At 42.0% G+C, this 72,089-nt stretch overlaps 2 protein-coding genes across 3 annotated transcripts; one reads left to right on the forward strand and one right to left on the reverse strand.

Moving 5' to 3' along the window:
* Positions 1,837–8,084, reverse strand: TRIML1 (tripartite motif family like 1). Its single transcript, XM_021077521.1, has 6 exons — positions 7,576–8,084; positions 6,934–7,029; positions 5,236–5,466; positions 3,930–3,952; positions 3,653–3,750; positions 1,837–2,387 (listed from the first exon to the last, which is right to left on the reverse strand). The coding sequence occupies exons 1-6, from the start codon at positions 7,999–8,001 to the stop codon at positions 1,837–1,839; spliced, it is 1,425 nt and encodes a 474-aa protein (XP_020933180.1). The 5' UTR covers positions 8,002–8,084.
* On the forward strand, positions 28,101–43,517 carry TRIML2 (tripartite motif family like 2). Of its 2 annotated transcripts, none has more exons than XM_021078065.1 (8): positions 28,101–28,275; positions 28,452–28,842; positions 29,121–29,216; positions 32,970–33,164; positions 34,107–34,247; positions 36,069–36,091; positions 36,521–36,618; positions 41,992–43,517. In XM_021078065.1, the coding sequence occupies exons 2-8, from the start codon at positions 28,654–28,656 to the stop codon at positions 42,561–42,563; spliced, it is 1,314 nt and encodes a 437-aa protein (XP_020933724.1). In that variant the 5' UTR covers positions 28,101–28,275; positions 28,452–28,653; the 3' UTR covers positions 42,564–43,517. The 2 variants fall into 2 exon arrangements, with proteins under 2 accessions (XP_020933724.1, XP_020933725.1); XM_021078066.1 differs by having other exon boundaries at positions 28,101–28,233.

The raw sequence follows: 72,089 nt of genomic DNA on the forward strand, positions 1-72,089 counted from the left end.
CACAGACATGGCTGGGATTTCTTGTTGCTGTGGCTGTGGTGGTGGGCCAGCAGCTACAGCTCTGATGCAACCCCTAGCCTGGGAACTTCCATATGCCACGAGCGTGACCCTAAAAAAAAAAAAAAAAACCTACGGGAACAGACACTCAGTACAGGGAGGCTGAGTGAGACCAACCAAAAGAAGCTTCACTCAGATACCATCCCCTTTCTAAACCCTGGCATGCTGGAATAGAAAGTGGATTTGACTTAATCTTCCAGAGATGAAAAGCCTCTTGCTCATAGCAGATAGCAAAATCTGGGAAAATAACCTCATATAGGGCATCTATCCAGAGAAAACCATGACTCACAAAGACACGTGTACTCTGATGTTCACTGCAGCACTATTTGCAATAGCCAAGACATGGAAACAACCTAAATGTCCATCGACAGAGGAGTGGATCAAGAAGATGTGGTACATATACACAATGGAATATTACTCAGTCATTAAAAGGAATGAAATACTGGCATTTTTAGCAACATGGATGGACCTAGAAATTATCATGCTAAGTGAAGTCAGTCAGACAATGAGACACCAACATCAAATGCTTTCACTGACATGTGGAATCTGAAAAAAGGACACGATGAACTTCTTTGCAGAACAGATACTGACTTACAGACTTTGAAAAACTTATGGTTTCCAAAGGAAACAGTTTGGGGGTGGGGGGATATGTTGGGGGTGTGGAATGGAAATCCTATAAAATTGGATTGTGATGATCATTGTGCAACTATAAATGTAATAAATTCATTGAGTAATAAGAAAATAACCTCATATAAAACTTCCCATTCATATAAAGTAACCTCATATAAACCTTCCTGTTCATAGAAAACTAACCTCATGTAAAGTTCCCATTGTGGCTCAATGGGTTAAGAACCTGACTAGTTTCCTTGAGGATCCAGGTTCCATGCCTGGCCTCGCTCAGTAGGTTAAGGATGAGGCATTGCCATAAGCTGAGGCACAGGTTGCAGGTGCAGCTTGGATCTAGCATGGCTGTGGCTGTGGTGTAGGTTGGCAGCTGCAGCTCCGATTCAACCCCTAGCCTGGGAACCTCCATAGGCTGAGGGTTCAGCCGTAAAAACAAAAAACAAACAAAAAAACTCAAAAAGTCCCTCAGCACCCACAGCCTTGATACATTTATTGGTAGAGACTTGGCTCTGTCATCTTTGAACATATTAACAAACAGGATGTTCCATCCTCTTGTGATGATGGTAACATGAACACTACAAGGATAGTGACACGTCTCTGCAGTATTCTGAAAACACAGTACAAATATTCCAGGCCCCAACCAGGGGAAGAAAGGTAACTTTTCAGAGGAGGCTGAGTCATGAGTGCAAGAGAGAACCAGGCATCCATCCTCCTGGAGGCGTTAGAATTGCCCCCGCATGCAGAGCTTTGCACACAAGGCAAAGATTCATGCACATAGCAGAGTTTTTGAGAGTCAAATAAATAAATACACTTGAAAAAAATGGCATATATTTATAAAACTGCCCTATGACAGAGGAACTGGGGATAATAGGGGCTAGTTCTAGCTCTACATTTTCAGCAATCAGCATATACAGAGGGACGTTTTCGTAATGAATCTGGTTAAAGACACAGGATCAGCTTTCTCCTACTGGTGTTAGAAATTGTCCACTTTGGCTGTTCCCTGGGGGCTCAAGTCAATGGAAACTCTTGGGGGTTGGGGGTTGGGCTTTCCTTTCAGATCACCCAATGGTAACACTGTCAATGCATTAATCATCCTAATTAATAGTCATCCATCGGTCTTAGATCTCATTCTCAGAGAGGCTGAGGGCATCTCCCTCAGACATGGTTATTGAGTGAGCAGATGGTAAGAGGGCCTGTGTTCGTCCCTTCGTTTGGGAGACAAGGGGAGAAGATGGGCCTGAGAGCCTCTTGGAAAGAGGCTGGAGGGAAGCTGTAGATGAGGGACTCATCTGTCACGTTGTAGAATGCGATGTGTCCAGACTCGTAGTCTAAGAAAACACCAACCTTACGCACTGGCTCTCTAACATGTTGACCCTTCAAAGGTGATGAGACCCAAAGGCTATAATCATCTCCAATTTTCAAGCCTATAAGTGAGAAGAGGTCCCCCGGTGGCTTGGGGAGGTTCCCCTTTCGGCTCACTGAGTCCTTGCAGATGCCCACCTCCCACTCCGTCTTGTTGCCCACTTCCACCTCCCAGTAGTGTCTCCCGCAGGTGAAGATCTGAGCCCCCAGCACGGTGGCAGACTGGTCAAATCTTTCTGGGTTGTCAGGTAACTGCTGTCGGATTCCTCCATGTTTCACACTTTTCAGGTCCTCAGACAAGATGAGATAGGCATTGGCTGTAGCTGGATCTAGAGTTATATCTGCTGCAAGAGAGGGGGAAAAAGGAATGAATTCTCATTGGCATTCTAGAAAACCCTCTTAGGTATGTGGAATTTAAGGGCTTAGTATCTCGTTCAATTTTTTATTTATTTATTTTTTAATTTTTGCTACACAGAGTTCCCGTCATGGCTTAGTGGTTAATGAATCCAACTAGGAACCATGAGGTTGCGGGTTCAATCCCTGGCCTCGTTCAGTGGGTTAAGGACCTGGCATTGCCGTGAGCTGTGGGGTATGTCAAAGACGCAGCTCGGATCTCACATTGCTGTGGCCCCGGCGTAGACTGGCAGCTTCAGCTCCTATTATACCCCTAGCCTGGGAACCTCCATATGCTGGGGGTGCCGCCCTAGAAAAGGTAAATAAATAAATAAAAATAAATAAATAAATGAGAAAACTGAGGCTCATAAAGGTTAGGAAACTGGAGCAAGATGACAAAGGTACTGAGTGTTTGAATAGCAGTTCCTAATCAACATTCTTCATCATGCCATGCTTAAATGCAACTTCATATGAGTCAGTGCAACCATCAGTGACCATTTCACAAAACACATTGTGAGCCAGTTCTGAGAGACCTCCTCACCCAGCCTCCTGGGAGGAACTTTCCTGACTATCCAGATGAGTTTAGGGCCCCCATCATACCATTTTACACTTCTATTTATAGATCCAGTCCCAATTATCCCTGACTCTCTGTGTGATCAATACTGATGTCAATTTCACTGAAAATTCTGCAAAAGCAAAAGCCGAGTCTTATTCATTACTGTAAGAATGCCCAGTGCCTTAGAGCACAGTACTTGCTACAGCCCATAATAGGCACTTCTCAAATATCTGTGGAGTCTCAAGGCCATCAGACCTTCCTCTGAAGGTCAGATTGTCAGCAGGAAAACAAAGTTGAAAACTAATGCTGACCTCCCTAGATCTTAACCAGCCTAAATATTTGGAGCCTTCTAAAAGGATAATTCTCTGCATGATCCCTCATTGAGATTTAAGAGTTAACACCAGCTTTTATCCTGACAAGAGCAGAGGTAGAGATGCAGAAACCCCAGAGGAGGTGTGTGTGTGTATGTGCAAGGCAATGGGATGAACAAAACGCAGCAATGAAAACAAACACACGAAGGAGCAGGACTCAGAAAACAAAGCCAGATCAAACATCCACCGAGTCTCAGAGCTTCTGTCCCCTCCAGCTCAGCGATGGCATGTGGCCCTGGTTAGCTCTAGAAACCACCTCCCCAGGGTTTGACATATCAGGCTGACTTACTGCTGAATTTTCTTAGCATCTCCCTCATTCCAGTGATGTGGCACAGAGTCAGTTCAGTGGTGGTGGCCTCTGGACTCTGAAGCAAGAATGGCTCACTCCTGCAGGAAGGCAGAGACAGGCATTCAGTCTCCTCCAGGCAGGTGGAATGACCTGCTCCACCTTGAGAACTGAGCTCATTTTGGCCCAGTGGCACGAACACTCATCCCCACTCTGCTAACTTACTGCATCGGCACCACATTTCTGTGCCTCACACAACTGAACACAGACAGAAACCTACCTTTCCAGGATTCCTCTCACATCCTAAGGGTATAAAAGAAAAGAAGGTTAGTATCCGTGCACTTCGATCACTAGCAAAGACTGAATCTGTTTTGGATACAGTCCTTTGCAGATTTCACAGAATCCACTTTCCATGGCTCTAGAATGCCTAGAGTGGGAGAGCATATATAGAGAAACAAACAAACAAAAAAACCCGAAACTTCTTCTAGGGGTGACTTCTTATGAACACGAGACATTTCTCACAATGACTAGAGTTTTCCTCTTCTTGTATCATCCTTTTTTCAAGAGAATCTGTTGCTGACAAACTATTGGCCTCATCATCCATTGCTTCTGAAAGTCAGATAAGCAAAGGAAAGTAGTGTAGCCCAGTGTGAGCTGAAACTGAGCCTGGGTACGGTTGGAAAGACCCTACATTAAATAGTGTTCTGTGGAGCCAGTGCAGGAAAGAGACCAAAGCTGGAGTTGGCTCACATAGCTTATGTTTACTAAGTTTCCTGCAGGAGTTCCCGTTGTGGCTCAGCGGAAAGGAACCCAACTAGGATTGATGAGGATGCTTTTTCAATCCCTGGCCTCATTCAGTGGGTTAAGGATCTAGCGTTGCCATGAGCTGCGGTATAGGTCACAGACACGGCTGGGATCCTGAGTTGCTGCGGCTGTGGCGTAAGCTGGAAGCTGCAGCTCCAATTCAACCCCTAGCCTGGGAACTTCCATATGCCTTGGGTGCGGCCCTAAAAAAAAAGCAAAAAAAAAAAAGTTTCCTGCAGAATTCAGCAGCAGCCTCTGAAGGCAGTAGAACAAGGATGGTGAGGAACATGGGCTCAGGACACAGACTCCTTGGGTTCTATCACCTATTAGCTATTTGACAGGCAAATCATCTACCTGCCATATGTCTGAATTATTAAACCACTGCTACTATTAACTCATTTATTAGATAACAATGATAACAATCCCCAATAGGAAATATCATAATAGTATTTAACTTCAGCAGATCTTTGTGAAGATGAAATTTAACGTGCCCTGCACGTAGTAAATGCTCATCCCACTTAAAATATTTGGCAAAGCTGGGGTTGCAACAAGATAGGCACAGAAGAGATTGGAGCCATCATTTGACTTGTCTCGAGTAAATAGTCCTGTGTTTTTTCCCTTCTCCTTTTCAAGACTTTATAGACTGTTCCGTCCTTAGGAAAATTTTTTTTGGACCAGAGCTTAATTTTTTAGGTAAATAAAAGTTTATTTTGTAGGACTTGAAATATGATAGGTGACTAAATGTTGGTTTTTCCCCCCATTAGTTTCCCCGATATTCTCACCTCAAAAGACTCTACAATCGAGTTCTGACAAGTAGACTCTATCTGTCCGATGACTTTGCTCAGGCTTCTCATTTGCTGGGTCAGCTTGATCTCATTATCCCGCAGTTTCTTCAGGTTCTCTCTTTCCTCCATTTCCAGCAGCTGGAGCTGCAGCTGCTCCTCCTCCTTCAGGAACTGGTGCATTTTTGCGTATTCTGATACAACAACCTGCCGACAAGTCTTTGTCTCTTCCTGCCATCACACACACACACACACACACACCCCATAATAAAGTTAGTAACAGAAACACTTATGTAGGTTTTTCATCCTTACAAAGGGATAGAGTTCCATTGTGACAATTCTTGAAAGCTGACACATAACCCATACATCCTACTGACCAGCTGGATAGTAATTTTTTTTTTAAGAATGCTTAAACTGCTTAATTTTTTTTTAAGACTGCATTCTCTCTCTTTTTTTTTTTTTTCTGGCCACCCCCGCAGCTTGTGGAAGTTCCCAGGCCAGGGCTTAAACCTGTACTGCATTTGCGACAGCTGCAGCAATGCTGGACCCTTAACCTACTGTGCCAGATGGGAACTTCCTAGTTTGATATTTCAGAAGGTGTATGTGCTGTAGCTATGTGATTTATAGTAGTAATGAAAACCAAAATTTCTACTTCTAGGAGGCTGCCATTCAGTTGGGAAAAAACAAAAATAAATAAGCAAAAATATGACAGATGGTGGTCAATGCCATTACTTTAAAAAAATGAAGCAAATAAAATAAGGCCAAAAATTAGTGAAAAAAATGGACATTCATTTATTCAACAAATATCTATTTAATGAAAGTAGGCATGGAGTTCCCATCGTGGCTCAGTGGTTAATGAATCCAACTAGGAACCATGAGGTTTTGGGTTCAATCCCTGGCCTTGCTCAGTGGGTTAAGGATCTCGCGTTGCCATGAGCTGTGGTGTAGGTTGCAGACACAGCTTGGATCCCGCGTTGCTGTGGCTCTGGCGTAGACTGGCAGCTACAGCTCTGATCGACCCCTAGCCTGGGAACCTCCATATGCCTCAGGAACGGCCCAAGAAATGGCAAAAAGACAAAAACAAAAACAAAACAAAACAAAACAAAAAACAAAGGAAAGTAGGCAATGGGATACATACTAGGAATAGACACAAACATCACAAATGCTCCCACCTAAGAGCTCCAAGTTTATTGGGAGAATCATGTACACATTTATTTTTTAAATATCTGTTTAAAACATTTGGTTCCATGCCTTGCTAGACAGCTCACATTCAAATCTCTGACTTACCTCGAGCATTTATTCAGGTGTACTAATCCACACTCCCATCTTGCTTTATTTCCCTTTCTCTTAATTTCTTTTTTTTCCCCTAAAGATTCATTTTGTATTGATTTCCATCCTCTGTTATATATCTCTAAATATAACTGTTAATAATTATAATCACAACCAAAATAGAAGTAGCCACTGTGTGGTATAGACGCACAAAGAAGTTTGGAAAAATAAGCTGACCTGGGGGTGTGGGACTTGGGCTTGAGATCCCCAGATGGGCAAGCAGAGGCGGGCAGCCCAAAGCAAGGATACTGCATATCATAGGACCGGGACTGGAAAATTTTGTCTTTTTTCTCTGGTATTTCACAAGGTTTCACTTTAGTCCCCCTCATAGAATCACATAGAAAATGCAAAAGTAAAACAGATACTTACCTTACACAATATCACTCTCTCCTTCTCATGGGTTAATATAACCTGAGTTTCCTTTTTCTTTTTATGCAAAATAGTTAGGATTTCCTGGAGTTTCTCCTGCAATAGACACAAACTCTCTGTGGCAAAGGAGCAGAGCCCCAGGTCAGGAAGGGGACTTGAGGACCAATAACAAGATGCCTGGGACTCAGAACAAAGGGGGAAGCAGAATCCAAATCAAGTTTGTGGTCCGGTGCCTGAAGATCAACACCCTTGACAGCCACCGTAGAAAATATTATGGGGAGTTCCCGTCGTGGCTCAACGTGGTTAACGAATCTGACTAGCAAACCTAAGGACGACGGTTCCATTCCTGGCCTCGATTAGTGGGTTAAGGATCCAGGGTTGCTGTGAACTGTGGTGTAGGTTGCAGACACGACTCAGATCCTGTGTTGCTGTGGTTGTAGCATAGGCTGGCAGCTACAGCTCTGATTTGACCCCTAGCCTGGGAACCTCCATATGCTGTGGATGCAGCCCTAAAAAGCAGGGGGAAAAAAAGAGAAAGAAAGAAAACAAAGAAAGAAAGAAAAAGAAAAAAGAAAATATTTAGGAGGCAAGTGATGGAACCTGATTTGTTTTCCAGAATTTATATTGAGCAGCCAATCTTACTTTGTGGTGCTCCTCAGCCTCACTCAAGAGATTCACTCTGTTTCCTCCATGACCTTGGGTTGAGGAATCGTGGACACTCTGCTCATCATCAGACCACACCTTAGTGGCAGCCAGCATTCTCTCATAGCCTCCTTGGGCACCCTCACTTTGCAGCACCTGGCACCTGAGCTGCTTGCCGATGCCCGCGAGCCTCCCCAAACGCTCATTGGGCTGGAAATGTGGGATCTCCAAGGTCCTCCAACACTCAGGACAAGATAAAGGGGTGTTATGTTCCTCCCAGCTTCTTAGGAGACACACCAGACAAAAGCTGTGCCCACACTCAGTGGTCACGGGGCTGGTGAAATAGTCCAAGCAGATGAAACAGGTCAGTTCCTCTCGGAGATTCTCCATCAAATCTGCTGTAGACATCTTCTCAAAAAAGGACATCAGAGCAAGCTCAGGCCCCTATCCTGGAATTAGAAAACCCTCCCTGAGGATTTTGTTGTGAGTAATATGTAGGTAATCGGTAGCTATGTTGTTATTACAAGAAATTCTTACTCTCCTCTGTGAGTGATTTCAGCAATTGACACAAAGCCAATTATGACTTAATGTGGAACTTCTACACACCAGGCACATCATCAACTGTAAGCTTTTAAGGAATCTCACCGCACGAGCCACATACTGGACACTGAGGATACTTGCCCCTAACATTTCTCTCTCTTTTTTTTTTTTTTTTTTTGGTCTTTTTGCCTTTTCTAGGACCGCTCCTGAGGCATATGGAGGTTCCCAGGCTAGGGGTCGAATCAGAGCTATAGCCGCCTGCCTACACCAGAGCCACAGCAACATGGGATCCAAGCTGCGTCTGCAACCTACACCACAGCTCACAGCAACGCTGGATCCTTAAGCCACTGAGTAAGGAAAGGGATCAAACCCGCAACCTCATGGTTCCTAGTCGGATTCGTTAACCACTGCGCCACCGAGGGAACTCCGCCCCTAACATTTCTTGTCTCAAAAGTTGGTTATTGTATATAAGTAGCACCATGAAACCATTGAAACACATTGGCTTTAGGCTGGAGGGTTGGGTAATTTGGTATAAACCAGTATGGAGATTTAAATTATGATGAATTCTGATAATATCTGGAGTCTAGGAGTTCCCACTGTGGCTCGGTGGTAACGAATCTGACTAGTATCCACGAGGATGTAGGTTCAATCCCTGGCCTTGCTCAGTGGGCTAAGGATCTGGCATTGCTGTTGAGCTGTGGTGTAGGTCACAGACACAGCTCACATCCAGCATTGCTGTGACTGTGGCATAGGCCAGCAGCTACAGCTCCAATTCGACCCCTAGCCTGGGAACTTCGATATGCTGCAGGTGAGCCCCTAAAAATACAAAAAAGAAAAAGAAAAAAAAAGAAATCTGGAGTCAAGGCCAAATCTTTAGAACTTCACTAATGGGATCTAGTTGAAAAACTGAAGGAAGAAAACTGCAATATATACTCCTTCTCACATTAGGCCCTTTTCTTGCCTTGACCAAAGCCTGTAAATATTTTGCTCCTTTGTCAGGTACTCTGTCCTTTAATTTCATTCACCACCCCTCAAATGAGAATAATTCCACTGAAGTATTCCCTGACTTTAGATGTACAATGGATTAGCAGAATTATATTTGTGCTTTGCCACCATCAAAAGCATCGAAAACAACACTGTTGCCTCAAAGAGCCATTACGCTATGGAGTGGATGGAAAGAATTGTATTTTAGTTTTAATTTTTATTTATTTATTTTTTATTTTTTTGCCAGGCTACCCCACAGCTATAGCAACGCAGGATCCAAGCCTCGTCTGTGACCTACACCACAGCTCACAGCAACGCCGGATCCTTAACCCACTGACCGAGGCCAGGGATCGAACCCATGTCCTTATGGGTGCTAGCTGGGTTCGTTACTGCTGAGCCATGACAGGAACTCCTATATTTTAATATAAAAATAATTTTGCTCACTTATTTTCCCTCTTCGAAAATGCTTAAACTAGGCTTATTATTTCGTACTGGAGAGAAGTTAAAGGTTCAGACATTATTTTTAGAACTATGAAAAAATAAATGTACAGTATGCAGACTGTGTATCATGACCAGTGAGATTAGTGCTGAGTCCTATAAATTTACGGTCATACGCTCAGGAGTCAGTCCTTGTCCTGACCCACCCTCCACTCGTATGCCAGCAAGTGGAAGCGTCAAGGCTCTTCCTCAGAGTCTAACCAGTTCTCTCCCCCCATTAAGGTCATCATACCTTTTTTTCTATGTTTCTCCTGTCACTCTCCCGTTTGGCAGCCTTCCGTGATTCTCCCTTACCCATCAGTTTCTTTCTGACTTTCGTGGTTCCAACTGATTCTTCTTTCTCACTCATCTCCGACACGATGTTGAGTGTTTCCTTATCTTGAACTTTTGTTCAGAACTTTTCAAGCCTGAAATGGTGCTTCCTCCACCTTCCTTCTTCCTGGCCAAAACTCATTTTTCTGAAGTCACTAATGTTTTAATCATACCTCCTATGTATAGCACTTGTGAATGAGTGGGATAAGAGTTTATGCTAGAAAAAGAAAGCACCAGAGCAAAGAGTTACACTGGTTTAAATAGAAAAAAATGGTAGCATCAGGTTGGGATTGTGAAATCTCTACTGTTTTGATTGCGTCTAGGCTAATAACTGGTGGCACAGCTTCAAAATATTGTTAGGAGTTAGTCGCAAAGTAAGGGTCTGGCAAAAAGAAAGCAGAAACGAAACAAAACAAAAAACTACAATAATATGAATTGCTATCACCGGAAAATGAATTTATAAACTATCACCTACATTGTGTTATTCCCACACAAACTCAAGAGCCTTTAACATGGGAACTCCCATTGCGGGGCAGGGGAAACAACCCCACTGGTATTCATGTGGACAGGGGTTTGATCCCTGGCCTCGCTCAGTGGAAGGGGGCTCCAGCATTGCTGTGGCTGTGGTGTAGGCTGGAAACTGCAGCTCCAATTCAGTCCCTAGCCTGTGAACTTCCATATGCAGGCATTGCAGGCCAAAAAAAAAAAAAGGTCTTTAACATGGACCAGAATCAGTAGAATGATCAAGTTATGGTACATCACAAAGCCTGTATTCCGATTTGGAATGGGGAGATTGGCATGTTCTAAGTTCACACCACTCTGATCTGTTCCATACCACTTTCCTCTTCCAAGCAAATTCCTTTCAGGATTCCCATTGTGGCTCAGCAGTAACGAAGCCCACTAGTACCCATGAGGATGTGGGTTCAATCCCTGGCCTCTCTCAGTGGGTTAAGGATCTGACATTGCCTTGAGCGGTGGTGTAGGTCACAGCATGGCTCTAATCTGGCATTACCCTGGCTGTGGTGTAGGCCGGCAGCTGCAGCTTCAGTTGGACCCCTAGCCTGGGAATTTCCAGGGCAGGTGTGGCCCTAAAACAAATAAAAAACAAAAAATAAAAAACAAACAATCACTATTCCAAATAAACTGCTTTCATAAACTAAACGCAATAACCATATCTTATCTATTGCTGACTAGAATTCTTTTGCACATAGCAAGGACTCAACTTGTCTGTAAATAAGTGTTAAATAAATAAGTAGAGGAACGATTTTGTTAAAAAAAAATCACGGTCTTTTTTGGAGTTCCCGTCGTGGCGCAGTGGTTAACGAATCCGACTAGGAACCATGAGGTTGCGGGTTCGGTCCCTGCCCTTGCTCAGTGGGTTAACGATCTGGCGTTGCCGTGAGCTGTGGTGTAGGTTGCAGACACAGCTTGGATCCTGCATTGCTGTGGCTCTGGTGTAGGCCGGTGGCTACAGCTCCGATTCGACCCCTAGCCTGGGAACCTCCATATGCCAAGGGAGCGGCCCAAGAAATAGCAACAATAACAACAACAACAACAAAATCACGGTCTTTTTTATCTAACTGAACGCCAAGAGGTCATATAAGCCCGCTACCTTCTAAAGATAATGAAGAAACTAAGACAAATAAATTGAGTTGGTTCCTGAATATTTATTGACTATATGAGTCAGGTCGGAGCTAGGAAACTGGGTCTCCTACATCCCTGACATTCTCTTCTGTTAACACCTCACAGCACCTCACTTGTTGTCTCATGAGCAACATGTGAAAATTTCCAGTTATGTCGATGAAATGAACGTGGCTCAGGTGTATTCAGAAAGCAGCTGGATAGCTATCATTATGGTGTGACCATGTGACAAGTATCTGAAATCGCTGGCCACACTCACTACTGGGAATGCAGAGTTCTTTACCTTCTCTCTGAACACACTGATTAGGCTTAATTCACAGATGAAGAAGTTTATGGAGGGGGCCCACCTTCCCCAGAATACATTAACACCAACCCTCAGAGCACGTTAGAGCCAGAAGGGATTTCCAAGATCGACAACTCAAATACCTTCTTTTCTGGTCCCCTTCCTCTTGAGGAAGTGACCATAAGGATACCCCAAGCCATCCACAGTCACAACTGTCACCTACATGCAATTAGGGTTGATACACACAGAAAAGAGGAGTATTAATGATGTAGCATGAAAGCTTTATTCCTTGATGAAGGCAATGGGCTAGATGCGGACTTATTTGAAAAATGTCTTGCTTGAAACCTAGTTTTAAAAATATGTCATTTCATATCAGTGTGGAAAAGATAGATTATCCAACAAATGGTTTAGGACATGTGGGAGTAGACAGCTGGGGAAAAAAAGTAAGCTCTCTACTTAACAATTTACACCAATGCATATTCCAGGTGTGTGCCTGTGTGTGTGTTTTCCATACTCTAGTCATGGATTTCTACTCATTTCTCTTTGTATGGCTTTTTTCACCTCATTTACTTATTTTATTTTTGCATATGTTTTTGTTCTAGATTACCCCACATCTATTTTTCAAACGAGAAGCATACTTGTTAAACATATGGCCAATTATTGTGTCCAACGACTGAAGCACATTGTAAGAGGAAAGCATGGTATAAATTTGAAACGGACAACTTAGGGAGTTCCCTGATAGCCTAGTGAGTTATGGATCTGGTGTTGTCATTGCTGTTGCACAGTTGGGCCAGAGAACTTCTGCATGCTGCAGGTGCAGCTAAAATTAAAAAATAAAAATAAAAATGGATGACTTAGAGAAGCATTTTAAAGCTTCTTTGGAATTTAGACACCACTAAGGAAAAGATTATGTTGAAAACAACTAAAAATATGAGTTCCCGCCATGGCTTAGCGGTTAACAAACCCAACTAGTATCCATGAGGATGCGCTTCCATCCCTGGCCTCACTCAGTGGGTTAAGGACCCTGCATTGCCATGCGCTGTGGTGTAGGTGACGGACTCATCTCGGATCCTGTGTTGCTGTGGCTCTGGCATAGACTGGCAGCTACAGCTCTGACTGTACCCCTAGCCTAGAAATTTCCACATGCTGTGGCTGTGGCCCTAAAAAGATGAAAATAAACAAACAAACAAAAACTAAAAATAAAGACTTCTATAAGTAAAGTAACAAAATAATGAATGTATGTTTTTAAATTACAATCTAAGAAAGAGAATTTGGAACACATGCATCAAATACCTAATCTTAAATTATGAAGAGGTCATACATAAACTTAAAATAGTAGTTCTTGTTACTACATAGCCATTTAAAAATAACAGATCTATTTATAAACACTGACATGACATGACATCCATTAAATGATAAGGGGGAGCAATGGGAGGAATACATTTTTGCTCCTCCAAATAGTTTAAGTATAAACAATAAAAATTAGGTTATGTATGTATTTTTCCCTGTAAAGATAAGGTCATGCTATAGAGGTTGATAGTATCTCTATACACAAAGGCATAAAAAAAGTAAAATTTGGAGTTCCCGTCGTGGCGAGGTGGTTAATGAATCCGACTAGGAACCATGAGGTTGCGGGTTCGGTCCCTGCCCTTGCTCAGTGGGTTGACGATCCGGCGTTGCCGTGAGCTGTGGTGTAGGTTGCAGACGTGGCTCGGATCCCGCGTTGCCGTGGCTCTGGCGTAGGCCGGTGGCTACAGCTCCTATTGGACCCCTAGCCTGGGAACCTCCATATGCCGCGGGAGCGGCCCAAGAAATAGCAACAACAACAACAACAAAAGACAAAAGGCAAAAAAAAAAAAAAAAAAGTAAAATTTCATGACTAGGACACTAAAGCACAGACAAGAAAAGCAAAATAGATAAATGGGACTACACTAAACTAAAAGGCTTCTATGCTGCAAAAGGAACAATCAATAAAGTGAAAAGACAACCAACAGAATAGGAGAAAATATTTGCAAACCATATATGAGAGAAAGGGTTAATTTCTAAAGTATATAAGGAAATCTTACAACTCAGCAAAAACAGGGAAACACTTGGATTTCTCGTCGTGGCTCAGTGGTTAACGAGTCTGACTAGGAACCATGAGGCTGTGGGTTTGTTCCCTGGCCTTGCTCAGTGAGTTAAGGATCCAGCATTGCCGTGAGCTGTGATGTAGGTCACAGATGCAGCTCAGATCTGGTGTTGCTGTGGCTGTGGCGTAGGCCGGTGGCTTCAGCTCTGATTAGACCCCTAGCCTGGGAACCTTCATATGCCCCAGATGCAGCCCTAGAAAAAAAACAGAAAAAAAAAAAAAAAAAGAAGACAAACACAATAAAACAAAAAACAGGGAATTCCCGTCGTGGCGCAGTGGTTAACGAATCCGACTAGGAACCATGAGGTTGTGGGTTCTGTCCCTGCCCTTGCTCAGTGGGTTAATGATCCGGCGTTGCCATGAGCTGTGGTGTAGGTTGCAGACGAGGCTCGGATCCCGAGTTGCTGTGGCTCTGGCGTAGGCTGGTGGCTACAGCTCCGATTTGACCCCTAGTCTGGGACTCCATATGCCGTGAGAGAGGCCCAAGAAAATGGCAAAAAGACAAAAAAAAAAGAGAGAGAGAGAGAGAGAGAGAGACACATGTTAGTGAGGATATGGAAAAATTGGAACACTTGTACACTGCCAGTGGGAACACAAAATGGTGCATTTGCTATGCAGGAACATAGAGAGTATGGAGGTTCCTCAAAAAAAATTAAAAATAGAACTACCGGAGTTCCCGTCGTGGCGCAGTGGTTAACGAATCCGACTAGGAACCATGAGGTTGCGGGTTCGGTCCCTGCCCTTGCTCAGTGGGTTAAGGATCTGGCGCTGCCGTGAGCTGTGGTGTAGGTTGCAGACACGGCTCGGATCCCATGTTGCTGTGGCTCTGGTGTAGGCCGGTGGCTACAGCTCCGATTGGACCCCTAGCCTGGGAACCTCCATATGCCGCAGGAGCGGCCCAAGAAATAGCAAAAAGAAAAAAAAAAATAGAACTACCACATAATCCAGCAATCCCACTCCTGGGTATTTATGCAAAAGATCTGAAATCAGGACCTTGAAAAGGTATTAGCACACCTATGTTCATTGCAGCCCTATTCACAAAAGCTTAGATGTAGAAATAACATGAATATCCATTGATGGATAAAAAGAAAAAGAAAATGCAATGTATACACGCAATTTAATTTTTTCAGCCTTTTAAAAGAGGAAAGTGTTCCCATCATGGCTCAGTGGTAGCAGACCTGACCAGTATCCATGAGGATGCGGGTTTGACCCCTGGCCTTGCTCAGTGGGTTAAGGATCTGGCATTGCTGAGAGCTCTCGTATAGGTCTCAGATCTGGCATTGCTGTGGCTGTGGTGTAGGCCTGCAGGTGTAGCTCCAATTTGATCCCTAGCCTGGGAACTTCCATATGCTGCAAAATAAATAAATAAATAAATAAAAATAGATAAAAAGAGGGAAATCCTGCCATGTGGGACACATAGGCCGGCCTTAAGGACACTATACTAAATGAAATAAGCCAGTGACAAAAGGACAAATACTGGATGTTTTATTTATATGAAGTATCCAAAATCGCGAAGTGCACAGAATCAGAGAGAAGGGTGGTTGTCAGGAGCTGGGACAAGGGAGAGGGATGGGAAGTTGCTCATCAAGTGTCATAAAGTCTCAATTATACAAGATACACTTAGAACAAAAAATAATGGAAAGATACACATCAAACTGGTAGAGTTTGGTATGGTAAAATTGGAGCATTGGAAGGAATCATTTTTACTTCTTTAACATTTTGTATAAAAGTAGAGTTTATTTTTTTGAACCATTTAATGTGTTCTCAGCACTTTCCCAGTAGGGAAATATTGGGGAATGGAGTAGGTTGTGGCTTCAAATAACCTGGTTAATGAGGCAGTTTTCTTCAGGTTGAAGAGTAAAGTCGTCTCAGGGGATTGGTTTCAGCTGTGATGTAATAGAAATTTTTTTAACAGTGATTTCAATGCAGCTTTTATTTACTTAACTAATAGGTATGAACCTCACTTATATAGGGCAATGAACTCAGTGCTGAAAGTGATATAAATATGACTAAAAACTACTTATTTTCTTTGGGAGCAGGATACATGTGTACAAAAAAAACAAACCCCAAAAACCCTACAAAGCACTAAAAGATGTATACCTTAACAGTGGTAGAGGAGTTCTCCTGTGGTGCAGCGGGTTAAGGACCCAGGGTTGTCACTGCAGTGGCTCAAGTCACTGCTGTGGCATGGGTTCCATCCCTGGCCCAGGAACTTCCACATGCTGTAGGCGTGGCAAAAAAAAAAAAAAGAAAAAAAAAACCTTAACATTTATTCATTAGATTATCTCATCATAAAACAGTATCTTTAGGGGAAAAACACAAGACTAGCTAGTACAAATAGAACTCCGGCTCTGTGCCAGGCACCATTCTTAACACTTTTATAAATTTACTTACTTAATCCTCCCAAAAGCCCTAGGAGGTAGATATTCTGGTCACACTCACAGATGAGAAAACAAACCCAAGTTATGAACCTTGCTCTAGAATCCACAGTGGTGGCCTAATTTCAGAGTCCATGCTACTACTTACAAAGTTATTTTGCCATTTCCACAGGATTAAATGAGTCGAAAACATTAAATTCTAGGAGTTTACAACTGTGACCCAAACCAGGTTTGCTGGTTATTCAAGGATCCAGTCAAATCCAGCACTGAAGATCTTTGGGGTAACTGCCTCCCCCGCCAGCTGTCCAATGGTAATTGGTGCCAGATGCTGCCAGGTGGCGCTCCTCTCATGTTTATTGTTTGCAACCACAGAGGTTAAGGTCTCGAGAGAGTAGGTTTGTGGCACAGCTTTTTAAGAGCCCAGAGAGTCTCTTGAGAAAAACAAATTGGCACTTTCTTCACCACCCTTGCCCTTTCTTGGATTTTGAGGTGCAAAGATCTAAGAAAATATCTGTTGGGCGAGGACGCCAATTACAGCTGGAAAGAAACCTAGAGAAGAAGGAAGGTCTTGGGCATAGCTGGGAATTCATGAATGTAGTAATCCATGCCAATAATCAAGTACTCTGTAAGTGTGCCTGGTGAAAATGGCTACAAGTATTAAGAACAAAGCGCTAATGCCTTTAAGGAGCTGTGACATGAGGGGCCAGGTAATACTGCTGTGATCATGACTGAAACTAAGGGAAGGATTTTAAAAAAAGAGAAGGATTTTTAGGAGTACTCCAGGAAGAGCACCCCTAAAAGACTGAACTCTTTGCTGTCTGTGCAGCTGGGGACACAATGCATGTTTTAAGGTCCCAAGTTAGGCTAGGAGGTTTATCCAGGTTTCATATATGCCACCTTCTAGACACCTCCAAATGCCTCTTTTTAAATCCTTTTGGTGTCTTAGAGTTGTAGTTCTCAAACTTGGTTGTATATGCTAATTACCTGATAAGTTAAACAATGCCTGAAGCATGTAACCCACCTCCAGAGGTCCTGAGTGGACAGGTAGAGTGCCCGCATTTTCCTGGAACTTGACGGAAAAGTACACTCTTGAGCCCCAGCCCAGACCCAATGAATCAAAACCTGTGGACTGGAGTCCAGCAGTCTGTGCCTTAGCACAGGGTTTCCTGGTGATCCTGATGTACTCTGAAGTTTGGAAGCCACAGATTTAGGCATCACGATTCTTCTAGCTCTCCAGAACACTGTAATAGTCAAGAACGTTTGAGAACCAGTACTTCAATGAATAAAACAAACTACCCGAGAAAACGAAGTTACATGGCAGCTGCAGGCTGGTCCCTTGGTCGTTTCCACCCTGCCTTTTACCAAAACTGCCTGGCTTCTTCCTCCTCTTAGAAAGCAGAATTTTCGGGAGTTCCCGTCGTGGCTCAGTGGTTAACAAACCTGACTAGTATCCATGAGGATGAGGACACGAGTTCAATCCCTGGCCTTGCTCAGTGGGCTAAGGATCCAGCATTGCTGCCGTGAGCTCTGATGAGACACGGCTCGGATCCCTTGTTGCTGTGGCTGTGGTGTAGGCCGGCAGCTACAGCTCCAATTCCACCCCTAGCCTGGGAACCTCCGTATGCCATGGGTGTGGCCCTAAAAAGACAAAAGACAAAAAAATATATATATATAATAATAATAAAGCAGAATTTTCAGCAGGAATGGACATAGAGAATAACATTCCAAGAGAGGTCAAGGGTAAAGGGATTAAAGTCTCACACAACTTCTCAATATGATAAGAATGTCAATTAGAGCCAAAATTTTATAATAACTATAAATGGAATATAACCTTTAAAAATTGTGAATCATTATATTGTACAGCTGTAACTTATGTAATATTTTTGATCAACTATACTGGCAAGCCATGATGCGGTGAGCTCTCCACTTCGATGATGATCATTCACCCTATGGTCTCGGCTCAGTTTAACCAGATACCATCTTAGAAATGCTTATTTTGTTGCTCTTCTGTGCATTTTGCCCTTGCCACCCCAATTCCACATCCTCAACTCTTCCCTAAACTTCTTTCTACCAAATAACTTTCATTCTTTAAAAAAGCTGTTTCAAAAAAAAAAGCTGGTTCAGGGAGTTCCTGTTGTGGTGCAGCAGAAATGAATCCGACTAGAAACTGTGAGGTTGTGGGTTCGATCCCTGGCCTTGCTCAATGGGTTAAGGATCCAGGATTGCCGTGAACTGTCGTGTAGGTCACAGATGTGACTCAGATCTGAGGTTGCTGTGGGTGCGGTGTAGGCTGGCAGTTGTAGCTCCGATTGGACCCCTAGCCTGGGAACCTCCATATGCCATGAGTGTGACCTTAAAAAGACAAAAAAAAAAAAACACACACACAAAGCTGATTCATGAATTACTGTTGTAGCTCAGTGGTTAACGAACCCAACTAATATCCATGAGGACGCAGGTTAGATCCCTGGCTTGCTCAGTGGGTTAAGGATCTGGCATTGCCATGAGCTGTGGTGTAGGTCACAGATGTGGCTCAGATCGGGTGTTGCTGTGGTTGTGCCATAGGCCGGCAGCTACAGCTCTGATTTGACCCCTAGCCTGGGAACTTCCATATGCCTCAGGTGTGGCCCTTTGAAAGAAAGAAAGAAAGAAAGAAAGAAAGAGAGAGAGAGAGAGAGAGAAAGAAAGAAAGAAAGAAAGAAAGAAAGAAAGACAGAAAGAAGAAAGAAAGGAAGAAAGAAAGAAAGAAAAAAGCTGGTTCAACAGGTAGCTGGTTTTGCTGTGGTGGTGGTCTTTGATTGTATTGCATGGCTTTTTTTAAAAGGGCTGTTAATATTGTTATAAACATCTGGTTCAAGCTGTAGAGTGATTGAGCATTTTGCTGCAAAGCTTGTAAAAACACTGTTTAGTGCATAGATTGGCAGAATGTGAGGTGCCTTATTTTTTTGAGAAAATGTATCACAGTAGCAGAAATGCTTAATTAAAAAATGTGGTGTTCCATCAAGATCAAGCTAGATTTAAAGGAAAGCCAGTTAACTCTATTACAAGTCAAGGTCTATAGCACAGGGAATGCTACTCAATATTCTGTAATAACCTATATGGGAAAAGAATCTGAAAAAGAATGGATATATGTATATATATAACTGAATCACGTTGCTGTACACCTGAAACTAACAAAACATTATAAATCAAGTATACCCCACTATAAAATAAAAATTAAATTGGGGAAAAAAAGAGTCAAGGCAAAAAGTCATGCAAAAACCCATCAAGTGTATGTTGTTGAGAGGGGAGACATGTTTTCAGTTTCAGGACTAGGAAACTAGATGAGCTAGGGAGAGCTGCTAACACAGTGAGTAAAGTTCAGAGTCCTACAAGGATCTTTGACAAGATCTTGGTGAGCATCCTGGCAGACATATGTGGTCAGTGTGCCACTCTATGCGAGGTGAAAAGGAACTGCAAAATAATCATGGAAGAAGGGATCAGTCAGAATCATGGTATGATGTCAGTTTGCTTGACGGGTAGGTACCCTGGACACGTGCAGCCTCAGTGCTCATACCCAGCTGAGGTTTCCAACCAAATGCAACCTCACTTAACCAGAAAGCTCATTACTTCCTAGTAGGTTAATACCTTTTAACGGATGAAAGAAATATCATAGCCAGAATCTTTTTTTTTTTTTTTTGTCTTTTTTTGTTGTTGTTGTTGTTGTTGTTGCTATTTCTTGGGCTGTTCCCGCGGCATATGGAGGTTCCCAGGCTAGGGGTCCAATCGGAGCCATAGCCACTGGCCTACACCAGAGCCACAGCAACGCGGGATCCCAGCCGCGTCTGCAACCTACACCACAGGTCACGGCAACGCCGGATCGTTAACCCACTGAGCAAGGGCAGGGATCGAACCTGCAACCTCATGGTTCCCAGTCAGATTCGTTAACTACTGCGCCACGACGGGAACTCCCCAGAGTCTTAATATTTTGGTATTGAACATGTAAAAATTACTTAGTGTCATTCCTAACCTTTAGGAGTATGTAGCTTATGGTAATAACCACCTAACTCCAATCTAGAATATACAATTGGGGAGTTCCCATCATGGCTCAGCAGAAATGAATCTGATTAGTATCCATGAGGATGCAGATTCAATCCCTGGCCTTGCTCAGTGGGTTTAGGATCTGGCATTGCTGTGAGCTGTGGTGTAGGTTGAAGACATGGCTTGGATCTGGCATTGCTGTGGCTGTGATGCAGGCTGACTGCGGCTCCAGTTTGACCCCTAGCCTGGGAATCTCCATATGCCGAGGTGCAGCCCTAGAAAGACCAAATAAAATAAAATAAATAGAATATGCAATTGAGTCGCTGATTTAAGATTTTCAAATTTAAGTGGGGAGCCAAATGTATACAAAGAATTGCAATATTTAAAAACTCCAGATTATTCTTATAAGCTTAATTTATTATAAGATTTTAATGCTTAAGGGAGGTTTTTAAGTCAAACAACTTAAATACTCAAAGATATTGACTGTATAATATTGTTACTATAGGTGTATGAAGTATCTGTGGTAAATTGCAATGTAAATTTGAGGCATTTCCTTTTATAAATTGGCAAAATTTTTAGTTAACATTTCATAGAAGTAAGGTAGTATTAGGAAACTTGGCTGTGATTCAAATCCCAGATCTGTAATTTTCTGTACTGAGTGCTCTGGGTCAACCACTTAACCTTACTCTTTTTATCAGCTGTAAAATGTACAGATACCACATACCTCAGAGAATTGTGGGGAATATATAGATATAAAAAGAGCTTAGCACACTGTGTATCATATTCTTCCAAATAATTTACTTAGAATCCAAGATGGACTTTACGAGACTCTAAGATAGGAGAATTTGGTTTAATGTTTTACCCTTTGATTCAAAGATTCTATGATGTTTTCCTGTCAAAATTAAATTATATAAATTATGAAAGGACAATAAGAATAAATGACTAAGTAATTGATAAAATCTTCATAAAAGTTAGCTGCATCAAAGCTTAAAATAAGCAAAAAAAAAAAAAAAAAGAGTTCCCATCGTGGCTCAGTGGAAACGAATCTGACTAGCATCCATAAGGACTCAGGTTCAGCCCCTGGCCTTGCTCAGTGGGTCAGGGATCCGGTGTTGCTGTGAGTGGTGCAGGTCAAAGATTCGGCTTGGAGCCTGCATTGCTGTGGCTGTGGTATAAACAGCAGCTACAGGAGTTCCCATTGTGGCTCAGCAGTTAGCAAACCCGACTAGCATCCATGTGGACTTGGGTTCAATCCCTGGCCTTGCTCAGTGGGTTAAGGATCCAGCATTGCTGTAAGCTGAGGTGTAGGTCGAAGATGCAGCTCAATTCAGCCCATGGCCAGGGCTGCAGCTCAGATTCGACCTCTCTGCTGGGATCTTCTATGTGCTGCCAGTGTGGCCATAAAAAGGAAAAGGAAAAAAAAAGAAAACCCTTCCAGAGACAGATTTATAAAACTTGTGAAACTGGGCAGATTTTCTTTCCATTGAGGTCAACCATGAGCTAAGATTGTCCTTTGACCTCCCATCTATGACACATTCCTCAATAGTCAGTCACTTATTTCTTTCTGTTTTTCTTTTTTGGCAGTCCTCTGCATATGGAGGTCCCAGACCAGGGATCGGATCAGAGCCGCAGTCAAGACCTAAGATGCAACTGCAGCAAAGACGGATCCTTAACCCACTGCACCGAGCCAGGGATAGAACCTGCTCCCTCCACAGTGGGAACTCCAGTTATTTCTATTCTTGATTTTTCTATATATGAATAATACAGTGATCACTTTTTCAGCAGACATTCTGGAAACAATGAAATCGGGCATTGTTTTCTGGTGAAACTCGTTAATGGCTTAAGATAAATTGGTAAAGTTAAGGAAAGAATACGATGAGATTCTAGGGTAAAGGCTTGTAGAAGAATTTCTTCCCATGAAATTGTCAGCATATACATGATATTCATTTAAAACAACAAAAAAACCTTACTAAGGAGCTACTCTCTGGTAGGCACTATATAAGACCTTGGAGAAGTAACAAAGAACAAAAGAAACTGAAACTCCTGTATGTGGTCCCCGGTTACAAGGTATTTTCTAGGAGCTCTTTAAAATGCAAATTAAGTCTCCACCTCAGATCTACCCTAACAAAGATTCTTAGGGTGGAGCCCAGAAATCTGTTTGCATAAGCTGAAATCATTCTACTGCTCCCTGAAGTTTGATTACCACTGTCCTGGATTTATTATATGGATTTCCTACCTGATGAGAGGGAGGAATTTCGTCTCCATTTTTCTAGCTATTTTCCCTAAAGGAAATATTGCAGATTACAAAAAAAGGTAAGCTTTTCTCTGAAGATCATTTCCTTAATCTTTGTTTTCTTTATTTTATTTTATCTTTTTTGTCTTTTGGGGGCTGCACCCTTGGTGTGTGGAGTTCCCAGACTAGGGGTCGAATAGGGGCTGTAGCTGCCAGTCTACGCCACAGCCACTGGGGATCTGAGCCGCGTCTGCGACCTACACCATACCTCACGGCAATGCCAGATACTTAACCCATTGATCGGGGCCAAGGATGGAACCCGAGTCCTCGTGGATACTAGTTAGGTTTGTTAACCACTGAGCCTCGACGGGAACTCCAATCATAGTTTTCTTTAAATACCTAAACTTGATTTTAGTATTTATGGAAACTTGAAAAAAAAATTATATGCAATGGAATTGTATGAAAAGATAAATGAGAAAGCCAGGGCAAAATGAATAAGTAAAATTAGGAAAAACAAGATAAGGACAGGTATGAACTTAACACATATATAACATTCGTGAGACAAATTATTCTCCAACTTTGCTTTCTCTTGGTTTCTGTAAAAGCATTTAATGTCTCTTCTCTGTCTCTGTCCTTCAACCATTTCCCTTTATGCTGATTTTATTTTAGATATTTCTAAATACTTATTGTGCATTAGATAAAAAATAGAAAGAAAATAAGATGATTATGAATGGTGGGTCGTTTTAGAAAGGCTCTCTGAGAAAGGGCTGTTTAAGCTGAGAACTGTAGGGAGGAAAGAGGGAGCTGGAATGGCAAAAACTTGAGAGAAAAGCATTGCCAGCTGTGGGTTTTAAGTAGTATCCTGGTTGTGGAGCTGAGAGAAGTTGGAAGATGGGAGTGGGGCAGGGTTGAGTATAAAATAGTTGAGATGATGAATTGATGGTTTAAACTACCCTTCCATAGGAAACTTTAAAGTGAATTAGGGGAAGGGAAGGTATTATTGATTGACATCTTGAACAGTGTTATAGATATGTTAATATGAAGTGCTTCTTAGACATTTAATTGCAAATGAGCTGAAAGTTCAGGGTCTGGGTAGAAGGTTAAATTGGAGATCGGTACTTAAACTTTTGGAAGTATATGTGACCAACGCTGGGAGACTTTGTAACTAGAGTTGAGGGAAGGGACTGGAACTGACCCTGGAAACAGCTGAAAACTTAGAGATTCAAGAGGATTCGAAGCCAAAAAAAAAGAATACTGAGAAACAGACCAGTAAATTAGGATGGATGCCATTTACAAGATCTTTGGTTTTCTCTTGCGGGGGCTGGGGGGTGCTGCACCCAAGGCATGAGGAGTTCCCAGGCTAAGGGTCGAAGCAGAGCTATAGCTGCTGGGCTATGCCACAGCCACAGCAACTCAGGATCCCAGCCGAGTCTGCTCATGGCAACACCAGACCCTTAACTCACTGAGCGAGGCCAAGTATAGAACCTGCATCCTCATGGTTCCTAGTTGGGTTTACTAATCACTGAGCCATGGAGGGAACTCCCATTTACAAGATCTTGACGGCAAAGAGACGAAACCCTTCCAAGCAGAGGGTCCTGGCCAACTATGCTGACTGTTGAGAACTCAAGTAAGATAAAGCCATTGAATTTCTAAACTTGTTCATTTTTGTGATTGATCAGTTGGGTTTTTTTCAGTCTAGGACATGTTCAGGGAGACAAGATAAGAGAAGATATAAAGGTTTGAAGGACCAGTAAGAAAAAATTGGAGTAAATTCAAATCAAATCGAAGTGACAAGTAGAAAATATTTGCAATTTGTATACTAAAGGGATAAGTATTTTCGATGTATAAGTATCTTACAATCAAGAAAAAAGGAGCTCCCACTCTTGGCTCGAAGGGATTGGGAGTCCTGGGACCCAGGTTTAATATCCAGCTTGGCACAGTGGGTTAAGGATCTGGTGTTGCCACAGCTGTGGCTCAGATCTGATCACTGGCCCGTGAGCTCCAAATGCTATGGGGCAGCCAAAAAAAAAAAAAAAAAAAATTAAAAGATCAAAAATCTGGGAGGAAAAAACAGCTGAAAATCTTAAACATGTGGTTCACAGAAGTAATGAAAATGGCTAAGCATATGAAAATAACTTTTTTCATAATAAAATAAACACAAGCTAAAATTAAGGATACCATTTCTCACTGAGGCAGAATATTAACTCAGGTACTCAGTGTAGGAGCATGGGCTGTGAAGCATTCTTTGATATGGCCATTGATTAACATTTGTGGCTTAAGGGCTCCAGGGAATAACATCCCCATAGGCCTTGTTTACTATAGGAAGTGTACCTATGCCAAGGTGGACAATAATCCCTAATCCCCTGTGCCTCAGTTTACGGGAAGAAAAAGACAAAGAAACTATGAGATTTATAGGACATTTCCACCCCTAAGACCCTATCAGACAAGGACTGATATAGGTAATTGAAAAGACCAATGGGAGAAAGCCACATCTTTCTGGACCCCACCTTGGTACCCCCCCATCTTGAAGGAATAAAAACCCCTATAGGATAATAGAGAAAAGGGGGCTCTTCTCCCCCCTCCCAGCTGTCCTGGGAGCTATTTGCATTTCTTTAATAAAGACGTTGCTTGCTTGCTGCCTGTGTGTTCGAGGAGTTCATGCTGCGAACAAGAACCTGGATTCCTGAACAAGAACCTGGATTCCTGTATCATCTTTCTGGTATCATTACCAAGTGGGTAGAGAGTTTGACACCTCATGTGGTTTGAAATGCAACCTTATGTCATCTTTGTGGTTGAGAATCTGGCAAAATGTACCAAAATCACAGGTGCATTTATATCTATAGTTACTGTATTAGAAATTAAAACTTTTTAATTGAAAATATAACATTTTTATGAAGAAAATTTTCTGAACAATTCTTGAGACAGTAGCATGGTTTTACAATTTTGCAAATTTCTTTAATTTCAGGTTTATCAAATGACTATTTGCTTCAGCATCCCATCTATTGCATTGTTATTTTAGTTGAAGTATATGAATAAAATCTGTCCTTACGCCAGTACATAGTTGGAACAGGGGAGATCATTCTAATACCTTTTTCAGATAATTGCTGTTTTTAAAAAAATCGTATTAATGGGAATTCCTGTCATGGCTCAGTGGAAAAGAATTTGACTAGCATCCATGAGGATGCAGGTTCAATCCCTGGCTTTACTCAGTGGGTTAAGGATTCAGTGTTGCCATGAGCTGTGGTGTAGGTCACAGACGTGGCTTGGATCCTGCGTTGCTGTGGCTGTGCCGTGGGCCGGTGGCTACAGCTCTGATTCAACCCCTAGTCTGGGAACCTCCATATGCCTCGGGTACAGCCCTAAAAAGACCAAAAAAAAATATATATATATATATATATATATATTTATGAACATTTTGTCTTCTGTAACTTTAAAATTCACTGATCTGTTTTATACTTTGAATCCAGCTTACCCGAGTAATCTTGTAAAATCATGCATTTGTCCTTTGGAAGATAATTGGTTCACTGAGTTTACAGATTTTCCAAATGTTGACACATTTCATGATACAATAGCAAAAAATCACAGTTGTTAATATCCTCATTGATTTCATCAGAAAAGATTAAGTATTGGGAAACTGTCAAGCTTAGAATAGTAGATACAAGTTTTCCCAAACTTTAATTTTTCCTTAAAAGCTCAAATTTTATCATTGGTAGCCAATATACTGTTGATTTCCTTGAAATAACAGGGTCATTCTGTCAGTATTTGAGAAAATGCCTTGTAAATCTCACTACATCTGAATGACCAGTTTGTCTCATTTGTTCTTTATACTAAAAATGTCCTATGAGAAAAAACACAGTTAATATGGCTTTCAACTCAATCATAGAAAATGCTTTCTCGTGAGACAGCCATTGTTGGGTTTTTTTTTTGTTTTTTGTTTTTTGTTTTTGTTTTTGTTTTTGGGTTTCTTTGATCATGCCCACAAGCATGTGTAAGTACCTAGGCCAGGGATCGAACCTGTGCCACAGAAGCGATCCAAGCCACTGCAGTGACAAGGCTGGATCCTGAACCCACTGCACCTCAAGGGAACTCTCCGATTGTTTTTCCATATGTGGTATAAATGGAAATTCTTGTCAATCAGAATGCTAAATTCTATATTCATGGGTTGATATTTCATATTTTACTATTGCATCAAGAACTGGGAATGTCCTTAAGAAAAATGGGCATTTTTTTTTTTTTTTAACTGGGAGCATACAAGTAGGTAGAGATTTTAAAAATATGGTAAATGACTATGGTACTGTTTGGTGCTATTTCCTTGATTGATGGTAAGACACTGGTAGGTTTTATTGGTGGTGTGGTGGGGTTTGTTTTTTTTTTTTTTTCTTTTTTAGGGCTTACACCTGTGGCATATGTAAGTTCCCAGGCTAGGGGCTGAATCAGAGCTGCAGCTGCCAGCCTACACCAAAGCCACAGCAACCCAGATCCAAGTCATGTCTGCGGCCTATACTGCAGCTCACGGCAATGCTGGATCCTTTACCCACTGAGTGGGGTCAAGGATGGAACCTGAGTCCTCATGGATACCAGTCGGGTTTGTTACCGCTGAGCCGCAATGGGAACAACGCCAGCAGTTTTATATACTATCTGCAATGTCAACACAGTGAAAAGGCAAGTCGAATCTTGGAAATCACACTTTAAAACTGCTGCTTTAACATATACCCTAGCAAAATAACAATATCATCATATATATAAGAATGATCAACTTTAGAATTTAAAAAATTTTGCATGTCTTAAAAATTAAGAAGAAAGAGTGAAAGGACAGGAGATCTGGTTGATGGTCAAGTTTGTGTGGAAGTGAGAGCCTGAGAGGCAAAAGCTAGGACATCCAGAAATGGAAGTTTGGGAGCTCTGCCATCTGTTAGGTCAATCCCTTTCAAAAGATGTTGTCAAAAGAGTGGTTAAAGAGACGGAATGAGAACAAATATAAATTACATAAAGGAGTTGGAAAAATTAATACTTGGTGTTACGGTATACCTAACAATAGCTAGAGATAGGATTAGACAAGGAAACTAAGGCAGTTCTTTACTGGGAAAGTTTCCTAAATTCAGTAGGTAATATATTTTAGGAATATAATTAAAATGTTTCTAGAGACAAGGTAGAATTGTTATTCAAAGGTAATCAGAATTGTCTGCAAATGGGGATGCAGGAAATTATAGATCCTTTATTTTGTTTCCTTAAAAATCTGTCTGTATATATGCTCACATGTATGTATTTACAGGTGTATGTGTGTGTATATGTATGCGTTCATATGTATATATGTACGCATACATATATACCATTTCCCTTTAGTATTTTTGGAAAGGTTTTATTTGGGGGTTGTTTTTATTTATTGTAAACAATCATCCTTTAAAGGACAAGTTCCACGTCTCGCAGGAGACACGCCTTTCCTGTGCTCTGGGCGCAAAACCCGCGTTGACTCACTCAGGCGCATGCGCACCTCTGGCGCCCACAGGGGAGTGCCTTTCAGGCATGCGCACCCAGAAGCCTGAAAGTGAGCACCGCGGAGAACTTGCCACCCAATGCTTCGCCTCTCTCCGGTTTAATCTGGAGGCCTTTGATTTCCATCTGGCTCTTCCAAGCACTGCATTGAGTGAGTGGTTCTTTAATTCTCGACCTGCGTGCCTAAGGCTAGGTAGGTTCTGCCTCTCTTTCCTCCCGGAGGTTCTTCGCATGCTCTTTTCCGCATTGCGCCTTCCTTTAAACACCATTTTTCTTTGGGAAGTGGTGTGCTACGTTGTCACTTTTAAATAATTTTCAACGCATTGCTTCAACTTCTCAGAAAACTTGAATGCTGGTGTAATTCCCTAGGTCTCCTTGCCCAAGCACGTAGCTGCCGAAGATTTGCTGGATTTGAGGAGTCAGGGTGCGTGGACCTGCTCCGACACTTGACTGCGACCGAGGGTGACAAGTGTATCTGCCTCAGAACGCTGCCGTGCTTTTCCTGTCCAGAGTGCGGGAAAGTATTCCTTATCCGAAGCAGCCCAGTCTTCAAGTGCGGCCACCTGCCGGAATGTCCAAAAGGCTCCGCTCTCAGTTAGAGCAAGCAAGCACAGAAGATGCCTGCTCTGAGATACACCTGGAGCCACCACAGCTGTTCTGCGATGAAAACCAAATCACGCGTTGTGACAAGTACCTCCTGTACCAAGAGCATAGGAATCACGTGGTATACAGAGTACAGGAGGCCGCTGAGAATTACAGGGTAAGCTTCATGCGAGTAGAAGAGCCCTGTGTCACACTGGCTGCCTCCTCTTATTTATTGCCTTATTTATTTGGGGAACAGATTTTCGGGTCCTCTAAGACTATTCCCTTAGTTGATGTTTAGCAAAGAATTCTAGATAAGTACCATCTTTAGACCTTCAGCTTCAAGGCTGAGAAAACATATACTCAGCTATTGGCCTTTCAGTTGTCTAAGATTAGGAGTCTGACTGTTTTAAAGCAATTACCTTACCTGGTATTCTGTCATATATTTCTCTGCAGAAGTTATTTCAGGAGATATTGAACTCATTGAAGGAGAAACTTGAAGTAGCTAAAAGCATATTGGCTGATGAGCAAGAAAGAGTGGTGTTGATGCAGGTCAGTGCTTATCTTTATTCTTAGGGGGAAATTTCCTATAATGTTGGATCACAAATAACAAACACTATCAAAAGACAAATGAAAAAGCAGGGAAAACGACTTGAAATCCATAGGTGGGTAAAAATCTCTTCACGTATAAGGAGCTCTTAAAAGTCAATAAGCAAAAGACTGGAAACTCAATAGAAAAATGATCAAAGATGTGGGAGTTCGTAGAAAAGAAAATGCAGATAACTTTTGAATACACAGGAAGATCCTGAACTTTGCTCATAAGAGAAATTCAGATTAACTGTATTAAATTTCTGAGATGGCATTTACATTCCTTATTGGCAGAGAGCAAAAAGATTGGTGATACAGGACTTCTGTTGGGGCACAGTGGCTTCAGGATCGAGTGTTGTCACTGCAGCAGCTCGAGTTGCTGCTGTGGCTGCGGTTGGATCCCTGGCCCTGGAACTTCCACAAATATTGGGGTCTCACTGTCAGGAGGTATGTTAGGTGCAGTGAAAAAAACAAAGGAACAAAAACAATCTGCCCTTGTGTGTTTAACAGTCTAGCAGAGGTAAACAAAACAAGTAAAATGGACAGTATGTTATATAGTAAGTGCTATACTTTTTTTTTTTTTTTTTTTTTTTTTTTTTTTTGGTCTTTTGAGGGCTGTACCCTCGACATATAGAGGTTCTCAGATTAGGGGTCGAATGGGAACTGTAGCTGTAAGCCTACACCACAGCCACAACCACAGCTGTGCCAGATCTGAGCTGCGTCTGCGACCTACACCACAGGTCACAGCAATGCCGGATCCTTAACCCACTGAGTGAGGCCAGGGATCAAACCCACGTCCTCATGGTTGCTAGTCAGATTGTTTCCACTGAGCCATGACAGGAACTCCTATACATTATTTGTTTATTTATTTGTCTTTTGTCTTTTTTAGGGCCACTCCTGCGGCATATGGAGGTTCCCAGGCCAGGGGTCTAATCAGAGCTGTAGCCACCAGCCTACACCACAGCCACAGCAACGCAGGATCTGAGCCGTGTCTGCGACCTACACCACAGCTCACGGCAACGCCAGATCCTTAACCTACTGAGCAAGGCCAGGGATTGAACCCGCAACCTCATGGTCCTTAGTCAGATTCATTAATCACTGTGCCACGACAGGAACGCCTACATTTTCTTTTTTAAAGTAGGAAAGAGTGGTGGGAGGTACTTTATTTGAAATAAAGTGATCAAAACCTCGTCATTCATAAATTGGCATTTGAGAAGACTGAGGAGGTGAGGAAATGAACTATGTAGTCTTGGGAAGAATATTTTAGGCAGTGGGAAAGGCAAGTATAAAATTCTCAAGACATGTGGACTTGGTTGGGGTTGAGAAGGAAGTAGAGGCTAATGATGAGATCAAAAAGGCAAATCATAGAGGACTGTTAATTTTCCTTTTTTTTTTTCTTTTCCTTTTTTTTTTTTTTTTTTTAAAGAAAATGATATAAAGAAGCCAGTGGAACCTTTGAACAGAGGAGTGATGTGCTCTAACTTCCATTTTCGTAGGAACACTCTAGCTGCTGAAGTGAGAATAGACTATAGGAGGATTACAGCGCAGTGGGGGACCTAAGGGGGGCTGTTGCAGTCATCAGCGACAGGTGAACTGGGGGTAGTGGTAAATAGTGAGACTAGTCATGTTCTTGATAAATCTTGACTACGGTAGGATTTCGTAAGGTCATTAAGCCAACTCCTCCCAATGAATGTCTCTGGCTCAGACTGCCAGGTGATGGGCTTTCATGTCCAAGTTCCTGCCTAGCATCTCTCCTTGGATGTCTGCTGGTTAGGGGATGTAGCTCAGTGATTGGCTAATCAAAATCAACATATCTCAAACTGACCCGTCCCCACTTCTGGAATCTGTCCCTTCCATAGCTTCCCTTTCTATGTGGTTTGTTGTTGTTGTTGTTTGTTTTTGTTTTGTGACAACAACTCTGTCCTTTGTCTAAAAACCTTGGAGTCACCTGTTGATTTTCTCACAACCCCCATCCAGAGCATCAGCAAAAGCCATTGGTGCTACCTTTCAGTTTTCCTGGTCTCCTTTTTGGTCACTGAAGTTGTGTAGATTCCTCAGTTTTCTTTTTTTTTTTTTTTTTTTTTTTTTTATTTTCCCACTGTACAGCAAGGGGGTCAGGTTATCCTTACATGTATACATTACAATTACATTTTTTCCCCCACCCTTTCTTCTGTTGCAACATGAGTATCTAGACATAGTTCTCAATGCTATTCAGCAGGATCTCCTTGTAAATCTATTCTAAGTTGTGTCTGATAAGCCCAAGCTCCCGATCCCTCCCACTCCTTCCCCCTCCCATCAGGCAACCACAAGTCTCTTCTCCAAGTCCATGATTTTCTTTTCTGAGGAGATGTTCATTTGTGCTGGATATTAGATTCCAGTTATAAGTGATATCATATGGTATTTGTCTTTGTCTTTCTGGCTCATTTCACTCAGGATGAGAGTCTCTAGTTCCATCCATGTTGCTGCAAATGGCATTATGTCATTCTTTTTTATGGCTGAGTAGTATTCCATTGTGTATATATACCCCATCTTCCGAATCCAATCCTCTGTGGATGGACATTTGGGTTGTTGCCATGTCCTGGCTATTGTGAATAGTGCTGCAATGAACATGCGGGTGCACGTGTCTCTTTTAAGTAGAGTTTTGTCTGGATAGATGCCCAAGAGTGGGATTGCGGGGTCATATGGAAGTTCTATGTATAGATTTCTAAGGTATCTCCAAACTGTTCTCCATAGTGGCTGTACCAGTTTACATTCCCACCAACAGCGCAGGAGGGTTCCCTTTTCTCCACAGCCCCTCCAGCACTTGTTATTTGTGGACTTATTAATGATGGCCATTCTGACTGGTGTGAGGTGGTATCTCATGGTAGTTTTGATTTGCATTTCTCTTATAATCAGCGATGTTGAGCATTTTTTCATGTGTTTGCTGGCCATCTGTATATCTTCTTTGGAGAAATGTCTATTCAGGTCTTTTGCCCATTTTTCCATTGATTGATTGGTTTTTTTGCTGTTGGGTTGTGTAAGTTGCTTATATATTCTAGAGATTAAGCCCTTGTCAGTTGCATCATTTGAAACTATTTTCTCCCATTCTGTAAGTTGTCTTTCTGTTTTCTTTTGGGTTTCCTTTGCTGTGCAAAAGCTTTTCAGTTTGATGAGGTCCCATGGGTTTATTTTTGCTCTAATTTCTATTGCTTTGGGAGACTGACCTGAGAAAATATTCATGATGTTGATGTCAGAGAGTGTTTTGCCTATGTTTTCTTCTAGGAGTTTGATGGTGTCCTGTCGTATATTTAAGTCTTTCAGCCATTTGGAGTTTATTTTTGTGCATGGTGTGAGGGTGTGTTCTAGTTTCATTGCTTTGCATGCAGCTGTCCAGGTTTCCCAGCAATGCTTGCTGAATAGACTTTCTTTTTCCCATTTTATGTTCTTGCCTCCCTTGTCAAAGATGAATTGACCATAGGTGTCAGGGTTTATTTCCGGATTCTCTATTCTGTTCCATTGGTCTGTCTGTTCCTCAGTTTTCTAAGTCAGTTAACATTTCTTCTCATCTGCTAAGATTGTAGTGATGTCTTGACTGATGTTGACTCTGAAATTCCCTTTGTATTTTGTATTTCTGCCTATTATTTCTTCCCCTCTGTGCTTCCTTATCTTTGTATTAGAATTGTAGAATATTTACCTGTGTTTAACCTGAAATCTGTCATATCTATATCTATGATGTAGGAAGAGGAACAGAATTTGAAAGAGGTGATTGAGTCTGAATATAGGCTAAGGTTCCGGTTGATGATGGAAGAAAATGAGGTGAACTTCCAGAGCCTGCAAGGGTACATATTCAACCTGAACTTGAGAGAAGCCAGTCAGAACCAACTGATCGAGTTTGTTGCAAAACTAAAGGAGAAGTTCCAGGAAATATTACAGGTGAGATTTGGAAAAAGGCATTCTCACAGTATTGGGTAAATGAGAAAAAGAAGAGTAGAAGAACATTAGGTCAATTCCAGAAGACATCTATTGACAGCCATGGATGTATTGAAAGAATGTATATACTCACCCAGCAGTTCTATTTCTGATAATTGTTTTCCATAAGAAGAAATCAGGAGGAGTTCCTATCGTGGCTCAGAGGAAACGAATCTGACTAGTATCCATGAGGACATAGGTTGGATCCCTGGTCTTGCTAAGTGGGTTAAGCATCTGGTGTTGCCATGAGCTGTGGTGTAGGTCTCAGGTGTGGCTCAGATCTGGCATTGCTGTGGCTGTGGCGTGGGCCGGTGGCTACAGCTCTGATTGGACCCGTAGCCTGGGAACCTCTGTATGCTGGGTGTGGTCCTACAAAGCAAAAGAAGAAGAAAGCAAGTTTTCAGATCAACAGTAGAGTATCATATGACATCATTTCTGTTCACTAAGAAAAAATAGCATCAACATTTGCTTGTGTGCCTAGGTGGAACATCTTAACAAGGACAGGAAAGAATCTGGTATCAATGGTTTGATTAACTTCATAATTCTTATTTATTGGATTATTTTAATTAAATTATAGTATGTCTTAGTTTTATTTTAATGAAGGAGATAGAAAACTTCTTGGACAAAACTGCACAGCAAAAAAAAAAAAAAAGTGACCTGTTTTAGGTTCAGGTTGTGAACTTATTAAGTAGACTACGTGGGTACTATTCAGGTCAATACGGATGTATTATATCAGAGAATCAAGTTTCTATTAAGGTGACTTGCTTGACAGAGGGGTAGCCTAGACTTAGGTAATTATGTCTGTTTCTGGGGTAGCAGGCGGTAAAGCAGGTTTTTAAAGAGATGAGTGAACTTGTGGATAGAAGTAATTGCCAGTCGTTGAATAGTAATAAAATGCTTCTGCAGAGGCTGGACGATCTGGGGAGAGAGAACATGAATAAACTGAAAGAGAGTGAAGTTAGACTCTCTGAGCAGATCTGCAGCCTCCAAAAGATGATCGCAGAGCTAGAGAAGAAGTGTGGTCAATCAGCCTCGGTGTTACTCCAGGTGAGTTTCTGGAAATGACCTTCAGTACAGGATTTGAGAAATGAGAAGTAGACAGTACTCATTAGGGGTAAGTTCTAGAACACAGCATGCAGTGATCTTCAGTCATACATGAAGGCTTCCAAAAGCATCACGACTCGTCATAAAATCATTGTGTTTATGGAGCTGCTTTGTTGATCAGCAGTGAGCTGGAATTGAGATGTCCTATAGGATGGTAAATAGGGGTTCTTGTTGTGGCTCAGATGAACCCAACTAGTATCTGTGAGGATACAGGTTTGATCCCTGGCATTGCTCGGTGAGTTCAGGATCCAGCATTGCCAAGTGAGCTGTGATGTGGGTTGCAAATGCAGCTCAGATCCTCTGTTGCTGTGGCTGTAGCATAGGCTTGCAACTGCAGCTCCGATTCGACCCCTAGCCTGGGAACTTCCATATGCCCCAAGTGTGGGCCTAAAAAAACAAATGTGTGTGTGTGTGTGTGTGTGTGTGTGTGTGTATGTAAAATAATTGGTTAATCACATTGAGATGTATCCATACAATAGAATGTTCTTCAACTGTGAAAAAAGAATGAAGCAGGTGTTCCCATCGTGGCTCAGTGTAAAGAATCTGAGTAGAATACATGAGGATGCAGATTTGATCCCTGTCCTTGCTTAGTGGGTTGCAGATCCAGCATTTCCATGAGCTGTGATATAGGTCGCAGATGCAGCCTGGATCCCTGTGGGGTAGGCCAGCAGCTATAGCTCAGATTTGACCCCTAGCCTGGGAACTTCCATGTGCTATGGGTACAGCCCTAAAAAGCAAAAGCGGAAAAAAAAAAAGGAGTGAAGCAGCTCTAAGTGCACTGAAAGATTATCTTCAGGTTATCTCCTTAAGTGAAAAAAACATGCAGAAAAACTTTTTGCTGTTTAGAGAATATGTATATACATAGATGTTCATTAACATTCAAACAGCCTCTGGCAAAATAAACACATTGTAATCAGAAGTAACCTTGGGAAACAAGGGTGAGACTTAATTGTATAGTATTGTATGCTTTCAATTTTGTGCAGCAACATGCATTGCCATCTCAATAAGCAAATTTTTGTCTTATAAAGACTATCCAGGGAGTTCCTGTTGCAGTGGTTAACGAATCTGACTAGGAACCATGAGGTTGCAGGTTTGATCCCTGGCCTTGCTCAATGGGTTAACGATCCGGCGTTGCTATGAGCTGTGGTGTAGGTTGCAGACACAGCTCGGATCCCGCGTTGCTGTGGCTGTGGTGTAGGCCAGCGGCTACAACTCCAATTAGACCCCTAGCCTGGGAACCTCCATATGCCGCGAGAGCGGCCCTAGAAAAGGCAAAAAAAAAAAAAAAAGACAAAGACTATCCATATCCCTCTGCTGGGCCCATATTTGCAATGCGAGTGCTCTTCTTAGAGAAGCCCCTGCACATAAGCCCTTACATTCCATCCTAGAGCCTAACCTAGTTCCAGACAGTGCAGGTAGGTAGGACCCAGTTATGTTCAGTTGCTAGTGACCTAGTTCCAGATGCCGTTCCCAGCTTGGCAGGCTCAGTTCTTGCCATCCCAGGGTAGAAGGCAAAGAGAGGGGCAGAATTTGAATGATGAGCATTCTGAATGTGAGGGCTAGAGGATTATTTCCCTTGGGGATATAACAGTGATTTCAAGCATTTTTCTGATATTACTATGCAGTGTTGAAATTTGATATCTGAGAATTAGCACTATGATGCTGAAGAAATTATTTGGAAATCGTGTTTCATTATTATAGATGTTTTTCAGGACTTGGCTCAAATACCCAGGAGTAATTGTGTCTCTTTTTTTCGCCCCACAGAATGCAAGATATGCTTTGGAAAGGTAAGTTATTCTTTTTGGAAATGTTTGGGTTAGATTCATAGTCTGCTAGGTGAGCACACAGAGGTAGAGATGTTGGGGTGAGGGCGGCAAGCCCATGTCCTGAGATCCACTTTCTGGATGGAGGAGCCTGGGATCTAGACAGATAGCATTTATTTATGTATTTATTTATTGGTCTTTTCTAGGGCCGCACCTGTGGCATATGGAGGTTCCCAGGCTAGGGTCTTATCGGAGCTGTAGCCACTGGCCTATACCAGAGCCACAGCAACACCAGATCAGAGCCGTGTCTGCAACCTACACCACAGCTCCTGGCAACGCCAAATCCTTAACCCACTGAGCGAGGCCAGGGATCAAACCTGCAACCTCATGGTTCTTAGTCAGATTTGTTAACTGAGCCACAATGGGAACTCCAGGTTGTCCTTTCTTTAATAGGAGCGAGTCACTACTGCTTCAGTGTCTGGAGCCAGCACGAATCACAGACCTGAGTTTATGCCAGACGGGAATAAGCAAAATGCTAAAAGTGCTGCAAAGTAAGTTGTCACACATCCTTGATCACAGGTATTAAGGATAAAATGACTATCGTACCATAAATGAAAATTCCAGATAGCCTAAGGATTTAAAAAGACTCTGTATTTGTAGATATTTCTCCTGTGGTTTATATTTTCGTTTACCTAACAGTGTCTTTTGAAGAGCAAAAGTTTTAGATTTTGAAGTTCAGTTTATCATTTTTTTTTTCTTTTATGGTTTGTGCTTTTTGTGTGCTAAGAAATATATATATATATATATATATATTTCCTTTTAAAAGATTTAAAGTTTTTGTTTGGCATTTAGGCATATTGTCCATTTAGAGTTAATATTTAGATATGAGTCAAAATATAGTACAACTCCCTTCTTTTTTTGTATTTGTATGTATGTATCAAATTGTTCAGCATTATTTGTTGAAAATCAGTCTGCAGATATGAGCAGATCTACATTGAGTCTGATAGGTCTGTTGATCATTGTATCTGTCCTTTTGCTAATACCGCACTAGTCTGATTGATTACGCTATAGGAAGTCTTAAAATTGGGCACTGTGAGTTCTCCAGATTTGTCCCCCCCCTTATTACAATCACACCTGTGACATACAATCATTTCCTGGGCTAGGGGTCAAGTCAGAACTATAGCTGCAGGCTTATGCCACAGCTTGCAGTAATGCCAGATCCTTAATCCACCAAGCAAAGCCAGGTATTGATCCTCACACAGTAGTTCAGGTTCTTAACCTGCTGAGCCACAATGGGAACTCCCAGATTTTTTTTTCTTTTAAAAGTAGTTTTGACAAAAAAAAAACAAATAAAAAATAAAAAAATGAAAAAAAATTTTTTTGGCTACTCTAGATCCTTCCCCACATAAGTTATAAAATGAGCTTGTTGGCCTGTACAAAAAAAATGCTGGGGTTTTGATTGGTATTACATTGAATCTGTAGCACAGTTTTGGGTTAAGGTAATAGACTCTCGTTAGGTCTTTGATTTCTTGCAACAGTGTATTGTAGTTCTCAGCAAATAATGTACATTTATTTAAGTAGATAGATTCCTAAGTATTTTTAATTCTATTAATGAAATTAAATGTCAATTTCTAGCTAAGTAAATCAACTATAATAAAAAAATATTAAAAAAATAAAGGTATCAAGATGCAGTAAAAAAATTTTTTTCTAGGAGTTCCCTTGTGGCTCAGCAATTAACAAACCGGACTAGGATCCATGAGGATGTGGGTTCAATCCCTGGCCTCACTCAATGGGTTAAGGATCTGGCATTGCCATGAGCTGAGGTGTAGGTCACAGACATGGCTTAGATCCCACGGTGCTGTGGCCGTGATGTGGCCAGCAGCTATAGCTCTAATTTGACCCCTAGCCTGGTGTGGCCCTAAAAAGCAAAAAAAAAAAAAAAACTTATAGCTGAAATTTCATTCATTTCTAGTTTATTGCTGGTATATAGAATTATTCATTTGCATATATTCATTGGCATTCTATCTTAGAACTGAATTGGTTTATTAGATCTAGTGACTTTCTTACAGATATTGGAGGGATTCTCTACAGAGATAGTCAAGTAATCTGTCATAGACAGTTTTATTTCTTCTTTCCAATCTGTAAGCCTTTTCTGTATTTTTCTTACCTTATTTCACTAAGGCCTCCAGTATGATGGTGAATAGAAGTGGTGAAAATCATCTGCCTTCTTCTTGAACTTAGGGAGAAAGAAAACTGTCTTTCATCGTTAAATTTGATGTTAGCCCCAAGTTTTTCATATTGCCTTTTGTCACGTTGAAGATGTTCCCCTCTATTCCTGGTTCCCTAAAACTTTGTATCGTGAACAGATGTTGGATTTATTAGATGTTTTTTCTATACCTACCAAAATATTCATCATTTTCCTTCAGAAATTGGTATGGTGAATTACATTTGCTTTATATGTTGAACCAGCCTTGCATTGCCAGGATAAAATCTTGGTAATGATGTGTTTTATCCCTTTTATATATTGCCTGATGGAGTGTACTAGTTTTTTGGGTTTTGTTTCATTTTGTTTTGTTTGGCTGCATGTGTGGCATGTAGAAGTTCCTAGGCCAGGGATTGAACCTGTGCCACAGCAGTGACTGGAACTACTGAAATGACAGCAGATCCTTAACTCACTACACTGTATGGGGACTCCAACGTATTAGTATTTTAAAGACTTTTCACATTTATGTTAATGAGGCGTATTGATCTGTAGCTTTCTTTCCTTGTAATCATTCATTGGCACTGATTCATTGGCATTTATTTAATTCATTGGATTTTTATTTCTAGATAATCTAGCTATTTTGTCAAATCTACTTGGTCTTGCTTTTTTAGTTTCTTATATTCTTTAGATATTTTTTTAAGTTTTTCTTTTTCCTTTAAACATATTAAGCAAATATCATTTAGTCTTTGCTGGCAGTTCCAGTATCTAAAGTTCTTCAGATTTATTTCTGCTAGTCTCACTTAGTAGTGCTTTTTTACTTACAGAGTGTATGGTTAATGAATTTTTTTAATAGTAAGCTTTCCATTTTTCCTTAGATAGTATTTTTAGAAGTTTTTTGAGGCCAAGAATGAAGGTATACATTCCTTCAGAGAGAATTTGCATTTGCTTCTGCCAATCTTCTGGAAATATTAGGAGTCTGGAACAAGTTGAAGTTTAAAATTCAAGGCTTGTGGCTTTTAAGACCACTTGAATGATGATGTGAATTAAGCTTTAAATCCAAAGATTTAAGTTCATTTGCCTGTAAAACTTGCTGCTGGATTAGATGTTCAAGAAAGAAATCAAGGACTATTCCAGGTTTATGGCTTGATCAACTATAAAGCAATGAGTGTTCCATTAACTGAAAAGTAGAAACTGGGAAGGGATAGGTTTGGAGTTCCACTTTGGGTGGAGTATGTTTGAAATGCCTGTGTCATGTCCAGCTGGTGTTTGTCAGCTTGTTTATCAAGTAAGTCATGAACACATAAAAGATATTTTAAAAAATTTTTTTTCAGTCTTTTTTAAGGACTGCACCCACAGCATATGGAGATCCCCAAACTAGGAATCGAATTGGAGCCGTAGCTGCTGGCCTACACCACAACCACAGCTATGTCAGATCCAAGCTGCGTCTTCAGCCTACGCCAGGGCTCAGACCTGAGTCCTCATGGATGCTGGTCAGATTCATTTCTGCTGAGCCACAATGGAAACTCCCTATAAGAGATATTTAAAACTGAGGCTAGGAGTTCCCGGCGTGGCTCAGTGGTTAACGAATCTGACTAGGAACCATGAGGTTGCGGGTTCCATCCCTGGCCTTGCTCAGTGGGTTAAGGATCCCGCGTTGCCGTGAGCTGTGGTATAGGTTGCAGACGCGGCTCGGATCCCGTGTTGCTGTGGCTCTGGCGTAGGCCGCTGGCTACAGCTCCGATTCAGCCCCTAGCCTGGCAACCTCCATATGCCTTGGGAACAGCCCAAGAAATGGCAAAAAGGCAAAACAAACCCCAAAAAACAAAAAAACAGCTGAGGCTATATATATTTAAAACTGGGGCTTGTTATGGAGTGAGTCATGAACATACAGAATTTTTTTTGTTAGTTTGTTTTTTTGGGCCATACTTGTGGCACATGGAAGATCCCAGGCTAGGTGTCAAATTGGAGCTGCCAGCCTATGCCACAGCCATAGTGACACCAGATCTGATCTGCATCTGCAGCCTACACCCCAGCTTAGGGCAATGCTGGATTCCCAACCCACTGAGCGGGGCCAGGGATCAAACCCGCCTCCTCATGATTACTAATCAAGTTCATTACCACTGAGCCACAACAGAAACTCCGTCATATAGAAGATATTTAAAACTGAGGCTAGATGAAGTCACCTAGGGGAAAGAATACAAGTTGTAAAGGAAGACCCAGTACCAATCCCTAAAAAATCGCAGTATTTAGAAGTTGAACAGAAAGAGACGAGAAGAACCAGTTGGAGATATGAAAGCACTTACCACTTTCTTTCATGTTTAAGAAATCACCACGAGGAGTTCCGGTCATGGCTCAATGGGTTAAGAGAATGCGGGTTTGATCCCTGGCCTCGTTCAGTGGGTTAAGGATCCCAAGTTGCTGTGGCTGTGGTGTAAGCCAGCAGCTGCAGCTCTGATTCAACCCCTAATCTGGGAACTTCCATATGCCCTGAGTACAGCCCTTAAAAAGAAGAAGAAAAAAAAAAAATCATCGTAAACTTTCTTGACCTAAGCTTGATTTTTCTGGAGGATTCTCACAGATTTTCTGGCATCTAATATGTTCTCTTTTGATTTACTCAGAATCAAGGGCCTGCTGGCAGCAGTTTCTGGATATCTATGTCACACTCTGGTGATATTTAAGATGAAGAGGGCAATTCAGTCACAGGGTAGAGCCATGAATCAACTGCTCTATTAGGAGACTCTGTGCTTCTGGCTATTCCAGGCTTGGAAAGGAGCATTAGGGACTGGAATTGGGTCCCAGGTGACAGAGGGCTAAATCTGGATAGCAGGCTATTTTTACAGCCTGGCGAAATTCCTTCCTAGTTTTGATAAGTATTTCTAAACCTCTCTGTAGTGGTGTTTTTGTTTGTTTGTTTTTTTGGCGGCATGCCACATGCAGAAGCAGTGACAAAGCCAGATCATTAACTTACTGAACCACCAGGGAACTCCATAGGCCAGTATTTTTGTTTTCTTCTTCTTCCTTAGATAGATTGCATCTGCTTCCATTATCTCTTTGTGTGTGTGTGTGTGCGTGCGCGTGCGTGCATTTTTCTCTTCCTTTTTTCTTTTTTGGTCACTCTGAGGCTTATGGAGTTCCCAGGCCAGGGATCAGATCTGAGCCTCAGTTTCGACCTACATCACAGCTGCAGCAGTGCCAGATCCTTTAACCTACTGTCCTAGGCCGAGGATCAAACCTGCATCCTGGCACTGCAGAGATACCACTGATCCCATTTCCCATTGTGCTCCTGTGATGTCCAATTCTTTTTTTTTTAGGGCTGCACTTGCAGCAAATGTAAGTTCCCAGTCTAGGGGTCGAATCAGAGCGGCAGCTGCCAGCCTACACCACAGCCACAGCATCACCAAATCCAACCTTCATCTGCGACCTATACTAAAGCTTATGGCAACACTGGATCCTTAACCCACTGAGTGACGCCAGGGATCGAAACTACATCCTCGCATATACTCGTCAGATTCGTTTCTGCTGCGCTACAATGGGAACTCCCTGGTGTCCACTTCTTGAAACAGAGCTTAGAGATTCTTTTATCTAGATTCTCTGAGGTTGCCTCTCCTATGTATCTGCCTGCAACTCATGCACACTCATTCAGAAGCCCCTGGATGTTAGAAATCATCCATCTCTGGCATTGACAGAGCCCCAAGTTAACTAAATGTCTTTCTTCCTGCAGGACCTATAACTTTGGACCCTAAAACCGCTCATCCCTGTCTGATCGTATCTGAGGATCTGAGAAGTATAAGACTCAGAAATATCCAGCAGGAGGTCCCTGGTCACCCAGAGAGGTTGGACTTTAGTGCCACGGTGTTGGGTGTGGAGAGCTTCACCTCAGGAAGGCACTACTGGGAGGTGGATGTGGAAAAGGCAACCCAGTGGCAGCTGGGCATAGGCAGAGGCTCTGCCAGCAGACATGCTTCTGGAGACAAAGTCTTACTCACAGGATCCATGATGGGAACCGATTTTACTTTCTGGGCCTTTCCCCCTTTGAAAAGAGTCTCCTTGAGAGAGCAGATGCACAGAGTTGGAGTTTTCCTAGACTATGAGTATGGGCAGATTGCCTTCTATGATGTGACAAGGCAATCTCTCATCTATAATTTCTCTTATCTCACCTTCCATGGGGCTCTCAAGCCTATATTTTCTCTTTGCATCTCCAGGGGAGGCACGAACCCAGACTCTTTGAGCATCTGCCTCCCTCATGTTTCTTCCTGTACTGGTACTCTAAGCCCTCAGTCTTCTTTGGTGTGAAACCTAACACCACAAGAGGCCGGAATGTTACATGCGTGACTTCATATACATTATTTTACAAAGGAATCCAATAAAAGATTTTTTAGCACCTGAGTTAGAACCCAGGTCAACACCCTAGAGCCTTTGCATTCACGTGGCTTTCAACACCCATTTTATGGAAGAGGTTACATTTACGCTGAGTCATGCATGATAATAACTGGACCTCATGCTAGTTAGAACAGCCAAGGCCTATTCAGCTTAAAATCAGGAAATTGGAGCAGACATATCCTGAGATCCTTAGGACAGGGTTAAGGACTCTAGAGATTTCTAAAAACAGAATTGGGTGTAAATCAACTAGACGTCAGTAAAAGTTTTAAAAAATTAAAACAGAATTGGGTATAATCAAGACTTTAGATCTGAGGATATCATGAAAATGACATGTGGAATGCAGGCTTACTATTCCTGACTTTGTCAGGACTTCTAACATCGTTCTAAATAGAGGAAACTTAACTTCCTTGGATACTTTATCTCAGTGGGGAGGAGGTGTTGGCATAAAATCTGAGTATTTTAAAATTATTTCAAGTATTCTACTTTTTTCTTACAAGGAAAATTAGATTTCTTAAAAGAAGTCAGATAGTTCACTGCTTTGAAAAACATTATGTTAAGTAATATTATGACAGTGTTCTGTATTTGTCTTCATCCTTCTCTGATAATCCACTGAAAATTTTTTTTCTGCAGCCTTGCTTATGCACGATCATACAATGCTGAAAAAACAACAAAATATTAAAGAGACTTTTAGTGAAAGCTTTATCATTCTTTATCTCCTTTCATATTTTTAACAGCCTATGAATGTGAATTAATCTTCATTATTCACATGTAGAAACTGAAGAATTTCTGTCATGGCTCAGCGGGTTAAGGCTTTGAAAGTATTTTGGCACAGCCGACCTTCTGAATAAATCGATGGCTAGCATATTCTTCCGAAGACTCTGCTTGTGTATTTTCCTGTATTTCAATCATTTTCCTGTATTTCAGTTTTGCTAATTCTGGCTCATTCTTCGGATCTTAGCTCAAGTGTTGCTCCCCAAAGCACCTTTCCTGACATACTTAACAAGGGTGAATCTTGGGACATCGTCGCACAAGTTATGGCTTCTTACGTGCAAAGCACAGTTGCAGTTTTACATTTACTCGGATGATTCTTTGATTGCCTTTCTCACTAGACTAAATTCCATAGAGAAAAGACTGTCTATTTCTGTTTGTCCTTTCATCTTAAATGGTCTTTTGTGCATAAATTTTCAAATACATGTTGAAAGTGAGGAAAACAAAAATGCAATAAGTAGTGTGGTACATGATGGGACTGGGTGAGTGATGGTGATGGTTAAAGTCCTGGAAAGGAGGTGTACCTCTGTCAAACCTAAAAGATCAGTAAATCAGGAGTTCCCGTCGTGGCTCAGCGGTTAACGAATCTGACTAGGAACGATGAGGTTGTGGGTTCCATCCCTGGCCTTGCTCAGTGGGTTAAGGATCCAGAATTGCCGTGAGCTGTGGTGTAAGTCGCAGACACGGCTCGGATCCCATGTTGCTATGGCTCTGGTGTAGGCCAGTGGCTGCAGCTCCAATTAAACCCCTAGCCTGGGAACCTCCATATGCCCTAGAAAAGGCAAAAAGACCAAAAAAAAAAATCAGTAAATCAATTTAGGTGAAATGGTGGTTTAGTTTGTTAGGGCAGCCCTAACGAGGTACCACAGGCTGGTGGCTTAAGCAACAGAAATGTGTTGTCTCAGTTGTGAAGGCTAGAGAGCAAGGTGTTGGCAGGCTTGATTCTCTCTACAAAATATTCCCTGTCTCTCTTAGCTTCTGATTTGCTGGAAATCTTTGTTCCTTATCTTACTGCTGTGGTCAGTCACCTTTTCTGCCTGTTTTCACTTGGTGTTTTCCCTGTGTCACTCTCTCTACACATGGCCTTTTTAAAATAAATAAGGTCATCAATCATATTGGGTTGGGGGCCTATCCCACAGTGTGGTGTCATTTAACTGAATAATGGTTTTGTTTCAAATGGTCACATTCCGAGGTACAGGGAGTTGAGACTCTTGTGGGGTGTGCTGGATGGTGGGGGACGACGACAGTTCACCTTACAGCCAGTGCATTAGTATGAAAGTAGTTTTTCATGTTTAGCAGCAGGTTTGCAAATTCCGACTATCCTAAAAGCATTTGAGGAGGAGTTCCAGGGTGGCTCAGCAGGTTAAGAACCTGACTAGTGTCCATGAGGATGCCGGTTCCATCCCTGGCTTCGCTCAGGGGGTCAAAGGCTCTGGTGCTGTGTGGCTGTGGCATAGTCCGGCAGCTGTAGCTCTTATTTGACCCCTAGCCTGGGAACCTCCATATGCCACAGATGCGGCCGTAAAAAGCAAAAAAAAGATCATAAAAAATGAAAGCACCTGAGGATTTTTTTTAAATCCCAAATGTTCCCACCACCCCCTCCTCCCACATTCTAATTACATCAAAATCTTGGACCGGAAGCCAGGCATCTCTTTTCCACAGCTTTCTTGGCGATTTACAACATGCAGCCAGGATTGAGAAGGAAGTTGGTAGAGGCAAGCAGACGACAGAGCTGGTGTGGTCAGTGACTATAACCTTTTGTGGAGCTGGTAATTTCAAGTCTTAAAAGGTAAAGATGTGTGGTGATAGTGCCGGAGAGAGAGGCTGTTAGGTGGAAGATAAGAGTGAGCCTTGCAAGCCTTCTCAAGTGGTGAGCAAGCATGTGTGGTTCACATGACTAGGGCTGCCCGTCAGACTGCTCTTTTAGCAAGATTGTTGACTGGGTGAAGCAGAATTGGAAATCACTTTAAGAAACTGTGTCTTAGAGTTCCCGTCGTGGCTCAGTGGAAACAGTCTGACTAGCATCCGTGAGGACGTAGGTTCGATCCCTGGCTGTGCTTAGTGGGTTAAGGATCTCGCATTGCTGTGAGCTTCGGTGTAGGTCACAGACCCAGCTCAGATTCCACGTGGCTGTGGCTGGCAGCTGTAGCTCCAGTTCGACCCCTAGCCTGGGAACTTCCATATGCTGCAGGTGAGGCCCTAAAAAGACAAAAGAAAGAAACCCTGCCTTGGGGAGTTCCCGTGGTGGCTCAGCAGTAACGAATCCAACTAGTATCTATGAGGATGTGGATTCGATCCCTGGCCTCACTCAGTGGGTTAAGGATCCAATGGGTTCAGGGTCCTGTGAGCTATGGTATAGATTGCAGATGTGGCTCAAATCCAGTGTGGCTGTCTATGGCTGTGGCTGGCAGCTGTAGCTCTGATTCGATTCCCAGCCTGGGAGCTTCCATATGTCACAAGCGCAGCTCTTAAAAAAAAAAAAAAAAAAAATTTCAGGGGAGGTACTCAGGAAGGCTCACAGCCCGTATGATCTAGACCTACTGCCTTCCCTGGAGAGTCAGGACAGTCTGCCTGGAATAATCTGGAGCTAAAAGAGGCAAAAGTGACCTCCCTGAGCTACTTCTCTTCATCTTGTATGAAGAAAAGAAATTAATAGAGGAGAAAATGAATTCATGGAGAATGGGCAAGAGATTTAAAGCTTTGGTTTCTCAGATGTCCTGATTAGATTGGTAATTGCCATCGGTGGTACACTGGCGTTAAAGCACATGGATGGGGGTGTTCCCATTGTGACCCAGTGGGTTAAGAACCCTACTAGTGTCCATGAGCATGGGCGTTCAATCCTTGACCTTGAGTGTCCTTGACCTACACGAGCGTCAGTGTAGGTCGCAGATGCAGCCCGGATCCTGTGTGGCTGTGGCTGGCAGCTGCAGCTCTGATTTGACCCATAGCCTGGGAACTTCCATATGCAGCAAGGGCAGCCCTAAAAATAAATAAACAAATAAACAAACAAACCACGTGGGTGGGGAATGGGAAAAGATGGAGAAATTTCTGTGCTAGTTTGAGAGAATGGGACATTTGCTCTGAAGAGAGCCACATGTGAGAGCAGGCATTTACCGCCACCTCCCCCCATCCTACCATGAGAAGAATTCTGTGCAGCAAGAGATAAATGTGGTAGGGTGACAAAGTTGTTGAATTTTAAATATGACAAAATATTAAGATTGAAGTTCATACATATACTTTCTCCATGGTAAGGTTCTAAATGCTTTATATGCTTTATTTCATCTGATTCTTCTAACTCTGATAGTTGCTTTTTATTTTCAGCTAAAAAATCACCAGATAGTGATACAAACCAAACTCCTCCTTTCTTTCTACTACGCAGATTGTATCTCCCTAAAGGCATTCAGATATCTGAGGTTGACTGGAGGGGAAGGTGGGGTAAAGATATGAAAACGAAATTCACATTTCTCCAAAGATGCAGTGGATGGAGACTTAATATAAAATTATTTTCATGAAATGTATTTATGTATTTGTAGAATAAAGACTTAAATGAATAAGGTTTTTTCCCCCTTAAATGAGTAATTAGCTTTGTGTGCATCTGAGTGAACATTCTAATCTGCTAAAGATGAGAATGTTTTGTGTTTCTTATTTAAGATAGGAAAACTATGCGGTGATTCCAGATGGTAGTGGATTTTCTGTTTGAAAGAGGGAGGGGGCCAAGGGTACCATTTGAAATCTCCTTAACTCTTTGGCCTGTGAAATTTCAGAAGCCAAAAGCTATTTCTGTGTTTGATGTTGTGATTCAGCACTTCAAAGAGGAGTGAGTTTTGGTCCATGGACTGTAAATGTGAATTTTCTCTGAGAATATACTGTCCATATTTTCAACATGGAGTTAGAAGCTTGTTGTGGAGGGAAAGGCAGAGATAATCCTAGTTTGCTGGGTCTTGAATGATTTGGGGAACTGGGGGAGGTGTGTTACATACTCACCTTCTCAAAGACCAAAGCCTCTTTTAAAGAATTTTATAAACAAGGTGTTCCCGTCCTGGCGCAGTGGAAACGAATCCGACTGGGAACCATGAGATTTTGGGTTTGATCCCTGGCCTCGCTCAATGGGTTAAGGATCCCGTGTTTCCGTGATCTGTGGTGTAGGTCACAGACGTGACTTGGATCTGGCATTGCTGTGGCTCTGGTATAGGTCAGCAGCAACAGCTCTGATTTGACCCCTAGCCTGGGAACCTCCATATGCTATGGGTACAGCCCTAAAATGACAAAAAGACAAAAAAAAATTTTAAAAGAAAGAACTTTAGGAGTTCCCGTCGTGGCGCAGCAGTTAACAAATCCGACTAGGAACCATGAGGTTGCAGGTTCGATCCCTGGCCTTGCTCAGTGGGTTAAGGATCCAGCATTGCCATGAGCTGTGATGTGGCTCGGATCCCACGTTGCTGTGGCTCTGGTGCAGGCCGGTGGCTACAGCTCCAGTTAGACCCCTAGCCTGGGAACCTCCATATGCCCCAGGAGCGGCCCTAGAAAAGGCAAAAAGATAAAAAAAAAAAAAAAAAAAAAAAAGAAAGAAAGAAAGAAAGAAAGAACTTCATAAACAAGATTTGGGAATAGGATCATAAGTATCTACCCCACCCCCAAGTCAGAGCCAGCGACCTTCCCAAGCGTGCAGATCTCTGTGGCATTTCGTTTTTTATGTGAGCTTCATGGGTTCCCTTTGTTTCCATTTACTTTGGGAATCACTGACACCTTTATTTTCCTCCCATTCATGTTCAGTCTGTCAGCCAGTACTGTTAACTCTACACTGGTAGCTCTACCTTCAATATATATCCCAACTCAAACTTTTTACTATCTTCCCTCTCACTCTCACCATACTAGTCTGAACTCTTTCTTTCTCTTTCCTCTTCCTCCCTTCCTCTTCTTTCCTTCCTCTTTACAGCCTTGGGACATAATGGAAGTTCCCAGGCTAGGGATGGAATTGGAGCTGCAGTTGCCAGCCTACACCACAGCCACAACATTGCCAGATCTGAGCTGCATCTGAGACCTACACCGCAGCTCATGGCAATGCTGGATCCTTAACCCACTGAGAGAGGCCAGGAATCAAACCCACCTCCTTAAGGAGACTGAATTGGGTCCTTAACCTGCTGAGCCACAGTGTGCAACTTCCAAACCCTCCTTTTGCATTTAGGCTACTATGGTAGCTTTCTACATGGAGATTCCACTCTTGCCTTCCTGCATCCAGTCTCCACAAAGACCTTCCCTGAACATTCTATCTAATCCCCTCATTCTCTTGCCTCTTAACTCTGGCTGTGGCATAGGCCAGCGGCTATGGTTCCGAATCGACCCCTAGCCTAGGAACCTCCATATGCCAAGGGTGTGGCCCTAAAAAGACAAAATTTAAAAAAATGTAAACTACATTGGTAGTTCCAATTGTGGCTCAGCAGAGACAAATCTAACTAGTATCCATGAGGATTCAGGTTTGATCCCTGGCCTCGTTTAGTGGGTCAGGGATCCAATGTTGTGTGAGCTGTGATGTAGGCAAGAGACGCGACTCAGATCCTGAGGTGCTGTGGCTGAGGGGTAGGCTGGCAGGTGCAGCTCCTGTTAGACCCCTAGCCTGGGAACTTCCAAATGCCGGGGCGTGGCCCTAAAAAGAAAAAACAAAGAAACTACATCACTGGCAAGGACTTCGAATGAATGGTGAAGATGACGACCAGCACATATTTATTCAGGGATCCCTGTATGCCAGGTATTTTGCCTGAGGAAACAAAGCAGACATCAGACATCCCTGACATCAATGAGCAGATGAATCTTTTTTTTTTTTTTTTTTTGCTATTTCTTGGGCCGCTTCCGTGGCATATGGAGGTTCCCAGGCTAGGGGTCGAATCGGAGCTGTAGCCACCAGCCTACGCCAGAGCCACAGCAACGCAGGATCCGAGCCTCGTCTGCAACCTACACCACAGCTCACGGCAACGCCGGATCATTAACCCACTGAGCAAGGGCAGGGATCAAACCTGCAACCTCATGGTTCCTAGTCGGATTCGTTAACCACTGCGCCACGACGGGAACTCCCAGATGAGAATCTTGACTTGAGCTTTGCAGTTATGCCCATGCGACCCTAGCAATTGCTTTGTGTGTTGCCTTGTTCTAATTTTTTAATATGACAACTGCTAATAGAAGAGACTTCTCTAGTGTCGTTTCATCATGATCCATTGACCATCAGGTTTTGCCAACTTTGGGGTTAATAGATGCAAACTATTGCATTTGGAGTAGATTAGCAAGGAGATCCTGCTGTAAAGCGCAGGGAACTATATATAATCACTTGTGATAGATGATAGAACATGGTGGAGAATAATGTGAGAAAAAGAAATACCTGGGTCACTTTGCTGTACAGCAGAAATTGACAGACATTGTAAATCAACTATAAAATGTTTTTAAAAAATTTAGGAAAAAAGCCACCTTTTCGCTGAGACTACTTCATTAGTAGAACCTAAGCCTAGAAGTGCCAGCAGCCATCTTTGCCACCTCATGGGTTGCCAGTTAAAATGCAGGATGCCCATTAAATTTGAATTTCAAATAAAGGAGTAACTTTATAGTAGAAAAAAAAAAAAGGTTTTACCTACTCTGTCTCTGAATACATGACTTTAAAAAAAGCAGAACTCAGTATTTTCTGATAGAAGAGCAGACTGCTTTCCCAGCTCAGATATGAAGCCTGAGATGTATCCATAGGAAATGGAGGTGTAGCCTGATTCACTTGCTTCAAATGAAAGAGAAGAGAATCCACCGTAAGGAGGAGTTCAGCCTTTTCAAACAATAAGAACAGATGATCTTTGGAGTTCCTGTCGTGGCTCAGCAGAAACAAATCTGACTAGTATCCATGTGGATGTGGGTTCAATTCCTGGCCTCACTCAGTGGGTTAAGGATCTGATGTTGCTGTGAGCTGTGGTGTAGGTCGGTGGCTCAGATCTGATTGGACCCCTAGCCTGGGACCCTCCATGTGCCACAGTGCAGCCCACACACACACACACACACACACACACAAAGCAGATGATTTTTTTTTTTTTTTTGTCTTTTTGCCTTTTCTAGGGCCACTCCTATGGCATATGGAGGTTCCCAGGCTAGGGGTCTAATCAGAGCTGTAGCCACCGGTCTATACCAGAGCCACAGCAACTCGGGATCCGAGCCGAGTCTGCAATCCACACCACAGCTCACGGCAACACCGGATCCTTAACCCACTGGGCAAGGCCAGGGATAGAACCCACAACCTCATGGTTCCTAGTCAGATTCGTTAACCACTGAGCCACGTCGGGAACTCCAGATGATCTTTGTTTATACATGCTCAGCAGTAATTCTAGCCTTGGGGCAAAGGTCACCTAAAGTGTCTGCTAAACAGTTTCTAGCTACTTATGGGTAAAAATAGACCATTACAGGTTAAGAAATCCCAAAAAGCCCATTTCCCCATATTAGTCTGTGGATTTTGCTCTGGGAAATCTCCCTGTGGCTTTCCCACAAGGATCAAAATCCAAATTCCTTTTTTGTTTTTGTCTTTTGAGGGCCAAATTCATGGCATATTGAAGTTCTCGGGCTAGAGGTGGAATTGGAGCTGCAGCTGCTGGCCTACACCATAGCCACAGTGTTGCCAGATCTGAGCCATGTCTGTGACCTATACCACAGCTCATGGTGATGCCAGATTCTTAACCACGGAGAAAGGCCAGGGATCAAGCCCATGCCCTCATGGATCCTAGTTGGGTTCATTTCTCCTGAGCCACGATGAGAACTCCCCCAAATCCAAGGAATTCTTGAGAGCCCCATTTTGGTCAGTGGTTTCTCAGCGATGAACCACTTCTCTTTGAATATTTTTCTCTAAATGAGAGTTCTTATACAAGGATCAAAACTTTTCTATCGTTCTGAAAACGAGGTCGTGGAATTCCCATTGTGGTGCAGTGGAAACGAATCAGACTAGGTACTCTGAGGTCGATCCCTGTCCTTGCTCAGTGGGTTAAGGATCCAGCGTTGCCATGAGCCATGGTGTAGGTGGAAGATGTGGCTTGGATCCCGAGTTGCTGTGGCTGTGGCTTAGACCAGCAGGTGCAGCTCCAATTCAACCCCTAGCCTAGGAACCTCCATATCCCGCCAGTGGGGCCCTAAAAAGGCAAAAAATAAAATAAAAAATAAAAACGAGGTCCAAGAGAAGATGCCATTTGGTATCAAAAAATAAATATATTACCTGACCCCCTTGCTGTACAGAGGGAAAATAAAAAAAATAAATAAATAAATAAATAAAATATATTGCCTAGTTGAGAACATGATGGTTTTTGTTCCCCAGTGGAAGGTTAATGGATTATTCTTTTTGACAGTGTAGCCATGCTTTCATAGAGCATCCATAATGAATGCATTTTTTCTTTGGAGAAGATGCCTTATTTACCTCTCTCTCTCTCTCCTTAAAAACTGTGAATGCCCCCAGAGTGGCCACTCATTAAATATTTGGTAAATGGACTTCTTGTTAAAAATAAACGGCCTTGGGGAGTTCTCTTTGTGGCTCAGTGGAAACGAATATGACTAGCATCCATGAGGACACAGGTTCGATCCTTGGCCTCGCTCAGTGGGTTAAGGATTCAGCGTTGCTGTGAGCTGTGGTGTAGGTTGCAGGTGCAGCTCGGATCTGGTGTGGCTGTGGCTGTGGCATAGGCCAGCAGCTACAGCTCCAGTTCGACCCCCAGCCTGGAAACTTCCATATGCTGTGGGTGCTGTCCTAAAAAGACAAAAAATATCTGGGGTAAAAAGACAAAGACCAACAGTAAGAAGTAGAATCTGGCTGGAAATCTTCAAAACTATCATTAAATGTCCTCAAAGATGAGATCCTAGAAATACTGTGTATATATAAACAAAAAAAATTTTTTTAAATAACTTAGCAATTTAAAAGGCAGCAGCAATGAAATTCAGCTTAAAAGGTGCAAGAGAAAACATCACAGAGGGAGCAGGAAGATGGAAAATGGCTGAAAAAGCAGAGGTAAACCAATCTTTTGTATCTGTTTAATCCAGAAACTTACCATCTGACCAAAGGGAGTTCCAAAGAGAACAGAGAAAGTGAGGAGAGGAAAATTTGAAACAGTGTTTTTTTTTGTTTTTATGGCTGCACTTATGGCATATGGAAGTTCCCATGCTAGGGTTGAATAGCAGCAGCTGCTGCCTGCCTACACCACAGTCACAACAATGTCAGATCCAAGCCCATCAAAGAAATTTTAAATCGGTGGATTTTTTTAAAAGGGTCCCTCATTTGCCAGCAGGATGAATGAAAACATCCACACCAAAGCAGGAGATTATCAGGGATAAAGAGAGAATCCTAACAACTTCCAAGTCACACCTGAAAAATCCAGTATCAGAAAGGCTTTGTACTTGTCAGTATTTTTTTTTTTTTTTTTTTTTTTTTTTTTTATTTTTTTTTTTTTTTTGGTCTTTTTAGGGCTGCACCTGCAGCATATAGAAGTACCCAGGCTAAGGGTCAAATCAGAGCTGTAGCCTCCAGCCTATGACAGAGCCACAGCAATGCCAGATCTGAGCCGCATCTGCAACCTACACCATAGCTCAAGGCAATGCTGGATCCTTAACCCACTGAGTGAGGCCAGGGATCGAACCCGAAATCTCATGGTTCCTAGTGAGATTTGTTTCCACTGCGCCACGATGGGAACTCCAGTACTTGTCAATATTGATACTAGAAAATTGCAGTCAAAAGATATAAATAGGGTCTCAAATGGGGAGTTAGTGAAGAATATTACAGGGTTTTGGAGCACGTGTCAGGTAATTTCCCAGGTGTGTATGTTTTTTTGGTTTTTGTTTTTAAGGATAAAAAAATAACTTGACCGCTTTGCCAGGCAAAGGAGGGTCACAGTAGGCTAAAAGCCTTAAAGACTGTGCTCCCTACCCCTTAAAAACAATTGCAAGGAGTTCTATAGTAAAAAGGAGAAAAACAGGTTTTCAGATAGGAATCCGGCTTGGGACAAGCATGCATTCTTCTTTCTTTGGAGGAATCTTAGTCATCACAGCCGGAGTCAGGAGATCTCGGTATGATGACGATGGTGGGCTTCTGGGTTATTGCCCAGAATAACAGTACCAGTGTCTGGACTCACTGAGGTTCAGGTTATTCATGTCTCCACACAGGAGGAATTCAGCGAGAGACATAGCGATAGGTAAGAAATAGATTTATTAGGATAGGACGCTTGTGAGAGTTGCAAGCGGGCAGGCAAGGAAGCTCTGCCCCAAGTGTGTTTTATAAGGCAGAGAACTGATAGAGGTTGAGCGACCTTCATGACTTCATAGTATGGATGGTCATCCCAGGTGAGGTGTGTAAGGAGTATTGGTGGGCATCGGTTATTGCTAATCCAGCTGTGTTAGGTGGTTCATAGTCTTTGGGAGTAAATCGCCTAAAACCAGTTGCTAAATTATCTTTGTTTGGTCTTAGTATTGTTTAACAAATGTGTAGGCATTATGTTAGTTTCAGTAGTCGTTTCTTTTCTTTTTTGTCTTTTTAGGGCTGCGCCTGTGGCATATGGAAGTGCGCAGGCAAGGGGTCGAATTGGAGCTACAGCTGCTGGCCTACACCACAGCCACAGCAACGTGGGATCTGAGCCTCGTCTGCAACCTACACAACAGCTCATGGCAAAGCTGGATCCTTAAGCCACTGAGCGAGGCCAGGGATTGAACCAACATCCTCCTAGATATTAGTTGGGTTTGTTACTGCAGGAACTCCTCCGTTCTTTTCTTTTCTTTTTTTTTTTTTTTTTTTTTTTTTGGTCTTTTTGTCTTTTTATCTTTCCTAGGGCCGCACCTGAGGCATATGGAGATTCCCATGCTAAGGGTCTAATCAGAGCTATAGCTGCCGGACACAGCCACAGCCACAGCAATGTAGGATCCAAGCTGTGTCTTCGACCTACACTACAGCTCACAGCAACACTGGATCCTTAACCCACTGGACAAGGCCAGGGATCGAACCCAAAACCTCATGGTTCCTAGTCGGATTCGTTAACCACTGAGCCACAATAGGAACTCCCTATTCTCATTTCTTATGCAAGAAAACATTTCCTAGTCTCCAAGAGACTTCCTCCTTACCTTAACTTGTATACTCTGTACATTTCATGTACACATACTAATAAAGCAACTGGTGTAGTATTTCTCTGTAGCTACAGGTGGATGGAGAGATACAGGGTCATAAAAAATCAGGATCACCTTAGGGATGCTGCTTTTTTTTTCCTTTGTGTTACCCAGGTAGTTAAATTTGTGTGAAAGCCATTATTCAGCCTCTTCCCTGTCTGCCCTCCCACCTCCCACCTTCTTTAAGTCAGTGGACTTCTTTCGTCTGAACCTCTGATGATTCTTTTGTGTTAGTTCCCTTGACTCATTGCTCTCTGTCGGCCTGCAAGCCAATTCTTACATTTTCAGGAACTGGGATAGCCAGTAGACACTGCATTCCTGACCAGTCCTGATAACAGCTCCACATGCCCAGCTGGCTGTTAAACATTGACCAGCACACCACTGCCTATAGGTGCTACTCTTAAAGTATTTGATTTTGTAATTACTTTATTTATTTATTTTGTCTTTTTAGGGCTGCATCCATGGCATATGGAAGTTCCCAGGCTAGGAGTCAAATCAGAGCTGTAGCTGCCGGCCTACACCACAGCCACAGCAACACCAAATCCAAGCTGCATCTGCGACCTACACCACAGCTCTCAGTAATGCCAGATCTTTAACCCACTGAGCAAGGCCAGGGATTGAACCTATGTCCTTATGGATGCTAGTCAGATTTGTTTCCCACTGAGCCACAATGGGCACTCCGTGATTTTGTAAATATTTACCAAAAAATAAAAAGCAAAGAATTGTTGAATTAGATACTTAGATACTCATTTGTTTTAAGGGATGCCATTTCCTATAAGCCCTCTAAGGTTATGATACAAAAAAAAAAAAAAAATTATGAAAAATAGAAAGGCTTTTAAGTTTTAAGGCTTTTGGGTTTGGAAACTGCTCAAGTAGGTTCGGGTATTCTTTTAACCCCCCCCCTTCTTTTGCATTTTTTTAATGCTTTTTAGGGCCACACTTGCGGCATATGGAGGTTCCCAGGCTAGGGGTCCAACTGGAGCTGGAGCTGCTGGCCTACACCACAGCCACAGCAACGCAGGATCTGAGTCTTGTCTTTGACCCACCACAGCTCATGGCAATGCTGGATCCTTAACCCACTGAGTGAGGCCAGGGATCGAACCGGCAACCTCATGGTTCCTAGTCGGATTCATTTCTGAGCGCCATGACGGGAACTCCAGCTCTTTTTTTTTTTTTTAATTTTAATTAAAGTATAGTTAATTTACAATGTGCTGATTTCTGCTGTACAGCAAAGTGACCCAGTTAAACACAAATATACATTCTTTTTTATATGCTTTTCCAGCATGGTTTATCCCAAGAGATTGAATACAGTTCCCTGTGCTATATGGACTCATCCATCCTCAACTCGTTCCCTTTTTCCTTAGCTATATTGTTTTCAGGATTTCATTAGCCCTCGAGCAAGCTGGCTGGCTGATGAAAAAAAGCTGAAGAACTCCCAGGGGTGGGTTGTCTTGTTCATCTCGTTATCAAAAGCTTCATTTGCAGTCAAGTAGTTGAGATGAGAATTCAGGTGATAACATTCTTCTGAGATCAGTCTGTGTTGTACACCTGCTTGTGCTTTTCCCAAGCCACCTTTCTACCCATCCTCCAGTTTACCTTTCAAAACATCTGACAAGCACCTAAAAAAATGCCCGGTAGCTAGTAGGTGCTCAGTACGGGCAATGATTGTTATGCAGTTAGACAACTGCCAAGTTATATATTAGGCATGTCTAATATATAATTTAGGACTGCCTGCTATGATAGATTATTACGAACTGACTTAAAACAACAAATTTATTCTTTCATCGTTCCGGAGGCCAGAATTCTGAAATCTCCATTTGGGAGGGATGTATGCCCTCTGAAGGCTCTAGGGAAACAGCTGTCCTTGCCTCCTCCAGCTGCTGCTGGATCCAGGTAGTCCTTGCCTTATGGCTGCATCGCTCCATCTCTCCATGGCATTTTCCTCCTCCTCCTCCTCTATGTGTCTCTTAGAAGGACACTTACCATCAGATGTCCTGCCCACAGAATTGCCTAGCTTGATCCCACTTTTAGATCCATGACCCAATTACATCCGCAAACACCCTTTTACCAAAAATAAAGTCACCGTCACAGGATCTAGGACAATGCGGGCAACTTGGAGAAGGTCATCTAGGCAAAGGGAATAGCACCATAAAGCCACGGAGAAGAAAGTAGCTGTTTTGAGTAGGGAAATTAATGAGGAGTTCAGTAGTGCTGGAATATAAAATTGCTCTTTGGTAGGTGGTGAGTAAAGGTGAGACAGGAAGTGATTAGGGCCTCTCGAATGTTAATGTGCTGTGAAATCATCCAGGGTTTGTTAAAATGAGACTCTGATTAAGCAGATAGGAAATGGGCCTGAAATTCTGCGTTTATCTACAGATTACACGGGCTAGCGCCAATTTATACCAGTGGATCGAGATCCTGCAGGTGTAAGGAGGAAATACGTGTAACAGGGCAGAGCTAACTAGGGTGATCTGGAGCGCCTTGCTTGGTGGAAACGTGTTTCTGGCAGATGTTTGCATTATTTTCCAAGAGAAATAGGAATCTATTTTTATTTGAAGTTATTCAAATAAAATTCTAATGGGAGGGAGGGGAATTGGTCTGCTAGTTCTGCAAGTTTTTTTTTTTTGTTTGTTTGTTTTTTTTAAGCCTCATCCATGGCATATGGAAGTGCCCAGGCTAGGGGTGGAATCAGAGCTACACCTGCTGGCCTATGCCACACCCACAGCAACACAGGATTGGAGCCGTGTCTGCAACCTACACCACAGCTCATGGCAATGCCAGATCCTGAATCCACTGAGAGAGGCCAGGGATCCAACCTGCGTCCTCATGGAACGAGTCAGATTCGTTTCCACTGAGCCACACACAACAGGAACTCCCGAATCCGAGTTTTTATTTGAAGTAATTCAAACGAAATTTCAACGGGAGATTAGGGGAAGTTGGTCTGCTTGTTCTGCAAATGTTTGATCTCTGTGAGAACTTTTGAGATTCTTTTAGGAAGAATTGAGATTCTTTCTAGGGGAGAGGGCAAAGAATAGTCCTGAGTCCTCACTGCTGGAGGCTGAGATAAGGATGGCCTGAGGTACTGAGACCCACTATTTACTGTTGGAACACATGAAATTTTTCCACCAAAAAGACCTTGAAGCATATTCCAATGGATGGGAATGAGGACTTCATTCTGAGGAGATGGAATGACTTTATGACATTACTTAGTATCCACCCCCTCCAAAAAAACCTTTCTGAGTTTTACAGAGTTTATCGTGTAACTGTAGAAAGATTAAACTATGGGGGTTTTAGTATGGCCACTGTTTGGCAAAAGGCAGTTTTCTCAAGGCTTCCCCAAGGCATAATTTGGCTTTGGGGGGTTCTTGACCAATCGTTTTCCTCGTAGAACATAAGTGGTAGGGAAAGCACCAGTGAAGGGCTTGAGTGTAAATCTTTTAAAATCAGGCTCTGGGAGTTCCCATCATGGCTCATCAGTAAGAACCCAATTAGTATCCATGAGGTTGAGGGTTTAATCCCTGGCCCTGCTTACTGGGTTAAGGATCTGGCATTGCCATTAGCTGTGGTGTAGACTGCAGACGTGACTTGGATCCCAAGTTGCTGTGAGTCGTGGTGTAGGCTGGCAGCTGCAGCTCTGATTCAACCCCTAGCCTGTGAACTTATATATGCTGTAGAACCCCTCTAAAAAAAAAAAAGTTTTCCTTGTAGAAGATAAGCAATAGGGAAAGCACCAGGGGAGGGCTTGAGTATAAATCTTTTAAAATCAGGCTCTGAGGAATTCCCATTATGGCTCAGCGGAAATGAATCTGACTAGCATCCATAAGGATGCAGGTTCAATCCCTGGCCTCGCTCGGTGGGTTGAGGATCCAGCATTGCCGTGAGCTGTGGTGTAGATTGCAGACCAGCTTGGATCCTGTGTTGCTATGGCTGTGAGTTGTGGTGTAGGCTGGCAGCTACAGCTCTGATTTGACCCATAGCTTGGGAACCTCCATGTGCCTTGGGTGTGGCCCTAAAAAGACAATCAATCAATCAATCAATCAAAATTTAAAAAAATAAAATAAAATCAGGCTCTGATTCTGATTTGGCAAAATCAAGTAACTCAGTTGTCCTTGAAGGTCTTCCCATTGAAAGGTGTCCCATTCATGGTATTCTCAGAAGGCAGGGTTACACAGTAGCCTAGGGCCCAGTGTCGACTAAACACTGTTCTAACACCTCCTCCCTCCAAGAAAGAAAGCAGTTCACTAGAGAAGTTTGCATCCATCCTGTCCTCTCAGAGAGGGTTTGGGACAGAACTGTGTAGTTCCTTCCAGTGGGCTGATTAGTTGATTCACTATTATGCTGGGAACTAGGAACTAGGTCTTGATTGAATGGCCTGAGAGAGAAACTTAGCTGTTTTCCTTACACAGAAAGAAGGGTCTAATGTATTATCTTCCTTCAAATTTTGTTAGGAACAGCTCCTTATGATAGCTCATGGAAAACATGGAAAGTGTGTGTTGTTAACAGTCTGAGCTGTCATGAAAATGGAGACATATGAAGCCCCATCCAGCTCCATCACACAAATACAACTAGTTAATTTGATACAGAGTATTTCTTGCAATTCCCCTTTCTCTAGTAGGGTTTTAGTTTGTGTGACTGGAATCACACCATGTATAGTTATAAAATGCACTCCGTTGGCTTTGATGACTGAATTATAAGGCAACTTGTTTTTGAAATTATTTAATTTTTTATTTTTCGGCCACACCCATAGCATGTGGAAATTCCTGGGCCAGGGATTGAACCCACACCACAGCAGTGACCCAAGCAGCTACAGTGAAAACACAGGATCCTTAAACCGCTGTGCCACAGGGACTGCTGAAATTTATTTTTTGAATAGATGATACACTTCCCTACATCTGCTCACCATCCAAGTATCCCTCTCCAGTGAGTCTGTAAATATACAAGCAAATGTATATTTCTTTTGAACAAACTAATCATAGTACTTTTCCACACATTTTTTCGTGAAACAATACACCATGGAATTCTTTTTATTTATCTGTTTTCAAATTATCCCTGTAACACATGATGTTAAAATAAATAGCCCAGGGAGTTCCTGTCATGGCTCAGCGGAAACCAATCTGACTAGTATCCATGATGATGCAGGTTTGATTGTGGCCTTGCTCAGTGGGTTAAGGATCTGGCATTGCATGAGCTGTGATGAAGGTTGCAGAGCAGACTCAGATCCCGAGTTGCTGGGTCTGTGACTTAGGCCAACAGCTATAGCTCCAATTCGACCCCTAGCCAGGGAACCTCCATGTGCTGCAGGTGAGGCCCTAAAAAGATGGAAGAAAAAATAGCCTTGTATAATGTAATTTCATATAATACATGATCAATTATATTTTAGAAGGAAATTCCTAGAAGGATAAATACTAAATCAAAAGTGTGTGCCTTAGAATTTTTTTTCCTTTTTCAGGGCCTCACCCTCAGCATGTGGAACTTCCCAGGCTAGGGGTTGAATCAGAGCCACAGCTGGCAGCCTACGCCTCAGCAATGCAAGATCCCAGCCCCATCTGCAACCTACACCACAGCTCATGGCCACACTGGATCCTTTAACCCACTGAGCAAGCCCAAGGATCCAACCTGCACCCTTGTGGATACTGGTTGGGTTCTTAACCTGCTGAAACACAAAGGGAATTTTTTTTTTTTTTTTTTGGTCATTTTTGCCTTTTCTAGGGCTGCTCCCATGGCATATGGAGGTTCCCAGGCTAGGGGTCTAATCGGAGCTGTAGCTGCCGGCCTACACCACAGCCACAGCAACGTGGGATCTGAGCCAAAGCTTCGACCTATACTACAGCTCACAGCAACGCCAGATCCTTAACCCACTGGGCAAGGCCAGGGATCAAACCTGCAACCTCATGGTTCCTAGTCGGATTCGTTAACCACTTCGCCATGATGGGAACTCCCAAAGGGAATTTTTTTTTTTTTTTGTCTTTTGCCATTTGTTGGGCCACTCCCGTGGCATATGGAGGTTCCCAGGCTAGGGGTCTAATCGGAGCTGTAGCTGCTGGCCTACGCCAGAGCAACAGCAACTCGGGATCCGAGCCACGTCTGCGACCTACACTACAGCTCATGGCAACGCCGGATCCTTAACCCACTGAGCAAGGGCAGGGATCGAACCCTCAACCTCATGGTTCCTAGTCGGATTCGTTAACCACTGCGCCACGACGGGAACTCCCAAAGGGAATTTTTTTATATGTCATAATTCTCCACAGGAATACCAACATACATTTTATAAGACTTATTTTTTCTATTATACTTGATTTACAATGTTTTGTCAATTTCTGCTGTGCAGCAAAGTGACCCAGTCATATGTACACACACACACACACACACACACACACACACACACACGTTCTTCTTCTCACATTATTCTCCATCATGTTCCATCACAAGTGACTATATATAGTTCCCTGCACTATACAGCAGGAGTCCACATAGATTTTTTTACTTGCAATTGTTTCTTTCCCTTTGTTTTAGTATAGTCAGTTTTTTAATGCATTATTTAGATATACACATCAGAATATATGCATATATAGATACATAGATATAGAGATGCTTAAGTGTGCATATATATATGTGTATATTACAAATTGATAAACCTTTATTTTTTACGTTTTTAAAATTTTTATTTATTTATTTATCTCTTGTCTTTTTAGGGCTGCACTCACAGCATATGGAGGTTCCCAGGCCAGGGGTCCAATTGGAGCTGTAGCTGCTGACCTACACCACAGCCACAGCAACATGAGATCCCAGCCACATCTGCAATCTACACCCCAGCCCACGGCAACACTTGATCCTTAATCCACTGAGTGAGGCCAGGGATCGAATCCACAACCTCACGGATACCAGTCAGGTTCCTTAACCACTGAGCCACGACGGGAACTCTGATAAACCTTTATTAACAAATAGATCCTGTGACCATGTGTCCTTTTAAGCATGTAAATGGTAACTGAGTTTTCTGATGTATTCCACAAAAGGGGGGCACCTGACCAATGGGCTTAGGAACCTAAGGACCCACAGAAGAGGCTGTGGCCCCCCTGGCCTCCGGGGGAAACACTGGAGGCCACAGATGGGTGTTTGTGTTGTGTGGACACCGTCACTAGCAGAGGACATCCTTATAGTCACCAACTGTATGGGTCATGCTTCACGCATCCACCCCCCCCACACACACACCCCCCTACACAGAGAGAGTGATTAAGAATAATGAAACATCTATGGAATTCTCTTGTGGCACAGTAGGTTAGGGGTCTGTCATTGCCACTCCAGTGGCTCAAGTCATTGCTGTGACTCGGGTTTGATTCCTGGCTGGCCAGGGAACTTCCACTTGCCGTGGGTGTGGGCAAAAAGAAAAAAGAAAAAGAAAACACTTGAGAGTTCCCATCATGGCTCAACTGTAGCAAACCTGACTAGGATCCATGAGGACACGGGTTTGACCCTGGGGCTTGCTCAGTGGATTAAGGAATCCAGCATTGCTGTGAGCTGTGGTGTAGGTCTCAGATGAGGCTTGGATCCTGAGTTGCTGTGGCTGTAGCATAGGCTGGTAGCTATAGATCCAATTCGACCCCTAGCCTGGGAACTTCCATATGCGTTATTGCAGCCCTAAAAAACAAACAAAAAAAACCCCCAAAAAACCCCCCAAGAATATCTAGCCTAGAAGAATCCTTCTGGATTTGAATATTCTATATTCATTTTTTAAAGAGTGTTAATGCCAGTTAATAGAGAAAATTTGGATCGACTACATCAAATTCTACCACCTGGAGATAAACCAATGTTGTTAACATTTTAAATATATTTCCTTTCAATTTATTCCCCTGTGAATGTACACGTATTTTTATCTTAAAAATAAATTAGGATTTGAGTATTTAGTATTTTGTATCTTGCTGATTTCATATTAAAATTTTTAAATATTTTCCTGTGTCAATACAAATATAAATCATTTTAATAGCTGCATGGCTCCATTCTATCAGTTTGCCATAAATAAATTAACCAGGTTTTGACTGGATTCAATTAAGTTGTTTATACTTTTGCTTATCTGCACACATGATAGGCAGTTCCCATTGTGACTCAGAGGTTAAGAACCTGAGTAGTATCCATGAGGATGCAGGTTCATTCCCTGGCCTCAATCAGTGGGTGAAGGATCCTGTGTTGCTTCAAGCTGGGGCATAGTTTGCAGATGTGGCTCAGATCTGTCATTGCTGTGGCTGTGGCGTAGGCCAGCAACTACAGCTCTGATTTGACACCTAGCCTAGGAACTTCCATATGCGTACAGCCCTAAAAAGACAAAAATAAATAAATTAATTTTTAAAAAAACACCTCTTTCTAGGAGTTCTCTGGTTGCACACCAGGTTAAGGATCTGAAGTTGTCACTCTGTGGCTCAGGTCATTGCTGTGATGTAGGTGCGATCCCTGGCCCAAGAGCTTTCACATGCCAAGGGTAGCCAAAATGAAAGAAAAGAATTAAAAGTGTTTCTATTTAGTGACTTGATTTGTGTTGAAGGAACAAATCTAGCCATTATGTAAGACATCTTGTTTGGGTTTGATGAGGAGAAGCTACTGAATTGGTAGTGGTTCAAGAATTGTGCAAAATCTAATCTATAGAGAGACACAGCTCAGAGCTCAGAGCTATGCTTCTAGAATTGCTCTGTTCAACACAGTAGCCACTAGCCACATGTGACTATCTGAATTTAAATTAATTAAAATGAACTGAAATCAAAATCAGTTCTTCAGCCAAACTGGCCCCAGGTCAAGTGCCCATCACTTACGGCTAGTGGCTCTCAGCTTGGACAGTGGTGTGGCCATAGAGTATTTCCGCTGTTGCAGAAAGCACTGTTCTAAAAAATTAAACTGTGAGCACTTTGCAAAATACTCTGGGGCCAGAGAATAGGTGCGGAGGATCCTATCAGCAGACTATTTTTGTAGTTCATTCAAAGATAGTGTTAGTGGAAAGGGAAAAGGGAATTGATGCGAGAGGATGCTCAGTTATTATAGGGTGTAAAACATGATGCTCTAACTTTTAACGTGGGAGTCTGGGAGGTAGAAGTGTCATAAAGAGAAATACAGCACACATAAGAAACAGCAGGTGCAAGAGGCAAGATCCTCTGCAAGTGTGCTGTACGGCGTACTGGGAGTTCTCCAGTTAAAGCCCAGGAAGGCGTGGGCACTTGGACAGTGTTATATAGTTATGAGTAGACTTTTGAGATAGGTTGGCCAATCTTTTGTTTGTTTTTGTTTATTTGGTTGTTTGTTTATTTAGGGGGATTTGTTTGTTTTTCATTTTGGCTTTTATTTTAGCGACTGGATATATGCAATTCTTACAATTTTTTTTTTTTTTTTGTCTTTTTAGGGTCACACCCAAGACATATGGAATTTGGAAGGCTAGGGGTTGAATTGGAGCTTTAGCTGCCAGCCTACACCACAGCCATAGCAACACCAGATCCGACCTGTGTCTGTGACCTACATCACTATTCATGGCAATTCGGGATCCTTAACCCACTGATGAAGCCGGGGATCAAACCTGTGTCCTCATGGATACTAGTCCAGTTCATTACCACTGAGCCACAATGGGAACTCCTGAATATGTGCAATTCTATTAGGAAGGGGTTTTTTTTAATTAAAATTTATGTGAGTGGAGTTCCCATCATGGATCACTGGTTAACGAACCCAACTAGCATCCATGAGGATGCAGGTTCAATCCCTGGCCTTGCTCAGTGGGTTAAGGATCTGACATTGCCGTGAGTTGTGGTGTAGGTTGAAGACGCAGTTCAGATCCTTAGTTGCTGTGGCTATGGAGTAGGCCGCGGCTACAGCTCTGATTCGGCCATATGCCGTGGTTGTGGCCCCAAAAGACCAAAAAAAAAAAAAAATTATGTGAGTAAACTGAACAAATCTTTTTTTTTTTTTTTTGTCTTTTTGTCTTTTTTCTAGGGCTGCACCACGGCATATGGAAGTTCCCAGGCTAGGGGTTAAATCTACAGCCACAGCAATGCAGGATCCGAGCCATGTCTGCAACCTACACCACAGCTCATGGCAACACCAGATCCTTAACCCCCTGAGCGAGGCCAGGGATTGAACCCTCAACCTCATGGTTCCTAGTCTGACTCGTTTCTGCTACACCATGATGGGAACTTCTGAACAAATCTTAAGTGTGAAGCTCCTTTAGCTTTTACACATTTATGTACCAGTGATACATACTAACACTTGGCTGTAGATTCAGATTTCTGTCATACTCCAAGATCATCTAGTACAGCTTCCTAGACAAGAAGTAACCTCCCCAAAAGTAACCACTATTCTGACTTCTATTACAGGATTAGTTTTGCCTGTTCCTAGACTTTGTATGCATGGAATGATAGAATGTTGGTCATGAGATCTTCCATGCTGCTTCTTGTATGAGTAGCTATCTTTCTTGTTGTTGGGATTGCTATGCAGAGGGGCATGGTAGAAACAAATCACAGTTTTCTAAATCTATTATTTTATTGGCAAACATTTTCATTATTGCCAGTTTTTAGTTATTGTGAATAAAATTGCTGTAAATGTTCTTGTACACCTTTTTTCAAAGACACGTGCATTAATTTCACTTAGATATATGTTTAGAGGTACAGTTATTGGGCCGTGGAGTTCTGAAACATGCAAATAATGTATCCAAAATTTGATATATATCTCACATCTCTGAATTTTATTATTTGTTGCATGATATGTGTGTATGTGTACATGTGCATGCACACAAAGATCCATAGCATTTTTTTTTTTTTTTGGTCTTTTAAGGCCACACCAGCATATGGAGCTTCCTAGACTAGGGGTCAAATCAGAGCTGTTGCTACTGGCCTACACCACAGTCAGAGTCCTCAGTGCGTTAAGGATCTGGTGTTGCCGAAAGTCAGAGCAACGCCAGATCCTTAACTCACTGAGCGAGGCCAGGGATTGAACCTGCATCCTCATAGATCCAGTCAGATTTGTTTCCATTGAGCCACAGTGGTAACTCCTTCATGGCATTTTATAGAAGTAACATTAGCAATAACTAAGAAAAATAATGGATCACTTTGCTGTACAACAGAACTTGATGAGACATTGTAAATCAACTATACTTTCATAATAAGAAAAAAAGAAAAGATGCTTAGGCTGTACATGCTTATGAAAAGAAGAAAAATAATGGAGTGGCAAAAAAAAATAATCCCATTCATTGAAAGAAAAGAACCCTCAAAATTATAAAATATCTGAACATTAACAGGAAATGTGAAAGGCTTATGGAAAAGTTAATAATAAAGTTTATTTAAAGACCTTAAAAGGAGGAAGACATGCTGTGCTTCTCAGCAGAACACTTTATATCATACAAATGCCAGTTCTCATCTAATTTCTAAAGTGACTCCAAATGTAGTCCTTTTGGGATTTTTCTTGGAACACAGAAAATGGTTCTGAAGTGTATATGGAATGATAAATGTGTGAAAAGAGCCAATAAAAAGTAACCAAAAAAAAAAAATAATGAGATGGGGACTCCCAACCAGATATACACAATAAATTATTCAGTAAACTGTTTGAAACAGTTGGCTCTGCATTTAGAAGTAAAATATATATCCACACCTCAAACTCAGTAATAAATTCCAGATGGATTAATAACAAGTGCAAACAAATTAGTCCAACACTGTAAAAGAGACTGCAGAAGTTCTCTTAGGGCTCAGCAGGTTAAGGATCTGGTGTTGTCCCTGTAGAGGCTCAGGTCACTGCTGCAGTGTGGGTTTGATCCCTGGTCTGGGAACTTCACCTTGCTCTGAGCGTGGCCAATAAATAAATAAATAAATAAATAAATAAATAAATAAAAATTTTTAAGAGAGAGACTATAGAAAGAAATAAGCGTTATAGTTTTGGAATAGGGAAGGCTTTCCTAAGCATGCCATAAATCCTAGATACCATAAAATAAAGGTTGAAATGTTTAAAAGTACATAAAGTTCAAGACAAATGGTGAAGTAGGGAAAATGTTCTGCAACATAATATGACAAAGTAGTAATAGTCTTAATACGGAGAGCGCCAACAAATCAGTAAAGAAAAGACAGAGTCCAACAGAAAAATAAGCAATGAACATGAAAAGGTATTTCACAATGGCAGAGATAAAAGTAGACAGTAAATATGCTTTTACTGTCACTAATAATGCACGAAATATTTATTTATATGCAAATATTTATAGCACCTTTATGCCAAGGTTATGTGGAAACAGAAACTCTCATAATAGCTTGCAGGTGATATTTGTGAGTACAGTCTGTGTAGGGCACCCTGGAAAACATCTACTTAAATGCATTAGTTTTGATCCAGCAAGTCCAAGTCCAAGACTTAACCCATGGAAATAATTGGACAAGTGTTCAAATATGGGTTATAAGACATTCATTGTAACATTATTATAATAAGGGAAGTGTCAATAGGGGAATGTCTAAATAAATTGTGAAACATTGGAGTTCCCACTGTGGTTCAGTGGGTTAAGAACTCAACTAGTATCCATGAGGATTCAGGTTCCATCCCTGGACTCGCTCAATGCGTTAAGGATCTGGTGTTGCCGAAAGCTGTGGTGTAGATCCCAGATGTGGCTTGGATCTTATATTGCTGTGGCTGTGGCGTAGGTCGGCAGCTGCAGTTCTGATTCGACCTCTAGCCTGGGAACTTCCATATCCTGCAGGTGCAGCCCTGAAAAAAAAAGTACATGAAACATTATGTGATTGTCAAAATGGAGATGGATGGACAGATGGATGGAATAATGGAAAAAAATCCTGAAATATATTTTGAGTGATGAAAGCAACTTCCGGAAAAACTTTTAACTTGATAATGTATTGAGAACTCTGGGCTCAATAATTTACATGGATCTCCTCATTTAATCTTCAGAAAACTGATTGTCTACTTTTTTTTTTTTTTTTTTGTCTTTTTCCCATTTCTAGGGCTGCTCCCATGGCATATGGAGGTTCCCAGGCTAGGGGTCTAATCAGAGCTGTAGCCACCAGCCTACACCAGAACCACAGCAACATGGGATCCGAGCCATGTCTGCAACCTACACCATAGCTCATGGCAACACCAGATCCTTAACCCACTGAGCAAGGCCAGTGATCGAACTTGCAACCTCATTGTTCCTAGTCGGATTTGTTAACCACTGAGCCACGACAGGAACTCCCTGATTGTCTACTTTATCAAAACATTTATTACAAATCAGGATCTGAGCCACACCTGTAACCTACACCACAGCTCAAGGCAATGCTAGATCCTTAGCCCACTGAGCAAGGCCAGGGACAAATCCGCATCCTCACGGATACAAATCAGATTCATTTCCACTGAGCTACGGTGGGAACTCCCAAATATCTCTTCTTTTTTTTTTTTTTTTTTTTTTTGTCTTTTTGCTATTTCTTAGGCTGCTCCCATGGCATATGGAGGTTCCCAGGCTAGGGGTCTAATCGGAGCTGTAACCACCGGCCTACACCAGGGCCCCAGCAACGCGGGATCCGAGCCACGTCTGCAACCTACACCACAGCTCACGGCAACTCGGGATCCTTAACCCACTGAGCAAGGACAGGGACCGAACCCGCAACCTCATGGTTCCCAGTCGGATTCGTTAACCACTGCGCCACGACGGGAACTCCCCAAATATCTCTTCTTAATAAGGGCCTGCCTTGGAGTTCTCACTGTGGCTCAGCAGGTTAAGGATTCAATGTCATCTCTGAGGATTTAGGTTCGATCCTGGCCTCGATCAATAGGTTAAGGATCTGGCATTCCTGTGGCTGTGGTGTAGGCCAGCAACTGCGGCTCTGATTCCACCCCTAGCAACTTCCATATGCCGCAGGTGCAGCCCTAAAAAAAAAAAAAAAACTCAAAGCACAGAAGAATATGTTTATAAGATTGGGCTGTGTAAGACTCCTCAGAATGAACTTACACTCAAAACCCACAAAAAATACAGATTGATTTGGATTTAAAAATATTGAAACTGGGAGTTCCTGTCGTGGCACAGCAGAAACAAATCCGACTAGGAACCATGAGGTTGTGGGTTCTATCCCTGGCCTTGCTCAGTGGGTTAAGGATCCATTGTTGCCATGAGTTGTGGTGTAGGTTGCAGACACGGCTCAGATCTGGCGTTGCTGTGGCTGTGGTGTAGGTGGGCAGCTTTGGTTCCGATTGGACCCTTAGCCTGGGAACCTCCATATGCCACAGGTGCGGCTCTAAAAAGACAAAATATATATATATATATATATATATATATATATATATATATATATTTATATATATATATATATATATGTATATTGAAATTGGGAGTTCACTGGTGGCTCAGCAGGTTAAGGATCCACCATTGTCACTGCTGTGGCTCAGGTCACTGCTATGTTTCAGGTTCATTCCCTGGCCTGGGAACTTCCACATGCTGCAGGTACAGTCGGGGAAAAAAAAAAAAAAAAAAAGAAACTTTCTTCACAACAGAAAGTTTTCTGTTTTTTGTTTTTCTTTTTAGGGCCACACCCAAAGCATATGGAGATTCCCAGGCTAGGGGTCTAAGCAGAGCTGTAGACGCCAGCCTATGCCAGAGCCACAGCAACGCAGGATCCGAGCCGCATCTGTAACCTACACCACAGCTCACGGCAATGCCAGATCCTTAACCCACTGAACAAGGCCAGGGATTGAACCCACAACTTCATGCTTCCCAGTCAGATTCGTTTCTACTGGGCCATGGCAGGAACTCCCACGACCAAAAGTTTAAAAAAAAAAAAAATAACAAATGGCAAACCAGAAGACAAATAAATACTTCACATCATAAAACACAAATTTACTTAATCTATAAAAAGCCTTCAAGTGAATGGAAAAAATAGGAATATATGGCAAGAAGAGAGTAGTTTATAGATAAAGGAATGGAAATAGTTTTTGAACTTATAAAAAGATGTTCATAATAAGAGAAATGCAAAGGAAATCTATCTTGAGATACCATTTGTTACCCATGAGATTGACAAAAATCCAAAATTTCGACAGCCTACTTTTTTAGGGCTGTGGAAACAGGTACTCTTGTATTGATATTTGTGAGACTATGAAGTTCTTTATCCCCAATCACACTGGCCTTCTTTTGTATCTTTCCTCAGGAACTTCCACTTGAATTGACCTTGGTGCAGAACCCGGTAACTCCTATTCGTTCGTTCATCAAAACAAGTTTAACCTCACCTCCTGAAGGAAGTCTTCTCTGATCTTAGCTCCCACCTCTAATTGTCCTTCTGCCTCAAACAATCATAATACCCTTTCTTAGTACCCTCATAAATGGTATTTATTCATCGAATATTTGTTTTTTCCCAAATGAATTCAAAATTTGCAAAGGCAGTAACCTAGCAATCATTTCCTCTAATACTTGGCACCTAGTAGTACAATTGTGTAGCAGTTAAAGAGTAAACTTTTATTTATTTATTTATTTATTTATTTAGTCTTAGCCCACTGAGTGAGGCCAGGGATCGAACACATGCCCTCATGAATACTAGTCGGGTTCTTTACTGCTGAGCCACAACGGGAACTCCAAGAGTAAACTTTTAATTGTGACTGCTGTTTAATTATCTTCTCTCAGCCTCTATTTCAAATAAATACACACCTCTTTGGAATATTTTGACTATTAGAGTGGTATTATAAAGTACATAACATAATGCTTAATACAGAGCAAACCCTCAAAAAAAAAGGCTGGGGGGAACTATTCTAACATTTAATTACAATTTTTGCCACTGCAGTGTGTACGTGCTTGGCACCTGACAGATCAACAATTGCCAAACTTCTGTCATCCTTATCTCTACCTCACTATTATCGCAATAGCTATGTTGTCTACATTTTTATTTACTGAATATCTTTCTTTACAATGACTGAGTTCTTAAAATTAAATGTCTACTATAACCTCATGCTAAATTAATATCCCCAAAATTATTAGTTTTTGTAACATATTTTCTGCAATAAATCATTATCTAATAAAATATGTTGCTGGGGATCAAGAGCAGTCATCATGAGAAGATGCTACTTGACTCAGTCTTTGGAAAATGCAGAGATAATCACTGGATGTTTATCATTTCTCTTCTTTGCATGTCTCAATTGCACCTATTAAAATTATTTATCTCCGTGTTTATCTTCATCATTATCTGGGATCTCTCAGGGCAAGGATTGTGACTGTAAATTCTATTGCCAGTGATTACCAAGACACTTTCCCAGAACAGCAGCTCAATAAATGTTTGCTAAATGAATTAAACAGCTTTTGAGTACCTACATTGATTAAGGAATGTGCTCAGCATGTTGGCAGAATTCAAAGGATAATCAGACACAGATTCCCAATTAAGAAGATAAAAAAACTACTGAAGAAATACTTTGGTAATATAAAAGTGCATATTTTATACATTTTGTATGTATATTATGCATATATAGTTAATTTTCATGAATGTAAATAATAGTAAAGTTAAAACCCTTTCAAATGAAAATTAAGGTTGAGACATATCTCAAAAGTCAATGATAGGATTTTTTTTTTTTTTTGTCTTTTAGGGCCACACCCATGGCATATGGAGGTTCCCAGGCTAAGATGAATCGGAACTATAGCTGCTAGCCTACACCACAGCCACAGCAACGCCAGATCCTTAACCCACTGAGTGAGGCCAGGGATTGAACAGGGTTCTCATGGATACTAATCAGGTTGGTTAACCACTATGCCATGAGAGGAACTCAGAGGATGTGAATTATTAATATGTATCAATACTGATTTAAGATTTAAGGAAATACTGGAAAAAGTCAGGAAGAGAGAATTGCTAATGCAAAGCCACTGAGGTGGGAAAGTGAGGAAACTGTAATGACTGCAATTGCAGTAGAGTAGAAAATAGTAAAAATAAGTTGATAATATACAGAGTTCCTGCCATTTCATAGAAGTGAAAATACGAATGTCTTTAAACTGTGAGAATGATTAACAATATATTTTATTTCATTCATATTTAAAGAAAGAACATAAAAGTTACAATGTGATATCATTTTTTAGCACTAAGTTCCTAATAATCTTAAAATCTGACAATTGTGTTGGCTAGCATGACGGAAAATGGTGCCCTTATCCATTGTTGATGGAAGTATAAAGTGATATAATGTCTTTGGAAGGAAATTTGCCGATATTCATTAAAATTTTAAATACATTTACACTTTGAGCCAGCGATTCTATTCCTAGGTTATTATCCGCCCATACATGTACATATGAGTGATGATCGCCATACAAGAGCATTTATTACAACATTGTTCAAAATCACAAAATCCTGGTACCTTAAATACCCCCAATAACTGGTCAGATACTTTTGAGGAGATTCTCATTCAAGGAAACTATACCATCTTTGAGAAGAAGAGAGAATTTTGCAAAAATTAGTGTGAAATGACCCCATATATATATATATATACACATATATATATACACACACACATACAGATACACACCAAAAATTAGTGTGACCCCCAAATGACCCCCAAAATATGCACATACAGATACAAAAGATA

This window comes from Sus scrofa, chromosome 17, assembly GCF_000003025.6.
Source record: "Sus scrofa isolate TJ Tabasco breed Duroc chromosome 17, Sscrofa11.1, whole genome shotgun sequence".
NCBI classification, from domain to species: domain Eukaryota; kingdom Metazoa; phylum Chordata; class Mammalia; order Artiodactyla; family Suidae; genus Sus; species Sus scrofa.

Excerpts from the sequence above, each read along its gene's own strand:
- TRIML2 (XM_021078065.1), top strand. The coding sequence starts at position 28,654 with ATGTCCAAAAGGCTCCGCTCTCAGTTAGAGCAAGCAAGCACAGAAGAT. Across the intron at positions 28,843-29,120 it reads AGGCCGCTGAGAATTACAGG|AAGTTATTTCAGGAGATATT; the intron begins GTAAGCTTCATG and ends ATTTCTCTGCAG. Across the intron at positions 36,092-36,520 it reads GCAAGATATGCTTTGGAAAG|GAGCGAGTCACTACTGCTTC; the intron begins GTAAGTTATTCT and ends TTTCTTTAATAG.
- TRIML1 (XM_021077521.1), bottom strand. The coding sequence starts at position 8,001 with ATGTCCTTTTTTGAGAAGATGTCTACAGCAGATTTGATGGAGAATCTC. Across the intron at positions 5,467-6,933 it reads AGAGAGTGATATTGTGTAAG|GAAGAGACAAAGACTTGTCG; the intron begins GTAAGTATCTGT and ends GTGTGATGGCAG. Across the intron at positions 2,388-3,652 it reads GATGCTAAGAAAATTCAGCA|CAGATATAACTCTAGATCCA; the intron begins GTAAGTCAGCCT and ends CCTCTCTTGCAG.